This window comes from Rhopalosiphum padi, chromosome 1 (assembly GCF_020882245.1).
Source record: "Rhopalosiphum padi isolate XX-2018 chromosome 1, ASM2088224v1, whole genome shotgun sequence".
In the NCBI taxonomy this organism is placed as follows: domain Eukaryota; kingdom Metazoa; phylum Arthropoda; class Insecta; order Hemiptera; family Aphididae; genus Rhopalosiphum; species Rhopalosiphum padi.
The window spans coordinates 69,044,375-69,116,463 of NC_083597.1; the positions used below are offsets into that span (position 1 = coordinate 69,044,375).

The window sequence follows — 72,089 nt, forward strand, 5'->3', positions numbered from 1 at the left end:
TACTAATTTTAGTGCGTATACAAACATACCGAGCTCGTAACACTAACTCGTAAACATATCGTATAGTCGTACACGTAATAATATAGTAGGTAGGTACCTAAATAGGTGTAAATATTTGGTGGCGACGACTTGAAGGCCGGTCGCGGGACGTGGACGTACAATGAGACCGCTTTCTGTAAAAACAATAACAATAATCTTCTAAAAAAAAAAAAACACACACACATACAACCAATAAAAGCAAAACCAAATGGATATTTGTCGGTGACTTTACAGAGTGATTTCATCGTCGTTGTCGGCGTGATAGAGCGGCGTGCGAATGGTGTTTGTATTATATGCATAGTAAGAAATAATATAATATTATTAGGTATAGCTAGTGATATATTATAGAACGTTGAGATTTATTGATGCGTTGACGCTATCGCGATCTAAAACAATATGATATTGTGATAAGGGCGACCTTATTATTAAATATGTTGTGCCGTGCAGTACGAAACGGATGTACATAATATAAGGTGTCAGGTGATGATACAATTTTTCTTTTATAAATGAAGTGCTTGATTTGTGGTGGGGTAGTGCAGGGGCAAAACATTAAGGCGAGCCCTGAATAATTGTTCGAATACAATGCCGAGAAAAGGATTGCCAGGATTGGTTTTACAATAATAATGTATTTTAAATGTAAAATGTAAATATGCACAGAACTATATATATATATATATTATATATTATATGCCTGTACATGTAAATTCAAAATAGAATAAAATACAATTTTATAACTTAATTCGAATAAAACTATGATCAGTAAAGATTCATAAATAATATTTCGATTTATTGTCATCACGAAGAATTTAGAACCAACGCCATAATTGTTGATATTCAGAGTTTATGGTCAGTTACGATCATTTGTTATCGATTTCTCAATCGCTTAGATATCAGTTGTCAATTAAATTATATTATACTAATATTGGTGATATTGTGTTTTGCTTATTTTTGTGGTGTTTTACAATAAATATTTCTTAATCTATAAAACAGAAATGAAAATAGTTTCCAATGTATTTGTTTTTAGCGTCCGTGTATAAGCTATATATATACTAACTAATATTTAATATTATTTTGTGATTTCCTAACAATTCTAGCACCAATAGTGTTACAAATTTATTAAAATAGGACGTCGCCGCTCGGCCGCCATTCGGTCGCCTTACCACTTGCTCCACGGCTTTCGGCCCACCCACCGGGCCTTGATCATATCCGACGCCTTTTCGGCGATCATCACCACCGGAGCATTGGTGTTTCCGGACGTGACGGCCGGCATCACAGAAGCATCGACCACTCGCAGGCCGATCGATGCCGTGCACGCGGAGCTCTGCGTCGACAACTGCGCCCGGGTCGCTGGGTGGACCCATACGACAGCTTCCGGCCTGGTGGTTTTCCGGTCCGGTGTTCCGGCGCACCGCGCACTCCCAGTACGCGTCACAACCGAACTCTAAGTCCTCGCAGCCCTTCGCCGGCGTCCGGTCCAGTTCCATGCCGTACTTGCGGAGGGCGGGAGTTTCGGACATCCGGATCGCTAACTTGATGCCGTCCACCAGCACAGCCACGTCGTCGGGATGACTCAGGTACCGAGCGTGGATTGCAGGGTGCGCGAGTGGGTCGGATGACTTGAGCTTGAGCTGGCCACGGCTCTTGGGATGCAACACAGCCGGTATCATATTGATGACGCGGCGGCTGTCGCCCTCACCGCTGCCCGATTTCTCGCCTACCTGACCGGTCTTGGCACAGTCGGCTAAGTAACCGCCGAAGAAGAACTGCAGGTCGGGATTGTCGTCGGCGGGGTTTACATACTTGGACGGCAACACGGCGGTCACCTCGGATATTCCGGTACCGGACATGAGTCCGTCCCGGAACAATAGGTACTCCATGGCGGTAGCCCAATTCAATGGCGTCGTCGACGTGTCGTTGATGCGGAAATTGACGAAGAAAGCCACGTGGTTGTGAAGGTTTCGGCCGACGCCCGGTAGGTCGTGCACGACTGGCACGCCGACGGCTCGCAGGTCATCCTTTGGCCCGACGCCCGACAACAGCAGTATCTGTGGTGATGCGACCGCACCGCCGGACACGATCACCTCTTGTCGTGCATTGATCGAGATTTTCCGTCCGTCCGCCCCGCTGTACACCTCCACACCGTATGCGGCCTTCTTCTTGGGGTCGATGAGCACCCGAGTCACCGTGGCGTTGAGCATCACGTGCAAGTTGGATCGATCCTTAGCTGGTCGCAGGAACGCACGAGCAGAGCTGTACCGAGAACCGTTCTTGGACATGGTCTGCGCGATCGCAAAACCTGTGTGCAGAGCCCCGTTCAAATCGCGCACCTGGTAGCCGAGCTCCAGACCGGCCTGCAAGATGGCGTGCGACAACGGAGGATGGTATGGGAACTGTCCGACCGGCAGTGGACCACCGACTCCGTGGAAACCGGCGTCCATAATGGTCGCCTGGTGGTTGTCCTCGGACTTGAGGAAGTACGGTAACACTTCCTGGTAGCTCCAACCCGGGTTGCCCATCTTGGCCCAGCCGTCGAAGTCGTGTCGGCTGCCCCGCATGTACATCATGCCGTTCATCACGCTCGTACCGCCCAACACCTGCGCAAAATCCACCGTTAATAATTATCATGATAAGAATATTAAGATATAATATGAGAATAGAACGTCCGATCTTGATTTAACTATATGAACCTAGGTAGGTATATTTAAGCTGGAGTTACGACAAGCACAGCGCCGTTTCGAACTGTAGTCGTACAGCCATATTAGTCCCGATTTACACACATATATATAGCTGATAACACTTAGCAGTCAAACTTGACTTTGAACTATAGACTTTTACAAAATACAATAACGAAACTTAACTCAATAATCAACTTTTCATCTTAGAAGACTTTCAGCTGGAAATTTACAATTGGTACCTAAGTGCAATCCCTGTACCAAGGACACTGCCGTCGAAGTTATGTCCTTTGATACAGAATTATAAGTTATGAAAATAAAATATGGTAATTGATAAGTGATAACCAATATAATATTTATTTATTTATTTTTTATTACTTAAATAACTTGTCTATGCCCAATAACAACTGAAACGGTTTTTATTTGACTATCATAATTGAAATTTAAAAGTATGATGAGTATTAAGTAATATTTTTAACTCAATATGTTCATATTAATAATTATAATGTGTATAATTTTAAATTAAAACCGATCGATATGTTTATTAAATTACACACATATTTGATGTTTTTTAATAAATAACTTTATTTACTTAGAAAACGGTAGTGTATAATATCGAACTCCACTTATTTTTGTTTCGATTTTTCATGTTGATATTATGTTCACTTATTTGTCGTGTTCATTATTATAGATACAATCTCTGTTCAATTTTGCTTTATTTTCCTCGAAATAATAAATAATACGCAAAAGCTACATGTTTTTACATTTGAATCACTGAAATATTACGTTTTCTCGTACACTTGATAGAGGATGTATTGTGTACTGTATATATTTAAATCTGTTGCCACTGTTGAGAAAAATAGTTCTGCCTTAATGTTCGAAATCTAACAATCTAAGGAATATTTTTCAAACACAAAACTATATCCGAAATAAGAGTTATGGAATTTTTAGATACGTAAATCAAAATACTTTGCTATTAGGATTATAATCAAATAGTACTTTAATACTTAAAGTATTTGATTTCTTTGTTGTTGAAAGTATAATGATTATTCATATTATTTTATTCACTCATATTATGGTTTTATAATGACTGGAGCCACATTATTAATAAATAGAGTATGACTTTGGTCATGAGTTTGTGAACGGTGTACGAATCGAAATCGGCTAAAGGGACATATCAACAAATACTGATTTCTAATGACTCGTTTTAAAATTAATAGCTTACGCAACACATACTATTTTATTACAGGTAGTTTTATCATCTGCGAGAATTTCTCTTATTTAAATCGATGGCTGCGTTCTGTCTTATTTGTTAAGGATTTAATAGAGTACAATGTTATACCTATTTAGATTACAATACAAGTTAATTCGTATCAAAATAACACCGCGTAATAAAATTGCAGTTAATTAAACTAGACGGTGTTATATAAGACGAAAAATATAGTTACACTCTTTCGTGGTCCTGATTGAACGTCTGCAGACATCCCACTAATGGTATAATATAATAAATAATAATGGGTATTTGTCTAGCACTGACAATGTAATTGCTTCAACATTTATGATATCATCGACTCAAAATACTCGGGATCACGAATATGTTGTACCTAGCTATTATGACGTTAATGTATAATACCTACATTTTTACCATGCACAATTTTATTATTTTACCAATTTTTTTTATTTTATATATCTGCCCATAATTACGTGCCTTAGAATTTTAATTCTAGATTTTGATTAACGGATAAAAATAAATTTCAATGTCAAGTCAAAATTTCCATTGTAATTATACATGTCAAATATTGTTATTAACACCGTCCCTGAAACTAAAAATAAAAATGAATCGAAACAAATTGCGGTCACAATTAATACCATTCTTAATTTAAATAACGAAAAAATTGTCAAAATGCAAGACTAATTTAAATTATTTACTTAGGTACACGCCACCAAGGTGACAATTTTTTATCGAGCATAGATGATAAAAAATTCTGAAACGAAAAGACATTGAATATATTGAAAATATATATTATAATTGTTAACAAATGTTCATAATTATTGCACAGCTTCGAGAGACATGTATCTAATAAGTGGGTTATCTAACATTTTATTTACGTTTTTATAGTTGTCGTAATATAAATAAGTATAACATGTACTTGTCCGTCAATAGATTTTCATCGAAAAAATGACAATTCGAAGAGCTCATCACTGAATTATTATTACGTAATTCGTGTCATTGTCAATGTGTTACAAAATATCGTCATCTAAAATCTAAAACCCAATTCCACGGTGATGCGTTCTACGCTTACAATTTTTCCATAGGTAACTATTTATAAATGTGGAAAAAGATTTAATCTGTGACGTGAATATTTAGATAATGAAGGTCGTCTTCGAAAAGCATCTCATGATAATAATCAAATATCAACTGTCAAATGCAAATATTGTCAATGAATTGCTGCAACTTACAAAATAATTATAATGTACATGGCTAATTTTTTTTTTGTAGTAGAACATTCATTACTTCAAATAGTATCTAGTAATATTTAAAAAAAAACAAACAAATTTTTACAATTTTTATCATCACAAATATTAGATTTTTATTTTTTTTAAATAATATACATTTTAAACTTCTATTTTGAAGTAGAATGTTTTTCTCGGAATTAAAATACGTACAAATCAAAGTTAGGACTAGAACTGTATTAATTATAACCTTATTTAAAATATCGATGAGCGATAAACATAGTACAATAATATGCTACTCCATCCAACTCGTCTTAACAAGTATAACTAATAAAAACTAATCAATCGGAATTTAATATTTATACAATTTAAATATCAAAAAAATATTATGCTTCTAAAAGTGAAGACAAAAAGAGCCGTCAAATAGGTAACCGCTTTTCTGTACAAAAAATGTTAAGAGTACCAGTAATTGAGTAGGTCACTGTAATGAATAACGTGTAAATTTGAATTGAACGATAAATATTATTGTATACGATGAAAAATGATTTTTAATTGAAAAGTTCTATACAAATGTTGGTACCGATGTTGCAAAAAAAAAAAATATATTTATATTAATTTTTACAAAAGGTTTGTATTAAAAACCCATCGATTATTTGAAGAAGTACGGTGAAATTTCTACTTTTTAACCCACCAAGGTACCAATAAAACCAATTTTCTATCAGAAACCTTTCTTAAAGTTGATAATCGAAGCATTTTTACTATTACTGCAAAATAAAATATACAGTCATAAACTCTCCAGAATCTAAAATGCATAAAGTAACTTGTAATTATTTCGAATTAAGTTAATGAAAATAAATATTTCTAAAAACCTTAATAATTTTTTAGACAACCGTGTTGTTTAGGCACTAATAAAATAATCTCATTGCAATCTATGTATTATACTAGAAGACCTATTAAAATAGTAAATGCAACAACGTGCTAGAATAAGAAAGTAAAAAAAAAAAAACAAACACGAATGTCTGTCTACAAACAAAGAAGTCGGGCGAAATGTTTTAAGTGTAACATAATATAATTCAGTGGCGTTTCTATAAAGTATACAACACGGAGTTAGTACGCGTATAATACCTACGTTTATTATTATTATTATTATTATTATTATTATTATTATTATTATTATTATCTATTATCCATAAAGTCGGATTCACGGACAGCGCGAACGGGAATTATACGGTCGTGTGAGATTATTCAAAACCCGGTCGACGATGGTATTATAATATTATGCGACGCGGGGACAATCGATGGTAATAGTATAAGTCTTATAGTGCGGAACGAAAGTTGCGGACGTTTTCCCGCACCGTAACAGTTGTTGGCGGAACGTGTACCACGAGCGAAAGAGGAAAAGCAATTAGCCGATCGGCGTCGATCCTGAAATCGTCGTCATCGCCGGGTCTCGTGTATAAACTGTACGTATAATATTTTATGTCTACTCCCGTCGCCGGCCGCCGTCGTGTCGCAGTAGAAAATCGATTTATTCCGTTCAAACGCATATACATATACGCCGTCACGAAAGTCACTATTGAAATCACCGTGAAAAAACGAGAGGACAGTATTAATGCGTCGTATTTAGTTGCTGTCCGGAGGGCGTTAAATCGTCGATCGTCTCGCAACCACATACAACCGACGGAACGCGGCGGCTACCTATTGTCAGTCGTGCGTATGCGACGATAATAGCGCATTATAATATTAATGTATATATTCCTATGCATAATTCATACACGGAGCTGCAGCAATCGAAACGGTATATAATTAATGGTGTGCCGGACGACTTGATGAGCCCACGAAAGTGGCGTCAAGGGAAATCTACTATACAGCCGCAGTGACGCGCACACGACCGATGACGCGAAATCGCCGGAACCACTATACGCGGCTGGTTCGTTAATGACAAACTAAGAATTCGTTATCATCTCACGACGGTGACGCTACTGCTTCGACTGTATGTATAGTCACTGATGCAGTGGTCCAGCAGAGTCGGTTCGGCCGTAAAACTGTTGCGGTATAATAATATTATTATGTACTGCGCGGGGTGATTCGCAGGACACGCTCATCACATTAGTCGAGGACTGCGCAGTGGCTATATAATATTATTATATACAAAATCGTTTTTCGACAACCACCGTTTACGCTATTAAAATGCATACGATAGGTAACATTGTTTTCGACATTTTTATGCAACTAATTCGAAATGCAAACGAGCTATTTCTGTTTTAGTGAACTTTCCGTGCTAAGAATAATGCGTAATAATATTTGACCACTTATTGTGGGAGTAATATTTTATGATTTTTAACTAATATTAGTGCTTGTAAAAATTATATTATATAAAACCCATATTGTGCAAAATATCCAGTTTATAGATTTGGACTGTGTATTAATATTTAATATCAATAATTTTCTGCTTTAATCAAGTAAAATTTTTTGAAAATTCTTTTCACAACGATGTTATTTCATCGGTAGACGGTAGGCAAAATTTCCCGTTGGAAAACCAGACCCGAAACAGTTACTGATATACATTTAATATTATCATCATCGTCGTCATTATAACCACAAACGCGTAATATTGGCCGGCGGGTGCATTACACGAGTACACGACGAGGCTTTCTCACCGGGACGAGGATTAATTTTTAGAACACACTCGTAATGAACTGAAGCTACGGCGCGCATTTCCGCCTAGAGTGTTTGTGTACATGATTTATTATTATTTTTACTTTTTTGCGGACCTGTGCTCACCACACGTATGTAATACGCTATATTAAGGTATAATATGTAGGACTATGTGAGTACAATAATTTACGGACGATAAAAAATATATATAAGGTGTAACGAGACTGACAAATGTCCATTACAAATGTTACTATGTATATTAAATAGTCCTGTTACACCCTGTATAATATACCTTTACCATTGAGGATTTATTATAATAATATCATCGTTACCCGGTTCCAAAGCCATGTGGAAAGCCGAGAGTCCGTGATGAATAAGAAGAAATTAAAACCGGAATAAAATATAATATTATAATGGATTCGTGACGGTATTTTGTTTAGCACACTAGCGCGGAGACATATTATGTAAAATATTATTATTGTTTTTGTTGTCGTTGTCACTGGATGAAATGCATACGGCGAAAATTTAAATTTATATTTTACATTATATTATTTACAGCGCGTTCCTTGTATGTATTATAGACGATATTATAATATGGTAAGTATTATTATTTATTATCATAAACATTATTTTCAAGACGGTGCGGCGGCGGCTTAAGCGTGTGGGCGAAACGGAAGACGAATGATACACGAATGGAAAATGTAGTGTGCGTATTGTAATGAGAGAAAAAAAAACGCGTTACAAATTATTATTTTTTTTTTCTACGGTTAAGCTAATAGATATTTATCTACTTTAATGGTGAAGGTACCTTCGCAACAAAGCGCTTCATTGTACCCGCCGAGTATGGTCTACATCCATAATCTATTCGGACGTTTTAATAATAATCATGTTATGCGGTAATGATTTATTTCTTTAACGATTTTTATCGCGTTTGATATTGTAATTTTATAAATTGGATTTTACAACCAAGTACTAAGCTTGAAACTAGAAATATGATTTATTTTTTATCAACACCTAACAGTAATAAACGATTTATTTTCCTTGCATTTTTCCAAAGAAATTCTACAATGTACGAATATATAGGTATCTACTATCTAGTAAATTATTATATTGTTTGTTTAATAATTCCCTAAAATTATATAAATACACACCATAAGACGTTTTTGAATTAAAAACTTTTTAAGCTTTTTATTTAGTACGGATTGATAGATATTCGATCTGGTTCGATGAAATTCACAAATAAACATACAAAATTGTTATTCATTATTGTAATTAGGTATGTATCGATTAATATTTTAAATTATCATCGATATAAATAGATAACTCGAGCAGACTTCATTAGCAGATCAAGTTAGCTGACCAAAAAAATATGGACCACTCAAAAATACTAACACAAGGGTCAAGGATTTTTGAATTTCCGAATAACTTACTCAATAATATTTTATCGTATTTTTGAAGCAAATCTTAGAAAACGACATCTTAAATTTATTAATATTGATTTCTTCCAATAAAAAGGTAATCAAAGGGACATGATTGGGTCCTTTCTCGGATTTTCGGCGTATTAGTAATATACAACATAAATACACACAGAGTTTCGACAAAATTATGGTAATTTAATTACAACAATTAACAATTATAAACATTAGATGTTTGAAGTTAACGATCGTGCACAATACAGCAATATTTTGTTCTATTTATACGTCTTACGTAATATTATAACTTCACAGCGCGTGCGGTTTAATTGACTTGGATAATATCAAACAAGGAACTAAGTTTATATACATATAATATATATATATATTTACTATTTAGGTTAACGAATTTTTTAACAATTTCGTAGAATAACGTTTTCACGTTTTAATCCGACCATGAATGTCGCTTAAAATCCGTACAATTGTACTTAAACAAAATAAAACAAAAAAACGCAGAACATTGTTTCGCCTGGCTGGATCGTATCGACGTAAATTAATTATATACAAACAGCGAAAGACGCATCAAAGACCACGAGTATCGGAAGCCCCCAAATGTTTCGTCATCGGTGCATGATGTATTTCATGATCGATAATAGGTGTAATATACGATAATAATTGAGAAATATTTCAAGCGATGCTTTCGCATTTTTTTAACGAAACTTATTGAAAATGCAGTCACGTATCTATTTAAGTTATTATTTTTTTTAATTTTTATATGTTTATATAATAAACCACATTTTGTTTTGAAACATGCAGATTCAATTATTCCCGTAAATGTGAAACATTAATTAATTTTAATAGTATGAAAGTGTTTAGACTCTTAAAGTCGTAGGGCATTGAATAATAATTCATTATGTATACTAATATTTACACATAAATATTTTTATATTTATATATTTACAAAAGCGTATACATCAATGTTATAATATTATAACTTATGAGTTTAAATAGTAAATAGCAACATTAGTTTGAAAGTATTTTTTTTTTTTCTATAATATAAAATGAATAATAAATAAATTTGGAAAGTAAATAGCAACATATTTATATAATACTGTGCATCATCGTAGAACCATTACAATATTATTTCAGTATTATTACAATAGGTATGAAGTTTTGGACTTTAAAAGTAATCAATTTTCCGTTTAGTTTATTTTTCAAGATAATGAAACGTTCCGTATCAAACAAACGTACCAAATAGTTTTGGTCCGTTGTGGAAATACTGTTAATTATCGAAATTAATAAATTGTGTTTTAATGTTTAATCACAATTATTTTTCATTTATGTTTTACAGCTGATAAAGCCATAGATATCATATTTAACAAAAAAAAAAAAAACTCATATTGGTAATTATTACTATCTACTAATATTTAAAACGACGCTTTTGAGTGATTCGAAACCAATTGAACTTTAAACATGAAATATTTTGTACTATCGAGTATCGATATAATAACAAACGTATTTTAATGCATACAACAATATATCATATCACATTATATCATAATATGACTTATAAAATATATAATATACGTAAATACGTATTTATTATAAATCTATTTTAATTACCACATAACAGCGTGAATTAATTAATTCTATTTTTATTTTAAATATTAATATTAAGCAAGTATAATGTTTTGGACAAGAAATCATTATAACCATTGGGTACTCCGCAGTAGATAAAGATTGTCTATAACAATGTTCTAGATGTGTTTTCAAGACTTTTAACAAGCCGACTCACGGATTCTTTGTCAGTTAGTTTAGGCGAAAAACCTTAACGAAAAAATAGACGATCGAATTGTGTACGACGTATCGCTCAAATTGCACGTGTTTAAGGTTTCTATTCAATTTTTTTCGTCACGAAACCAAATATCGCAGTAGTTTGATAAAAATTATACTTGCAAACACGATTCCGCAGAAAACCACATAACCTCGGCCGGTTTATGGCCCAATGATCCTATAGCTCGAAAATCTCATTGGATACTGTAAAATGACCTGACCTGAATATGTTTGAATAAAAACCAATAGTTGACGTCGTGACTCCAATCTCATCGAACACAAATAAGTCGTATAGGGAAAATCTCAGAATTCTATGAACGGAATACTAAAAATATATTACGATTCTATGAAGGTTAAAGATATAATATCCGTCCATTAATTCATTAAAAAGGTAATATATTTATTATATATTATTTATGAAAAAAATAAATAAATGGAAAAGTCAAGGACTTTGAAGTACTCGTAATTGCGACACTTTCACGAAAATCTGTTTCCTTTGGACGACTTTATTAATGGTAATTGGTATAATACTATAATATTGTATTAAAATGAAAAAAATAGTATTTTAATTACATTAAAGTTATTTCTATTTTTATAAAAATACATTTTGTAAATGTAAATAAACATTATATTATCGTGACCTTCGTATAACCACTTTTTATTTACATTATAATATTTTTCATTTTAAAAGATTATACTTATAAGTTATAACCTTTTTTAGAGTGTCTTGGAAACATGAAATATATAAATTAATGTCTATAAATTAAAAACTCAGTACTTTTAATACGGCAACAAATCATCAGTAAAAAATTATCTTATAACACACAAATAAATTTTGTTCTCAGTAGACGCAATAGTTGTGCCTTGTGCACATCAAGTAATAAACATTACAATATTAGTTTATTTACCACCAGTACAACTATACTCGGTATACTGTAGCTATTGTAGACTGAAGGCTTTATAAGATTAATTAATGCACATCGTCAAAAGCAATATGTATCAGAAATAACTTAACAAGACAACAATAACCAACTGACTTAAGCATCAAAAAATATTTTATAAACATTTTAATTATGTCTAATGAGTTATAATTATAGGTACCTAAGGCCCTCATCTATGTATAAAACTTTTAAAAGTTAATAAACGTTACGGGACCGAGTGGGCAGTACCCACCCGTTACTGGTTTTAAAAAGGTAAAAAAAAAGTAGTATAGAGAATTATTTCACATTATTATTATTAATTTTTTTATTATTATTATTACAAACGATCAGAAAACAATAACGTATTGTATTAATCTATTTATACAATATAATTATTTTAAAGGTAAAAATTTATTTTATCAAAAATCATTAAAGATTTTAGAAAATATACTCTTTAGTCTTTAACATAGTTTGAGTTAATCACATAAATAATAATAGGTATATTTTAGTATTTTTATCGTGATTTTAAAAGTTTATTACTATTTTGATGATATCCATATGTTTAAAAATTAATTTCACGAAACTATTTGTTAAATGTCTTTTTAATAAACAGATAATTAAACCCTTTTTGGTTTGTTATACGCGGTTTACATTGCATATTATTACATTATTAACACCGATTCGCTGACTACCTACCACCGAGTAAATGTACATTATCGATACTACTCTAATATTAGATGATTAAAAATGTGTATATTATTAATAACTGTCTATCTAAATTGTAATTTAGTTCTTAACCTATATATTATTATAATGTTACATGCGTTTACTGTAATTACTATGAGAAATTATGCGTATTTCATTCATCCGCATATTTCAGTAATATTCTGGTTTTGTTACGATATATTATCAGGAAACTATCGGGCATAATAATTGCAGGTATACCGAGTTTAATTTAAACTAATTTAACCCACAATCATGTATATACGTGTGGTAATAATTTGTTCTTTAATTAGGAAGGTTATTATATTATATTTTTATATTTAGTTATAAGATAATATAATAGTTCGATTACGCGATCGTTTGTTAAGTAGAAAACTATACTGTTGATCTTGATTTTCGTCACGGGTCAGCTCCGATTTGGAAACTATCGCTCGTTAAAAACATATTATAAATTACGATTTATCTTATGTAATGCCGTTAGACTACTGTAGAATACACCTACGTTACTAATTAATTTTCAAAAAGAATGATGTGCTCTTCGCGTTAATTTCACGCCTTTAAAAATACGCCAACCTAGCAATTATTTTTCATAATTATTAAATCTCAGAACTTTCGTGTTCGAAAAAATAAATTTGTAACAACACAGCAATATAAACTCATTTGTACGTTACCTTTCCTCTAGGCCAGTTGCATCTTCTCTCCGGACTACTTAAACATGCCATTTCTTCAGGTTCTGTATTATAACTCCAATCGATTGACGAACCCAAAAAATTAAGAAACATAGACGGAACTTGTGTGCCGGTTGGTTCATCACCACCCGCTTCAATTAACAGAACTTTCCACTGTGGTACCTGAAGAAATCATAAAAAAAAATATATTATAAAATCTCGAAAAATATATAATTGTGCTTGAAAAGATTCCAAAAATGGTAGTTAACGAAGCGTAGTTTCCGTGCTATAAAAAAACCATTGAGATTTTCTACAGTAAAAGGCACCTATCAACAGATTTTTTTTAAATCGACTTTAAAGACGACATTAGTCACAAATTCTGATTATGAGAATAGTATTTAATACTGATGAATTTTCGAACTTCATAACGGTCCGACCAATTCAACCATTTTAAAAATAAAATATTTAATGTATTTGTAATTATATAAATTAAATCACATGGAGTGTTTACGATTCTACAACAATAAATAAATAATAAGAGATGTGACGTCCTTGAACTCTCAAACTTTAAAAAATTTGAATTATTCAATTAAAATTATATACACAATGTTCATGTGTGTCAGTAGATTTATAGATTTTTTTATTTATTATGTAGACCGTACGCTATAATGATTATAATTATAGTTATTTACTTTATTATTAATAATATAATAATATATCGTTTATTATTTATTTTAAAATTGAAACTCGGTTGAAAATTTTAGATTCTAGCAATGGATGCGTTTTCTCTTCTCTTGTAATTTGATCTTAATTCATAGTTTATGAACAAATAATCGACTTATTGTGCGATTTAAACATTTCAAACACATTTAGAATAAAAAAAATCATTTTTGTGTTCAAGTACGAAAAGTTCGAGATAGTCGAAGTTAGACCCGTCGTCCCTGAAGGTTATCGTATCGTTTTTACAACATATTGCGCATAGTTTAATGATCACCTCGCTGAGTCTGCTGGCCATCACGCTGCCAGCCGATCCGCCGCCCACGACAATGAAGTCGTACTCATTGTCCGGCAACGCCCTGTTCACCGGTCGGCCGCACGGGTCTTCGATGTCGCACTGCGATCTGATGAACACCTCCAATAGGCCCATGAACAACATGAACGCCGACCCGCCGCACGTGCTGGCCAACGTCGGTCCCGGTTGGGTCACCGGACAGTTGCAACCGCTGCTCATCTTGGATGACGTATTGGTGGGCTGCCAAAGTCGTTATATATTGAATTACTTATATATCGTATTTACGCCTGAAAACAAAAGGTCGGCTAAGGGTTAGCGTTTTGTTTAGTGTGATAGCGTGTTCGTGTGTTAGTTAAAATCTCCGCCGCATTTAAATTATTTCAAAAGGTCGTATCCCCGAAATTGTCGACTTCAGAACACGAATTTGAATTAATTTTATTAACAGCACTAATATTTTTAATAAAACTGTTTCTAAATTTTATTCTAGAGATAAATATTACAGCTCGTACATTTGCTATTACCTCTTAGAATAAAATACCTATAGAGAGAACGATCGTTAGGGCTTGGACGAAAAAAGACGAGATTCAGACGCGTATATAATAATATAATTGTGTCTGGCCATCACTATGTATAGACAATAAACTGCGTGGGCGCGAGTCTCCGGATATTATACTTTAATAATAAAAGGTAGTTTATGTAATGCGATGGTAAAAATATAAAATAACACTCGGGAACACGCTGATTTTACACGGTCGACTAAATAACTTTTAGCGGATCTTTGGCTTTTATAACGTCGCTATCCTTATTTTATCGCCGTCATAAAATAGGTGTCATGAAATTTGGTTTTTCCTTTTCGAGTTCGTCGGCAAAAAAACCCAACAACAATATTATGATCTATGTTTGCAGTCGTGCGGTATACTCGATAATGTTAAGGTACGAGATAAACACGACGGATGCGGTCATCGCACGATGTTTATCGAAACATTTGTTTTTTTATATCCATAAATAAATATTATTTATCTATCGTCACGTGTCAAGTCTTTATAACGTATACCGATACCACAGTGTGTACACAATGGTATAGCCCGTAGTACGTAATTACTGTTTTAAAATTAATAGTTTCAAATAACTCGTACGTGATGTATGTTTGGCACAATAAATATAGATGCGCGCGATGTATTAAATACTGTTATGTACCTACCTACAATATATTATTTATTATCATTGATATTATCGTATTTTTTCCGGTCCGGTCAAGGTTATGAACAAGATTCGCGAGTGCTAATATTAAAATTATGACTCAATGGGTGAAAACCCTTCTAAAAATTATTATTGATTTCAATCGCGTTGCAAATGCGCGCGTGATCGGCGGCAAACGAACCACAAGATCACCGAAAAACCACGTGAATGCATGTAGTCATGATGATATTATTATGCTTATGCCACACATATTATTCATCTACCACATAGGAAATATTATAATATTAGCATATTATGTATTGCGTATGGAATTCGAAATAGTGAATGTACTACTTGAAATGTTGAAAATGTGAAAAAAAATACCCACTCATTATTTTATCTGATTTCAAAAATTTTAAGTATTACTTAAAGACCATTTTCAAATTCTTTGACCATATTGTTGAAGAAGTATCTTCTAATGATACAAATGAATATTTCTTTTTTTCTGTAAATTGTATAGCACATTATTATATGAAAATGTTAATGCATTTAAATCTAAATTTTAATGAAAGCGCGGGTAAGTTATTACGGTTAAGTTGAACGAATTTACATAATATAATTATTTATTTTAGTAATTATTATACTCGTATAGATTTATAAATTATAAAATGTTATTATACCTACCTAAGTATAACTATAAGAGGTAGTTTTAAAATCATCATAACCCAGTTATATGTTAAGCATATTATCATGTTTCACATAACTAGCTTTAGTATATTACTTAACTCAGGAAATACTGGTTAGAATTTTGATCTATAAAATTATAAATATTAAAATAATTCTTAGTAAAATGATCTATATACGTAATCATTTACGGTAAAGAAATGTCTGTTTTTATTTGAAAATAAAAAATTTGTTTTACTACAGAACATATTTCATTAAATAAATATAAATTATGTGGAAATATGAAATTTATAATAAAAAAATCAGAATTAAAATAAATTAATCATTTAACGAAAAAATAGCTGTCAGCATACCTGATTGAATCATCATGTATACATCACTGTTGAAAGTTATTCTCTTGAAAAATCGTTTTTGTAAACTTAATATATTAACTGGTAAAAGCAGCCTTTTCATAGTATTTGCGTTCTACTTTTCGATTTTGGATGTCTATTCTGAACTCTGTATAGGCAACTTTTGACTCTTCTAATCATTGTAATTAACTTATAATACTGCTAAAGAACGCTAGACGATTTTGAATGAATAGCAGTTTTGGAGTAGTTGCCGTAACGAAATTGACGGAATTATTATTTTTTTTTTTAATGAAAAGCTATTTATCATTGTTTTTTTGTGTTTAATTTAACATCATAAACCACGTTATATACGTCACATGCAGACATATTATTATAGTTCGGAACAACCAATTTCATCGTTCTGCATCCGGAACTCAAAATTTCGAAAACGCTACAGAATAAAATGTTTATACACAGTTAGGAACAGTAAGTTTGTAGCCGACATAATCATTTCAATTGTATGCTTAAAAAATGTCTAACGGTGCTAAATCCAGTTTTGGCACATTGGATTTACTAATGTTTGGAATATTAAAAAATAATTTGTTTTTTAAGTTTTGTTATCTGAATTTTATAACCGCTTCGATTTCGGATTTTTAAAACTTTGTAGCATTCTCTCTAATATAGGTATACGCGTGCAAATAATACGCAGACTTTATGCTCGTATTCATATCTCCACCGATATATTTTGCTGAGTGCGATTATGATTACATTTATATCGTACACTTTCCCTAGAAGGGCGTTTGAACGTACAGATGCGTCTAGTACGATGATACAATATAATGATATTATACATTCCAAAGTATTATGCGAACAACGCATATATAATATGTCTACTAACCGTATGATATAGGAAATCGCAATAATATTATTATTTATTCGGCTCTAGCGACCGCTGTTTCCGGAGCGAAACACAAACTTCAGTCGTTCTGGTCGGCAAAACCTTTTCGCTTGACTGTAACTGTACATTATTATTATTAATATTGTATAACAATATTTCATACATTCAATATTTCACGAATGATAAATAAATAGAATGATCCACTATGCATGATCATCCCCATTTATTTATTTATTAATGAATTTATTCAAATTCTGATTTTTGGAATTTCAAATGTTTAAAAAAATTGCGCATCATTTATGTATATCTAAATATATTAATCTAAATATCATACTGATAACTACTTTAATAAGTCTTTTGATTGCATTTTTTTTGTTTTAATCATACTCGTATTATATTTCATATTAAGTTCACAAGTATAATGACAAAGGATGTTAAAATAAGTGCTTTTAGGAAATATATCGGTTATTAGAATAAAAATAATCTGCATAAATCTTTTATTCTATAGAACTCATCATTTATTTGTTAAAGTTTCTCGCGAACTCGTCAGTGATTTTATATATGCAATAACACAATCACATTATAGTCATGATTTTATTGCCGACCAATTGAGACTGAATTCCAATATTGATTCTTCAGTCAAGTTGTCGAGAGTTTTATATAACTTGAATTTAAGAATACAGTTCATAAGGTGTGGACATAATATATTCGTACAGACTTATCGTGTATATATATTTTAAATAGCGACTATATAAGGTTTTTATACCTTTTTTTTACTCAGTATAGACTATACAAAATCATCGAGACGATTAAAATTGGACAACAGTGATCCATGGACGTTATTAAAATCTAATTATTATTTTATAGACACCCCAAAATAAGTACAATTTTTAAGAGCTATAAAATAATATACAAATTGTATTTAGTATTAATTTATGCGTATGCTACGTCTCTACAATGTTAAGTATTAAGACATCGTTTAACGTGAGCTTTGCGTTTAATGAGAGTGCGATCGCAAAAGTTGATACAATTCTTGTCGTCACGATTCCGACACTACATTCTTCAGTACATATATTATATCGCACACTTGTATATGATAATATTATTATATTGATTTTTTTTTAATCCTAAAATATTCTGATTAAGAAAACAGCTGTATAATAATGATAAACGGTCACGAACTGCTCGCACGTTTTTTTTATTACGATCGACACGCAATTTTGATTATTATTTATTTATTTATTTATTAGACAGATTAATACAATCGACCTAGACAGTGCTCGGCCGTAGTTATCTATATAATATGACGAATGCATTTATATATTTAAATGGCAGCTGACATTAAACTACAACTCAATATTATAGCTTCGGTGATTTCGAGTCGACTGTAGCATACGAATTTGTGTTACACCTTTTCAGAAGCTCTGTACAAAAAAAAAAAATTACACACAAAAACAATAAACTAAACAGTGTATAATAAATAGTGTCTCGGAGAATGAACATCAGAACTGGTCGAATAGGTCTCTCCGGACCGTCGGGCATGGTGACCTCAACGCCCCAAACTGCGCAACACCATCGCATTAGATTTGTCGTCGTCTAAACGTGTGTGTTTGTTTTTGTTCCTGATTTAATAAGTTATACCACAGAGGCCCAGCATAAGGTGGCTGAGATTGTTTTCGTAAAAAAAAAAAAAAAAAATGGGGTGTATTTTTTATTAGCATTTTATACTAATTCACAATTAGTTTAAAATTAATCTAAATTTAGTATTAAAATATTAATATTTAAAATTATTTTGAAAATCGTATTGTGTAATTATAATAATATTTAATAGCAAAAAAATTTCATATGAAAGAGCCACTTATGATATACTTTTTATTACATTTCAAGCCTTAGCTATTGAAAACGTAAACAATTACAAATTTTCACAATTTTAACGAATTTTGTCAATATTTTAAGTCTGATTGAAATTTATTTTAAATTCGATTTTTATATTATATTGAAACTCTTAGAAAGAATATATTTTGATTTGAAATATGAAAATAAAAATGTGCGCTGTCGCTCAAAAAATAAAAAACAATAACAAAGATAAAAAGTAGTAAGAGTAACTTTTTCAATTATGTTGGTTAGAATATAATAAATTAAAATTGTGTAAAAAATAACTATTATTGAACAACTTAAACACTTCTTCGGAGGAGATAATGAGTGTTTACCAATAATATAATCGGTCTACTATTATTTATAATATACAGACCGTCTGGTTTACACGACCCCGACGATGACCGGCGAATTATGCCATCGTTTCGTTTAATTTCTTCGTCGCTGGCAATGAAAACCCATTTCGTAAACGGAATGCGATATTATTGGGGTTGTACCGGTCTTCTGGCCGTGTACAGTTTAATTTATAATATACGTGATGGACGCGTGCGGACACGAACACGGCGCTTCGTGAACGTCTTTTTAACTTCCCGACGCGTCGCGACTTCGTGGGAAACCGTTCCATACTATTGTTCGGTGAAATGCGTTTTATGATGACGACGATGATGATTATGATGACGACAATGATGATGACTACTACGATGATGGTCTATGGCGACTTCTTGCACGAAGCCCTTGTACACACAGCGACTCGTGTACCGTGACCAATCGGCCGCGTTTGATGTTACTCATCGACCCGCGTCATAATAATAGTCTTTTCGATTGCCAACGGATTATTTCACACACACTACACAAGCCGTCTTGGTAAATACCGTTTGGTATTTCAACTAGCGAATCAAGTTCAATAGATCACGAGTCGTGCATAGGTATGTTTTTTTCCTGTAGTAATAAATAATATCATTCCATTTTTCGAAAAATTATTTAATTTAATTATATTCTTTTAACGTGCACTTAACGTTGTGAAGTGGAATAATAATAATAATATTATATTAGCATAGCATAATGGATAGCACCTATATTTATATACGAACAGTACGCCCAAATAGCCATTTGCACATTATGCGTATAATATATAATTTAAATTTTTTACGGGCACGTCTATGACAATTATAAAACATTAACTGTTCTATTTTTAAAGCCAAATTTAGGCAAACTACCTAAAGATCACACAGTGACCAATATTCAAATGTATTTCCCTCTAGACTTACGTATTCAAATTATTCAATAATAATATAAGTGATTATTTGTTAGTTTTTGTCAAACTACCTAAATTAAAAAGGGGTTTGTAAAGGAAAATGTAATGCATTTTTAATATTTTATAGTTTTGTCAAATAATAAATGATAAACATAATAAATAATGATATATAAATTGTTATCTTATTATACTTTTATACAAAGATGTATGCACATTTTTATTTAATTGTTTCTAATATTGTGGTTACGTATCTTTATATTACGATCACGTTCATCTGCTTTTTTTATTAGGCCTTTGTAATGTTTTTTTGCAACCATGTGTTTAAAATGTATACTATCAATTAATGCTGATGAATACATTTTAGATAGATTGGAAATTTTGGAATGAGAATTAGCCTCTTCAATACTCAATAATATTGTGTTTGAAGGGGACCATTCCAGTTCTTTATTCCACCTCACTAATCTCAGTTGTATTATGTCATTGCAGTCACTAATAGCTGATTTTCCTTTCCATATGTTTGTAATTAGGTAATATATATCTTCTGCATTTAATAAAGACACTAAACAAGTCTTTGAGCATAGTTGTGCCTCAGTTGCTTTAATATTTTTCAATATGTTTTCATGAGGTGTTAAATTTATTGGCGCTATTGTAAGTCTATACAAATTATTGCAATCTTTACATTTTTTTGGTTTTGTTAAGTTTAATTTTATCGCAAATCTGTTCAAAGGTTTTAACTTACTACAACTAAAACATTTTATGTAGTTTACAGGTTTTAATATTTTTGATGTGATCGCTGGATTTATTTCTGGTTTTTTTAGTATCGATTGCATAGATATTTCAATACGTTTCCTTAAAATTGTTAATTTATCGTCTTTTACTTGAATAATATTTATCATAGTCAACTCTCTATTTAACAAATCTATAACTGGTTTAGTTAAATCTATTTCTTTAAACAGATCTAAAGTTTCTCGCAAGTTTAAAAGCAATTTAGTCCTTTCGTCTTTACTCAAATCATTTCTCTTTAGATCTTTGTAAAATTTCATCAATTGTTTGGCATGATCCGTTTCTGGAGTTTCGATGGAAATTGTTTCTCCAGTACTTCTTGTCATGATAATTGGCTTAGATATTTTATTTAGTTGTTGAAATATTTTTTTATCTTTTGCTATTTCTTTAACTTGATTCCTATGTTTGTTTATTTCATTAAAACATTCCAATTTTTTTTTTAAGTGTTCTTTTTTTTCATTTATTGCACAGTTTGGTGATATATTTTTTAAAGAACTTTTGATTTTTATATAATGCTCATGAACTATAGAATAAAGAGCTTCAAAATCGTGAGTCTTAGTTGGATACTGTAGATTTAATTTATTTTGTAACTTTTCAGATTTAATAATATTTTTTAAGTTTTTCTCTTCATCACACATTAATTGCTTTTTGTAATAATAGTATTCCAACATGTGCTCAAATTTCTTTCTTTTTATCCATAATCGTACAGATTTTTGTATTATGCGAGCATATTTATCGAGGTCTTTTATTCTGTCTTTTATTTTGTTTGTAATACTTATTTCTTTCATTACACTTAATGATCGAAGTACATCCATTGATTCAGTTTGAGTACAAAATTCAACCATAGATTCAGTAGTTGCATCATTAGTTTGAATTGTTTGAATTGCCATTGACATTTTATTCTCAAAGTACTGACTATCAAATTCAATATTTTCAAATACTGTTTGTACGGTTGTGTTTCTATATAGCTTACCGGTATTTTTATTTTTATATCCTGTTACATATTTTGGTATTATGGCATTAGTGTCGAGTATATTTCCATACTTTGGATGTATTAAAGGCTGCGCTGAAGCATTGGACTCATTGGGTATCTTTTCAATGTCTTCATGATGTTCGATACTTACTGATATTTGAATGGGACAATTGTTCCATTTTTGTTTTAGTACTGTGTAGTCATCTGTTTCAAATACTTTATCTTCCTCGTGCATAACACATTTTATTTGTTGTATATTTTCTATTTTTGGTTGTAAGGCTGGTAAAATGAAACGTTTAACTTCCAAAACTGGATCTGACAAAGCAAAATTAGTTGACAAAATATTATTGTTTGGTAGTGTTACTTGAACAGGAATAGAGGCATATTGATTTGCAGGAATACTAAAATCTGAGTACGTATTGGAGTCTCTGTCAATGTTGACATGCTTTGAATTAGTAATTTCTGTCATTATTCAAACTCAAAAACACTTTTATTGAGTTAAAAAATATACCGACTTAAACAAAAGGTAATATTATTAAATTAAGAAAAAATATGTTTGTTATATTATATTTACAGGCCAGCAGATATTTATATAAAAAATGTACCTATAGTGAACAAAAACAATTTATATTGAATATTTATAGGATTTCATACTTACAGAATTATGATATATTTTTAGGAAAAAATTTCATGCTGGCATAAACCATTATTGATTTTAAATATTGTTATTAAAATTATATTTAAAAAATAACACAAAATCTCATACTTAAATTAATAAATGAATGAACATTATAAAATGTATATTTATTGTTATAGGTATTAATGCAAGAAAAAGGTGAACATATAATTGTCACTGCAGGAGAAGCACATCTTCAAAAATGTTAAGATGACCTTCATGAAGGTATTGATGAAAAAATCAATGAAGACTTTAATTAAAATTGAATATTAGATATTTATATGTAAAAGTAATCCATATAACCATATAGTATCAACTAAAAATATCTATTAAGCCTGTGGTATGATTTATTTTGTTGTTTGACGTTTATTAATTACTATATTTTGTATCATTTTAATAAGGAAAAATATTTATATTTTTGTGTATTATTTTTAATAACTAGTAAAAAAAAAATTGCATAAACTAAAGAAAGCTGAAATGATTTTTTAGGGTTTACGTTTTTTTTATGGGGAAAAATTAGGCTAAAATCGTAAATACGCATCTGTATATCGATAACAATTATGGTTAAATATGGTTAGATAAAAATGCATGATATTTTAAATTTTCATTTATGCAAAAGCAAAACACGTTTTTAAATTTATATAGAAAATACCAGTTGAACTTAAAAAAAATACAGTCACTTTTATGGATGATATTACGTGTTTAATGAAAGTGTATAGCTAGTATATTAAGTTATTTCAAGACGTCTCTTCTCAAAATGTTTAATCAGTGAACACGTTTCCTTAATGCCCCACAGGCCACAATATAATATGCGTATATTATATTATAATATAAAACATTTTTTATTTGTTTAATTTTATTTTTATTTTTATTTTTAACGACAGTCGACAAATTTCTTACAGGATAAATAATAAAATACTTTATTACTGTTTAATGAGCAAAACGTGTATAGACACCACTTTATAGTAGTAAAATATACAATCGACGCCGAGCTATTTATCAACCTCTGATTAATCAACCAATAAAAAAAAATAATACTACATTTGGTCAAACAAGAAATATACCTAAAATATTGTACTGTATTTTTTGTAAAAAATCACGGCAAAAAATTAATGCACAGTGTGAAGTGAAAAATTATTTTTTAAGTATAATGGAAATACATGAAGAGAACACTGTAAAATATGCATCAGGTATCTAGATAATACATATTTTCTATTACAATGGGAAAAGTAATACAATAATAATGGAAACGAAAGACTAATACTTCATTGTCTTCTCTACACATGAGTAAGTATAATATAATATGCAAACAGTTTTGTTCAAATAAACATTCATAAGATTAGTATTGTAGATTTGTATTATTATTTTATATACATATTATGTTTACAATATTTATCGGTGCACACCAAGAGCTATACCTATCCGTATTATTGTACTGGACGTAACCATTTATAGAAGACAATACTACGACAACAACAACAATAATAATAATAATAATATAATACGAGTACATTGGCATAATGCCAGTTAGGAACTATAGGACCTTTGGCGACGGATAAAAACAACCGTCACTTGAATGGAGAAATTTATTTCTTGTATGCCCATTGTCCATTTACCCACATTCCAGCCTTTTCCATACTACCTATTCCATTTACGCTACTCGACGGCAGTCGTACACGACAAATAAAAATTATAAACACGAATCGTGTCAATACAACGGTCACCGAGATGATTTAGATTTTGCGTACACACGCGTTTTCTTTATTGAATGGTACGAGACGTGGGTAGGTAATTGGGTCCACGGCAATTTATGAACATTTTGAAAGTGGTAAATTGATTCCCATCGAAAAAAATTAATAGGTAAGTTGGGTCCAGTTTCTACCTTCCATTATTATATTATATACTAACATTATTATTATATTTATATCTAAATTATATAATTTACTGAACAGTACGCGAAACTAATATTGATTAGTTAATTTAATTTTAATCTAACCATAATAATTAAAATTAATTTTTTATTAATAATTTATACAATTTGATAACAAAATATATCTATTACTGATTTGAACTCTAATAAGGTACTAATAAGGTCTAATAGGTATTAGATAATATATTATAAAATGTATGATTTATTTTTCGTGAGTCTAATCGAGAAAAAGTCATTTGGTACGAAATAGCTTAAACTAGAAGCACAATTTGATTAAATGTTTCCTGTACAAATATTATAATAGGATAATGAAGCGCGCAAACCTGTTCCGTAAATAATTATTATAACATGATAGTTTTTTTTAAATATTAATAAGTAATTATTAATAATTACAACATTATTACATGTTGTTCATACAAACATGTTCTACATGTTGCGAAAACTCCCCGAATTCCAAACGGCTTAGAACGTCACACTCGCGTTGTTTCTGAATGACAGCAAATTTGGCCAATTCAGGTATAATTTGTGTTGTCAGATATTTTAATAATATACTTAATTGATCAATAAATCAACTTAAAAACTTAAAAGTAAGAAAGTTATCTATGTTTATACATTAATTGTTTACTATATTTTAATTTTAAAGCGATCCATGAACATTTTTAAATAGTTTTAACATTTTAATACTCATAATTTTCCAAAAGATTGGATTGCATAAAAATTGACGTACTTAATAGATTTGAAACCTTTTTAATATTATGTAAATTTTCTTTAATGTTATAGTCAAACACACAAAATAGGTTTTGCTGAGTGTAAAATATTTGTTGTACGGTTGTAGAACGGAGAAAAAATAAACGTGTGTGGAACGACTCCTCTAAGTGCAGTACTAATACTGATATATCATTAATACCGAACTACCTGATAATAGTATATACCTACATGGTTACATAACATAACTAAAGTATAATATGTTTCACAAACTTTTTTAGTATGAAACGAATCAATTCTTTTATTTTTATTATATAGGATAATAATCCTATATCTGTTAATAAATACTATCAAGTACCCTACCATATAACAGTGTAGAATAATATTACAACAATTTAAATTATAATTTATATAATCGTGTTGTTAAACGTAATGTTAACAACACCTGTAGTTAAATCAGTAAATTAACTGCGAAAAAAAAGATGCTAACCTAATAAAATCTATTGTGCAATAATAATAGTGTGGTTAATCTGTTGTATTATACTCGAAGTTTAAAACGATCTGAAATCCCGTGACTTCATGTCTTCACGCGACGACAGTATTTCAGGTGGGACGTTATGACGCAATAGGAAAAAATGGCCCATATATATAATAAATCGATAAAAATGTATTGGTGATTGTTTTTTTACGATATTAATTGTTTAAAAAATAGTTTTGGTTGTTTCGGACAACAGTGGTATATTTGTCTTAAACTTCTCGCAGCTCATATTAAACTCATTATCGGTATTCGAACACGGATTACGAAGATTCAAAAATGTAAAATCACTTGTGGGTTAGGTATTATTATTATTATTATTATTATTGATATTTTTTTAATGATATTCGATAAGCCAGTAACTGTAGGTAGATAAATGCAAACATTACACAGCGGGGTGGCGTCCGACCTATAACAATATAATGTAGGTTATGTGCCGAGGCGATCTATGATTCTTGTTGCGTTGAGTTCATTGTGCTAAACTTTTGCAGAGATGACAACACATTTTGTGTAATAATATAGTGTTTTGCGCTTGTTAGGCCAATTGCGTTTTTTTACAGAGTCCGAGTTAACGGGCCAGAAAATACAGCATGCAACATGTGACCTATAACAATATAGTGGCTCGAAAACAAAAAGGTTCTAAATCGATTTATTATGAAAATTCACTTTTTATAAATAATATTACATATTATTAGGTTATGTATTAAATTTTCCATAGCTCAAGCTCACAAACAACCATTTGTTTGATGAATTATATATTGAGAACTAAACAATTCTATATCAATACAATTTACAAATGTGGTATTTGTTAGTGATCTAAATAGAACTATTTAACTCATATAGGGTTAAACCAATATTATGTTCAATTTTCAATGAATTAACGATAATGGAAAATTACTATTTCATATTAATTTTGTCGACCGTATAATGGTATTAATAATTATTGAATATTTATCAACAAAATAAATAATTTTATAGTTTATAGTATCGCAATATTGATTTATTTTGAACATTGCATTTTGTTTCTAAAAAAAGATATTAAAGATATTATCAAGACTTAATGTCAAATAATTAGGTTAATTTTAAATTTAACAATCATTGCAAATAATTAATAACAAAAGAATATACTATTACACATTTCAAACGACTTTTCAAACTTTAAAGTATACAATTATAGGTCTACCTCCACTGAATACATTTATATTTATAATCTATTGATTTTGAGCTCACGAATTGTTATTATTATTATTATTATTACATGGTAGTATAATAATACCTGAGCTACCGAATGTTATCTTTTTGGTTTTTGCTACCAATAAATTTCGAATGTCGTCCTAAGCATATCTCAGAGGATATCCCTTCAAAACACTTAATAATATCCTCTGAACATTGCCGTGAATTATATAATAACAGTGCGTACCTATTGTGGTTGTTGTACAATTGCTGTTTTGTTTCGTCTGTTTGTGTGTGTGTTTTTTTCGCGCAGTCGACCACATTGTCATCCAGTATCGTCATCGGGTCGTGTTCGGCTCGCGAAAATAGAAAATGCGTCGAAGAAAACAATCGACTGGTAGTGAAAACATTGCGACTAATATTTATAGTATTTCAATAACTATTGAGTATGATATACATAAAAATACACCTACGCTGATAATAAATCGCTATTGTATCATGATCACAATATCGTGCGATACATGCGAGTCATGACGAACGCAAACGAAACGCTATAGCCTCGTCTACAAATGATACGTGTGAAAAATTGTAAAATCATCATAACACGACCCAAACAATCGTTTTACAGGACCTTTTAAATTAAAAAACGGTTCGTTTTAGTTTTTCGTTAAGCTATAAGCCGATTATTAGATTATATTATTATCTACCTGTGGCCCGCCCAACTTGATGCTATAAATATGCGAAAAAAAGTAATTTAAAAAGTAATTGAACTACCAATATTATATTATTAACACGGTTATTATAGGTATATTTAAACAACGTTCGAAACGTGTTATTAATTTTTAAACCGGATTTACGGAGGAAAAACGAATCTTAACTCGGTACATAGGATACGATTAACTCAAACACGATAATAAAAGAAAAATTATTTTATTTTTTATTTTTGATCAAAATCAACACATTAATCTAAATTCAAGAACAAACGACTAGTTATACAACTATTTACGCACAATTTAAATCGTACATCGTTTCACCTATTAGATTCTGGCCGAAGCAATGAATATGTATTGAATTAACAATAATGTGGGTTTGTTTTTTCTGTCATCACATTTTAAAGCAGTTAATATTCGATTTTAAACTTTGAGGAGGTTTCTGATTGCCAATAGGATCTAATTGATACTTGTTTTTTTTTGGAGGGGAGCAAAATTCCCAGTACTTTTAAAAATCCCCGAGTAAAACAGAAAAAATATTGAAGAAAAATGGTTATAGATATTAAATAAGGTTTCCTATTCTAATAACTGTATTGAACCAGTGATCACATTAAGTGGAACTCACACTCAATGTCTATGCATTATGGTTGTATGACTGACCGCTAATAATCACTAAAATTTTACGTTCGCGGTGAAAATGCAATACGAATTATTATGTACCTACGTTGATACCAGCTACCATTATGACGTATCGTGTCATAGGCGACATGTCAGCAGTTATAATACGACAATTATTCCTGGTCCCTTCGAGGTCATAATAAACGCATGCAGTATATAAGCGTCATTATTACTTAAAATATTATTGTAATAATAATAATACTTTTGGTTGCAATTTCATAACACAAATTACCGGAGGTCGCTCGACCCAAGACATAAAAATAATACCAACTACAATCCGAACAACGTGGTGATTTATGAAATAGACACTGCATCAGAGCACCACCATTTCACTGTTCCGAGCGTTGTTAATGTAATAAAATAATAAAAATAAAACTATTATCTGTTGGTTTAATAATATCCATTTGGATATAAATAATATGTCTATATATCGTATCAGTATACAAGGTTGTACTATCATCTAGTTTAAAACGTGCTAATTTGCATAGTATGCAGCTATAAAATATTATAAAACACAAAGCATCTACGGTTATATGCTTGACAAGATGACATCAATCTGCGTGTAGTGGACGGAACTAAATAAATTATTTTTATCGAAAACGCGTCGTATCAGAAACGGTTAATTATAATACCTAATTATATTATTTCGTTCTATTGCGAAATTAAATACTAAAACATTATTATAGCTACAAATGTATAAATATAAAATTTATAGTCGCCTCCTTAAATTGTTTTACTGTATTCAAGACGATTAAGAACTATTATACTGCATTTGTCAATAAAATATATATATGAAAAAATACGCCAGCAGTATTTTAAGATTTCACATCCTTGGTACTGCGATTGTCATTCATAGTTTCGAGAAAATATAATTTCAAAATTATGCTGCCAATAAATAATTAGTATTTTCTTTAAGCCAAATATAAATTAATGATCATTTGACAAAATCAGTACAACCATTATTTAAATTGGGGCCAGTTAAATAAAAAGCTAACAGTATAATATGTATACTGCCACAAACTAAAATGTGTAATTTTTTTTTTTTTTTTCATGGGGGTCATCCGATTGAGAATTGTATTACATTACGATATTACATAAACACTTTTAATCAAAACGAGGCAGTCTTTATTTTTCGATATTTGAAAAAAAAAAAAAAACTCAACTACCTACGGAACAATTCAACATGTCAAAATGTCTCAGTATTATTTTTTTTTATTAGCCGCAAAATCGATTAATTTCAATACCGACACAAATGTTTTACGGAGGAGTTGGTTGAGCTATGACTTCCACTATATGTAACTACTATAATATACAATTTTGTGATACAAATTATGGCTGCCAACCATATAGTATTACTAATGTGTTCTATACTAAAAAACTAAATTAAATTTTCAGTTGTGGCAGTCTTAGACCAAGGACGTGTTTTATCATATTTCATTAAGCGATCCACCGTATGAGATAAAAAAAAAATCATCGATATTTCCATTAAAATATATTTATACCTATATGGAAATATTATAACGATAAATAAATGCGTGAAAACATTTTTAATCGAAATATTTCATTTAAAAGCTATTTAGCCGTGTCCTAATAAAACGACTTACAAACTACGAATTACATATCACCATACAAAACTATACATTCGATTGACGATCAAAAAAAATGTACAAAACTCTTTGAGTTTCTACTGTGAAACATAATTATTTAGCGAAATACAATTCAACTACATTATTTTGGAGAGAAAAACGCACACAGACCATGTATAAATACTTTTACTGCAAAACATTAAAGTTATGGTGCTTAGGTAATCGTGTGTAACGGAAGGTAGATGAGAATATAATAATATTATTGTAAAGATAATTAAAACTAATTGGGTGAGAATATTTTTGTTGAACTCGCAACAAGTGTCGGCTACACACGGAATCGCATAATAGGAATTGTTTCATGATGCGATTCATAATTTTACTGTTTTATAATTCAAAAGTTGTACTTAAAAATAATTAACATCCGCTGGTTGACATTTAAGATCACGACGTAACATTATAAAATGTCAGTCTTTGCCGTAGATCATGCGCAGACAACGATGATACCTGCATGTTACAACTATGCAATGCAACACACTTTTGGCTGTGTAGAATAAAACAGATTTAATAAAAAAAAACACATCGACGTCTTACGATACATTTGATAAGTGTACATAATCGTGATGAGGTTTATGCTTAGAAATTTGATATTTTATGCGATGATAAAGACGATCAAAAACGTAAACTTAAGGTGACTTGTCGTGATCTTGTCTTTTGTGGAAATAAGAATAGTATTATTCAGTTTCTATCGTAATATTGATTATTAAGTTCATATTGTTTACACGAGTTCACCAGGAATTTGCCCAATACGCCTCTTAGCGGGGGAGGGACGAAATTGCAGAACGGTCGACAGTACGAATTTAGAACAGTCGGAAAAAAAAACCAAACAAATGTCGAGATAATAGTAGTAATAATAGCTGTTCGATCTTTTTTTTGTGTACTATTTTGTTTTAAAAATCGTGCGGCATCATCTTCAGCTGAGCAATTGTATAATAATTATTGACTGGACGTTACACGACCACGTCGTCTACGTAGCGACGCTGGTAACGGTGTTTTTTTTATACATATTTTTTTTTGTCCAACAAAATCATATCTTTAGTATACGAGACCACATGTTATTACTATACATATTATATACAGTAATATATCGAAATATAAGGGCCGAAATAGGGTCATGTAGCACACGATTGTATATTATTATAAATATTATATATATTATATTGCTCAACTTAACCGTTTTACTTTTAATCCGATTTTGCATCAAGGTTTTTGGCGGCGCTCAACGTGTAATTTTGCGGCTTTTCCGCCAACAGCGTATAATTTGAATAATATCAATCAAGGTCCAATTCTGGCAGATTCGAGTGGCTCGGGAGAAATTACATAAAATAAAAAACTCCATAAATTGTACGAGTCCCCGATAACGGTCAAAACTATGACGACAGCGTGATACCGACTATCCATATTACGTTATACGTGATATCATGTAGGAAGTTTTTTCTCGTGAACTATTAATCAGCATCCGCGAATGGAATATCGACGAGATGACGATGGATTTTGTCTGCCATGATGTGCATAATATTTTAGTGGTAATAATAATATGGAGCTTTTTAGATATTTTATGTACTATTATAATGTTACCTACGTCCGACTGTTCAAGTATTTATGATTTTTATATTATACTATGGATCTATATTGCGATATCCTTCGATATTTCGAAAGATAATTTTAAATATTGTAGCGAACTTGTGCGTATTTCAAAGTCACAAAAGTACGAAAAAGTATGCAAAACACAATATTTTGATATTTGATTCTCTGCATTATAAAACGATTTTTTTAGTGTAATAATATACAAATATGCTATATAACGGCAAGACTATAAATAGGAAAATACTAGAAAAATCAGAGCTTTCAACAGTGATATAATATTTTAATATTTATAAATATTATGGTAAATAACGAAAAATTAAAAATCACGTAATTTACCGATGACATATAAATAGAGATTTTATTTTTAATTTTTACCGGTCAATTACGATTTTTACCAATTAAATTGATAAATGTTGTGTTTTTTCATTGCTTCACTACTGCTTTCAAATTGACCATAGAATTACAGTATTGCTGTCTCGAAAAAAATATAATTATCAATACAAATCATCGATACATCATCAATAACCACCATATTATTTGTACAGACTGCAGTAAGTTGTTCGTTGTACATTTTCGGTGATTAACATACACATCTTTTCGCGTAAATATTAAAAATTGAAGTTTACGATATTCACCGGTAAATTACACATAATTGTTATTTTTCGTCATTTACCTCAACGCGATATACTATATTATTATAGTATATATGTATATATAGATGGCTGATACGTGCATACAACACATATATAGCATCATAGTCCAGCGATTCCGATGCATTATATACGGCGCTGGTCGGTCGAGGTCTCCCGATTTTCACCCGAGGAGTTTCATCAGATAACGCGGAACGTGAAATGTTTTTTTTTCTTTTTTTATATACCTGTATAATATTTGTTTAATTTTTACTAATCTTTTCTGACTCGAAACGGCAGTGCAATACAATAAAGTCATATTGTTATACGTGTCACACAGCGACGGACGATAACGATCCGGCCAGAATTTCTAGTTTCACAACGGATAAATAAAGTGATACACATACATATTATTATAATTATATATCTTTGCACACAATACTTACGGCGTATACCTTACCTGCGTACGGTTTTTTTTTTTGTAACTACACGACGCGCATATTACGGTTACGCGCTCCAGCCGCGGCTGCACCGCGCACGATATTCGTGACCGTCACACATCGAGATGAACGTCGGCGATACACATTATTATGCGGTGCTTAATGATATGACGCGCACACGCACGTCTCGGACAACCATAATATTTTTCAGACGCGCGTCAAGTATCGCACAGCTCACCCGACGGCTTGGTGTGACACGCCGCGGTGTGGAGTTTCGCGTACAAATAATTTTAACCGTTCCGGAGACGAAGTTTTATCGTACAGATTATAGAAGATGAAGATTAAAGTAAAATAAAAAAAAGAACAACAACTCTATACTAGTGGCTAGCTATATTATACTATTTTGGATACCATTGAATTAATTCCAGGCTACTTTAAGGTATTTGAAATTAATATAAACTAGTGTAATAGTGTATCTTTTATTTTTTTTTAATAATTATCCTCTGTAATAATATAATGTAATGAATGCAATCATGAAAATTTTGATAAAAAAGTGCTTACTAGACAATATTTTACTAACTGCGATGAAATGAAAGCTGTGTTTATTTTGATCAGTTGTAAACAGCGTAAAGTTTTTAAAAACGATAAAATATTAAGTCCTAATATCTATATCTATTGTACATTTTATAGGAATGAACAAAATAAAAAACCATGAAGTATATACGGCCCACAGTATAGATATAAGTTTCAAATGAAGCCCGCAAGTTGAGACAAGGTTGGGCACGTCTGCCGTAAACTAACAAACACGTTTTTTAAGAAATTACTCAGCAACCGATTTCCACTGTGGTGTTTTACAAATATAATAGACTGAAGGGACTCAACTCCGACATCCCAAATAATGTATATTCATAAAAATAAAATCGATTCAATATCAACAATTTTCCATTTTAGTATTGGCTTATTAGATGTTAGCGACATCTAATCTTTTTCATTAAAACCGCGTACATATAAAATGTAAATTTTTGACCAATTTTGTACGTACAATATTTTCCCGTCATATAGCGACGACAGGTAGTTTCGTCCGTAGTTCAATATGAAAATATCTATCGCAGTGGAAAATAATATCATCGTTTAGTATCGCACGCGTACGTATACGGGCGAACGGTAGCCAAGCTCGGGTAGGTATACTTTCTCCGCATTTAATAATAATGTACATACTGTTATTATTGGTATGAGTGCGGACACGAATCACTCATCGAACTGTTTTATCACTTCGTTCTTTATTATATTCTATTTTATTATTATATTATTGTATACAAACGTTATCGTTCGCTGGTAGGAATACATATGGTGGACGGGGACGGGGTATACCATCTACCGTACAAAGTAAACTGCCTATATTAATAATATGTTCTTTTCAAAACCATTCAACCAACGCAATACAATTGTATCTGATACCTATTAATTATTATTATTATTATTATGAGTATTTGACGTTTAGACGCTTCAAGATACGTACAATAACATAACGCTCTGCGTACATAATTGTCAGTTTTTGGCCATTCTATAATATCATAATAATATTATAATCGTACGTAATGCACGTGGTATTGTATATCATAATAATGCAGTTCATAAAATATATTGTATCATATTATCACGCTGATGAACGGTCTGCAAAGTACTCGACGAATGCGGTGACGTATTGAAATGGAGATTTTAATTAAAATAATCTAAGAACGATATCGGTAGATGTTTCACCGCATTCGAAACACACCGCTAGGTGTGATGAAATCAAAGAAAACCCTAACTTTCAGAGTAGACGCCCACCCGCAAAACACGAAACGGCTAACCGCAGCAATTATTGCGTTCGATCATTAAATGTGATTTTCTTTTTTTCAGACGTTTCATACGCTGTATATAGATATACGCGTAATAAATTGTTTGCGTTTGTGTCGTAAAAACTTTAAGAGTAGGTAATATTTATTGTGAATATGCAAAGAATTTAACGCATAATATCTTGATTAATAATCGGTCAAGCAAATGTCAAAGTTCCTACTTCATTCTGCTCGACATTAAAATAAAGAATGTTAAATAACTATTTGATACTTTTAATGAAACAATGGTGACCATACGTAAAAATAAATGTTTATGCCAGTACAATAAATAGGAAAAAATATTACGGCTCAGTCACAAAGACACAAATCGGTATAAAAAGCTGCAATAATGACTACCTACGCACGACAGATCAGACAGTTTTAACTTTCAACCCACGAACCGTGAACATTTAATTATTTTTGATACTCGAGCTATTGTGTTACGATCCCATAAAACACAAAAGAATTTGTTGGTATTGTACTACCGCTAAAAACTTACACTAATTTACTTAATATACAATAAAATATTTAGTACAATGTATTAATGGTAAACAAACTGTCCATATTTGCGCCATTTAATTACTTCCGCGTGCTAATACTTGGAAATTTAGCGCAATAATAAATAGAAGTACACATCTATAACTATAATACATATAAATATATTATCCATATAATTAACACGATACATGCGAAAAAAATGTTCTTAAAATTTTTTTTAAATATTCTAAGCACATGGAATTACATTTTCAAATATTAAAATGAAATACAATACAAGTACAATACTTGTGTTTTCATTATTTATTAAAAGTGCCTTTGTAAGTATGCAGTTTAAAAACTGACATACGGTTAGGTAGACATTTATAAAACGTTTATTAAAATTAGACTTATTCATTAAATATTTCAAAATACATTTGAATATTCAGTAAAAAGAGTATTAAAATCAACACAGATATTACTTAAAAATAAGTATTAACTTACAAAAAACCTTTAAACGATTTTGCTTTAACCTTTAAATTCATTTTTAACGAAGTTTTTGAATTTTCTAAATTTAACAAACATTTATTTTATTGCAAACTAGGTAGTAGGTATAAATTATGTTAGATATAATATATAAAGTTATACAAGTATAAATAACACATAATATGTTTTCTCTATTTGAAACTTCTATTGAGTTACATCTTAAATTAAGTATTTTGATCGTGAGTAAAGAAATTGAACGTGTTTACTTCTATAAAGAGTTTCCAATTGTATAATAAAAACGATAATAGTTGCACAAATATTATTTGGAATTAAATATATGATAATTTAAAAATATTAATATGAAAATAAAATCTCAAAAAAATCGATTTCTACTAAACAGTATATTATTCTATGTAAAGATTATATTTTGTGACTTATGCACTGATAAATTGATAAAATTATAATTTTTTTTTTTTTGGGAGGGGGTATGTGATTAGATCAGAAATAGTAAATACATAATAAAAGAGTGAAATATATTTGATTTCAATACAGATGCTTCAAGAAGTTTTTTTTTCATCGTATTCAAAATACGTAGATGATAGTACTTAAAAAGTATTTGAATAGTTTATTACCTACTCAATAGTAGCTTAAAATACTGGTGATTCTCTAAATAATAAAATACAATTTAAATTATTCAAAATACATTTAGTTTAATAATATTAAAAACATATCATATTAATATATTATTATCATTTTACAGTTTAAATGAATAGATAAGTGTACCTATACTATATAGGTACCTATTATTTATTGACGTAATATTATCGAACTACTATTCCCGAAGGCGATGACATTTATGGCGATTTCGTGTATTATTGTTTTCAATGAAATTACAGTTATGAATGAATAATAAATAGAAAATAGAAATACATTGCGTTTACAGTCAGTATGATATTATAATGTTGCCCCTATAGCACGTAAACTGTTGTTGAGTAAGCTCGCCTAACCTAATCTAACCAATTCATAACCCGCGGCCCCCCGAACTTCGCCATATTATTATATAGTACGCATTGCGTCACAAGGAACTTAATGTGCTGTATTAAAACGTATACAATAAAACAGAAACGTATATATGAATAAATTAATCATGTATTATTATAAAATATTTTTTGAACTCGATCACCGCCAAGTCGTTCACCCGAAATCTCGTATAGGTATAGGTACTTGAAATTAACCTCGGTTGTCCTCAGGTGACCGTAACCGCCGTTTCGTCGGTAGTCCATCCATCCGTCACACACACACACACAAACACACACACACACCAAATACGTCACAAATTAATTGTATGACCGTTGACACGCGATGCGTATTATAATGTTCTATTATAGCTGCGCCCTACCCACAGAGTCTCGAGAGATTAAAACGACTGACCGGGGGACCACATCGACTTCGGTGCTTATCAGTTGTGTCTTGCAACGCGAAACATAAATAAATAAATAAATAAAAGCGGTTAAACCGGTGAGGTAGTACACACTACAGTGTTGTATAGTAAGTTTATGCGCACGAGGTCGAGGACGGGGATCGTTGACCTTCCACGGGTATAAAGTTACGCTGACAACACCTACCAGAGAAAATCCGATGCCAATTTATGATAAGTACGTAGATATTTGCATGTTGTCTACTGCAGGTTCAACACGACACTGAAATCGACGACCGTTGGTCGTGCCAACGAGTTGAGCCAAACACGTTTAAATAACTCGTCCAAAAAAATGTATATGAATTGAATTAAAATAATATTATGTTGTACACCGGTGAATTAATGATGATTTATGAGGCAGATCCACTGGATAAGTTAACGACCTGGTCGTCGAGAATATAAATCCCTATTTAATTTTGGTTTTATAATCCTTTTTCTTTTTTATAAGTTTAACAAAAACGAAGAAGAATTTCAGTAAATAACAAACACAAAAAGCAGTATAGAAAGTGTTTTATTCTTTTAATCGACGATTTCCAAAAATATATTTAAAATATAATGGTTAGTCAATTTCTCTGGCGATAACCACACAGTTTCAATATTCAGCGTTGGGACGTGTCATTTGCATCGATCATATTTTCAATTATATAAATGGAAACCCAAATACTGTTGAAAATATATACTATAATATTGGAATCATATATTGTATTATGTCACATAAAATCTGTGCAATTTTACTGATCAACAAAGCACTATTATCCATATCGTGATAATGACATTCAATTATACTATATTAAGGTCAATTTTATTTTATTTTTGTAAAACGGATGAACTAATCAGCAACTTTATTTTATATGGTTGTTATTAAAGTTCATGATATTATGGCAAAATGTTTATTTTATGAATATGAATGCAATTATATTATTACCAGAAATAAAAGCTATTTTTACAGATAAAATTACAGGAAAATAACCTGGAGTAACTTTTATGTATATAATATGTATTATTCAAGTATAGCATAGTATTTATTATCATATTATGTATTAACTATGGTATTAATAATTATTAAACATTTCTAAATTTGTCAAATATACTCATTTTTGTAAGACCATAAAACGAAAATTGAAAAAATTAGTATATTCATACTCGATACTAATTTATACCACAAAGAATTACAAATACTCGTAGTTTCAAACCCTATGGCCTATATGATGGTTATTAATAATAAGTTTATAACAATATTGTATACATTTATTTTCTATAAAACTTGAACACTAATAATTATGTTGTTATTTTATTAATGTATATGAAATAATAATATGTAGTAAGTGGTTTTACAATATTTATCTAAATTACAGCTGAATAATAGCTGAGTTGTTAAAAACCGAAATTTGTATTTACCTGAGTAGTATTATTGAAAATACTTTTTAATTAATTTTATTGACACAACTAAAATTAAAATTTGGATAAGTACTTATACTTTATTTTAGTTTAAATAGAATTTAATAATTTGTATCAAATATAATAATATAATATAGTATATTGTGTGAGGATGTATCATTATTTTAATGCGCATATTTTAATAATATGTATGTGTTATATTGTTATATAATTGTTAGTTATAAGTACTATAGTGTGGCTATTGGTCTACTTCTAAAATATTTAAAACTATATTATTATTTAATATTTACTATTCAAAAATTTGGTTTAATATCGGTGGTTAAACAGTCCATTATTAAAAACAAAATTATAATTAAATTTTTTACTCCTATAGTCTTATGTATTAAAAATTACTGTGGAATCATTAAACATTAAATGAGTGCTTAGGTACCGTGTAAAAAGTATTAAATAGGAAATATAAGACTACTAACAGCAGTAGGCAATTTTAATGTGTGCTAATAAAGTGTATTAATTAAATAAAGTTAGATAATTTCCGTCGGCACTATATAATTAATTGTGTACTCATATAATATTATTGTTATTGTTCACAGCCGGGAAATATGCAAAAAACCTCGATCTTTATCAAAATCCATATAACATAATCGATCGGAATAGTGTTAAACACACACTTTGTGTGCAATGATCGAAATTAACATATTATATAGCATACTCCGATTCTGTTGTTTAGAAGATAATTAAGTGATACATAAATCGAAACACAATAAAATAGTATACCATTCGGCCAAAACGCCGGTTAATTATTTGCCAACCATTTAAATGTGTCACCAACGCATGATTCCTTAATGTTTACCATTGTCGTGGAAAACAAAAAACATCAGTATCAACAACATTTTCATCTATACCTATAATATCATATGCATATTTGAATAAAATTATCGAACGTAACGGTTTTTACTGTATTCAAAACACTGTAATATATAGGTTACTATAAATTATTCCATCCTGTTTTCAATTTAAACTCGTCATTTCGCTTATTAATTCCCATATTTTTTTTTCTATCGATCCTAAATAATAATTAGTCCAATATTATCATCATATAAACATCATAATTTTGATGGTTGCCCAAAGCTCGGATAACATTATCGCACCTATAAATTATTATAATACTATAAATGTTAATTTCTCATAAGCAAATTTAATGTTTTATACTCTTCGTATGGTACATTTTAACGGTAAAATAATACTTGATTTTGCCCTTATTTTGATATTATGTATTGTACGTGTAAATAATTTAAATCGAAAAAAATTAACATGTATACAGATGTCCCACAGAGATCTGTCAAATGAAATAATGAAATAACTTGTTCCAATCAATATTTTAAAAAAATTTCTTTTAAATATAAATCATAGACACTACGCTACATTTTTAGTATACATTTTCTAAACCAAAAATAAAAATACTTAAAAATTGATAAAAAATTTCCAAAATATTAAAAAAGCCAATTTGATTGTATATCTGATTTTTTGAAAAATGTAGATAGTAAAAACATTTATTTAAATCAAGTGGCTGATTTTTTACAATTTTGTTAAATATTAATATTCTCTTTAAGTAAATTACGATCGTTTATGTTAGAAACATTATAATTAAAAAAAAATATAATTATTTTTTCATTGTATTACATAAACTAGATCGTAATTTGCTTAACGAGATATATAACATATTATATATATCTTTATATTCAGTAAATAAAAATAAAAATGTAGCGAAAGTGTCTATGAATTATATTTAAAGGATTTTTTTTAAAACTGTTGATGAGAATAAAAGTTATTTTATTTGTCAGATCTCCGTGGAAAACCCCGTGTATTGGAAATTTTAAGTTGTAACATATTATTTATCATATCCAAGTCAAATTAAAATGTTTAATTGTTTCTTAGTTCATAAAAACTGTCTAATGAGAAAAACATGAATTGAATAAATAAAATCTATAATATTTTGTAATGATATATTTCATTTATACACAATGAATAGTGTATTAATTCGCAGATAAAAGTTCTGCAAAAATATTTATTTTTTTTTCATAAAATCATTATAGCTTTATACAGTTATATTTGAATTAGGATTATTTTTAAAAGCTTTATCGAAAATAGATAACATGATAAAATGTAATATTTTTATTTTATTATATTTATTATCTAACTTAAACTCTCACTACCTATCTAATGTTGAAATGATTATCAAGTTCTATAAAGGATTTAATGTTATATCTACGTGTACTTCGCTTTCGATTTCTATGTACACAAGATCAAGATGCAAAGTAAGTACATACCATTAACAGTACCTATATATAACATACCTAGTTATAATATCATATTAATAAAACTCTAACAGATGGTTTTTAATGACCGTTGAAATCAAAGATAAATTTGTAAGAACTTTAACCGTCTTAAATAATTTAACGGGGGAGAAAATGTTGATAATCCATCGTGCAATGCACCCGCATAACACAACTCTTGTAAAATTAATATTCTCGAATATTTGTTAATATTAACATAAATATCGAGCGAGCGACCGAGACGAGAGTAGTGCTAAATGTTTATTTTTTTATAATATTATTATGTAAGCAAAACGAGCAGATACAAAAAAAATAATAATAATAATATCAAATATTCAAATCACAAAATTAAAAAACTAACAAGCGATAAAACGTTCAAATATTAATCAAGTGATTTTTAAAGTTAAAAAAAAAATGATATGTACCTGCTCACGTGTTGTACGTCTATGTATCACGTTATCCAGCAGCAGTTTCGTGGAGCCGACCAACAACAGTTGAACACATTTCACCCGAACCGGCGAGTTACTACTGAGGACCCGAACGGTGCCGTTCCACAGCAGCCACCGGAGATGGAAACGGTGGTGACGACAGAAAGAGAGAGAGACGCAATGGTACATTAAAGTGTGCAAATATAAGAACAAAAAAAATAAAATAATGGGCGGTCATTTCCGTTTAATTTTTCATTATCACGTATTCGTGTTTATCATGCTATCGTGTATATTATTATTATTACGTGTTTATTTATCTTACATATCATATATTTATATGTCTGTAAAATGTTAAATGGACGTACGTGTGGGTGCATTGTTTTTGATACTTGGGAATTATTAATTCTATTGAATATCGATTTTTTCCAAATTATCCGTAAAATAAAAACTGTACTCGTACAATACAACTCTGGTTTTTCAAATAATTGTTATCTGTCGGTAATAGTGTTATTGTAGACTAATTTAGATGTGAAGATCAATCATCATCGAAGGAGTTTGTTTGTGTTTATTATTGTACTAGGGCGGTTTGCAAAGGATTGGTTAAATATCATTTTCGGTTTCATGTGAAAAGTAAGCAATTGGCTTAGAACTATATATTATGCACATAAATCAATTTACTATTTTTTTTTAAGTTTGAATAAGATCGCGTATTATTTTTATCAATTACAATATGATGGATATTAAATGATTTGAAAGGGTAACTTCTTCATATTAAGTCCTATCAATGTGTATATATCAGAGTTCTAGCATTCTCCAAAGTGTCATCATACATTGGTGCCCACCTGGTCATTGGGTATTTGGTTGAGTTGAGTAATTTTACGGTCGTCGTAACTATTACTTTAATATTTAATTAGATTTGCATTCGCTTTATTACCAGCAGGCTATAATATTAAAATACATAAATATTATTCTTTTTTTTTTCAAAAACAATTCATGTGCCTAAATTCACAAGTCATATTTTATGATTCATAATTAAATCAAACCAAATCGTTATGAGTGTTATGACCAATAAAATATAGGACAGCGGTGAGAATAATAATGATTTGAATTATTCATTTAGGTTAGACATTTTTTTTTTATTTTTTTTTTTAATATAAAGTATTCATTACAAAGACTATTAATCCTAAAAATTTAACATTCGATTTGAATTAGAAATGGTCTCGTTGTTTGTTCTAAAAAAGAATAATACTGTTTGATATATTTAGGGTACAAATGATACCCATAATAATCTATATAAATTAACAATATTATTAAGACTATTGAATAAAACACTATCTATATGTATACCTCAAGACTATTATTTTAATGTGACGGTAGACTTAAATTAGTAACGCTATAGAATCAAGGCGTTACACACTTTGATGGACTGAAGGATATTGTTATAGCCATAATGCAGACATTTTAGTATTATTTATATTTTAGGTCATACTATATTATTTTGTATTAAAAATGACAGTATCAATAAGAATTAATATAGCTTACCTTGGATGCGCCACAAACGCCTCCTCCACGCACTCTTGTATGTTTTAATGATCATTACTGCACTCATCATGACGAACACTATATGCGATGTTCTCCGATCTCTCTATCCATCTGTATTTTGGTCACCCCTCAATCACAATATTCTTAATCCACTTCTCTTGGAGATTTTTTTGATTACATGTATAACCTCCTCGATTAGCGTATCAGCCTATTATAATCTATTTATTCTCCGATACAATCTATCTTGTATCTTGGTTGAAGTATTACGCGATATTGCCTACTTCAAGGTTAACTCATCTTTAGTAGATCCAAAACTCACTTTTTCCCTTCTGAGATTTTTTCGTTTAAATTTATTTCTACATATATATATTTACAATTTCCTGTCAATAAACTGTATTTAATTTAGTTTACATTTATGTGTTTTCATTATATATGAAAATAAATTTAGTTTTAGCGGTATGCTCACTAGGTTAATCTGTTGTATATTGTATATCTGTAGTATCTATACCTGTAAAATATACCAATAAGTGATAAGTGTTTACTTTTATTTATATAGAACTGAATATACTCCCCCCCCCCATAACAGTAATTATTTGAATTTTCCACAGCGACCAAGACAAGTATAGTTGTGATATTATAAATGTTGTTGTGATATTTTAATAAAAAATAAAAAATGCAGCATCTACTAATTTTATAAAATAGATAATATCTATATCTAAATAATTATAAAATGATATGTAAATATCCGTAAAAGATTTGTTTTTATCAAAAATAGATAAAACCTACCAATTTTATTTTACATTTTTTGTTTCCTCTTAAATCAATAATAAGTTCATTTCTAAAATTTGCTATACTGGTTAATGGCTTTATCTATTGATAAGATATAAAATAAAATTAGTTGATGGAGATAAAATATTTTTAGTTACATAAAATGTTGTTAAATACTACGAGATTTTTTTATTTCTGTACTTTGTATCGTGTTCATCGTTACAAGAAAATTCATACATAATATTATTATAATAAACATTGTAAAACTACCCTGATAAATGTATTAGATAATATTGTCCACAGTTTACGGAGATTAAAATAATTATTTCCTTGTACATATGTATAGATGAAAAGGTAAAAATAATTACTTATATAAAATTAGATTTTAAGATTATCAAAATTTCCAAGTTCAATAAAAATATGTACAATTACATAAATGTTGAAAGTTTGAAAATACGAATATAAAATGAATTATTTTAATTCTAAAATATTAGTAGGTAGTAGGTACGTATGATACCTTGCAATAATATAATCTATAAGGTCCTATTAAATATTATGTTAATAAAACTAAACCAAGTTATATGATTACTATGAGAAAAATCGTAAATCTGAAAAATCTCATATAAAATCCATTAACCTGTCAATGTTTTGTGAATGATAAGATTATTTTAATAAATTTAAATATTTAATATAAATTAAATATCTCTATAATTATAATTTGTACGCTACCTCATATGCCTTGTTAAATCTTATTAAAACTTTATTTTGACTTTTAAATAGTTTAAATTTGAAAATGAAACATGAGGCAATGATACATATTAATCAATTGAAAAAAAAAAGAAATTCAGTTTATTATTTACACGACGTGGTTAGTATGTTGAAGCACGTATTTTAATAATAAATAATACCCGATAGACTTTTAAAATAACCTTTCTATATTATATTTTTTTTTTAAAGATAAAACATTTTTCTTAAAATTGATTGATGTTTTTTAATATAAATTAATTACAATGTATTACCTTTTAGGCTATAAGTAATATAATTCCTAAAATAAAAAGCAAAAGAATTAAACAAAATAAAACTCATTTTGAAAAAAAAAATTAAAAAAAAAAATAATGTGCAATGTTAAAAACAACAAGAAAGTTAAGCACCAAATCACGAACTTCATAAATACGTAACATTATAAATATTATTTTTAATATTTTTTTATATAAATAATAATAGTAGAAAAATACATGTATGTTCCAATCACTATATTTCGTCACTTTGTGACGTTTAATTTGTTTTAATGAAATTTAAATGACTATTTTCTCTTAACAGTCTTAACTTTTTATAATAACTTAATTAAAATTGTATTCGTAAAAATTAATATTCTGTTTGAAATAACATATAATAACATATTTTAAAAATAACTATTGTTCTTGATATAATTTTTATAATTGTATCTTTTGTCATACGTAATCAAGTAGTTGTATAACTTTTAATGTACATTTGCATATTTAAGAAAAATATAATATTAAACATTCAAAAATAGGTTGAACACACAATATTAAGAACGAACGAAATTGTGTACTGGTAATACGTTTTTTTTTTAAATAATTGCATTGATAATAAATACGTAAGTACCTACTTTATAGGAGCATACACGATCGGTGGTCAATATAACGACTGATGAGTGATGATGAATCATCAATATTTAGCAGCAAGTCGATAGAATATTGAAGTGTTTCGGAGTATATATTTTCCCTTACAAGAGAGTACTTAAACACCATATGTCCATACATTACAATTTCATGTGGGAAATATCATAATATGCATAATATTATGTACACATTATTAAACAAGATTAAAGTTTAAAAGTAATAATATATTATTACTGCTCTTTCGCTCTTTCGCATTGACTAAACAAACATTTTCTATACTTAAGTATGACTTCTATTTAGTTCACAATAAAACAAATGTGCTTCGACTGGTTTTCATAATAATATCGTGTAGAGTACGGTAAAACGTGTGCTATAAATCTTGGAAAAAATAAACCAGATCAATTGAAAAATATATAAAAATATATAGTATACAAAATAGTACATTATATGTGTGTATATATTATGTAAGCTATTTAATCAATGATAATTTATTGATTTCATCGATTTAACTATGATTTATATAAAAACATATTATATCCGATAAATAATAACTACAGTGTGAAAAATCGAATTTACTAATAAAAATACCGTTTTTAAACTTTCTACATTATAATAATATTTGAACGATCGACTGACAAAGTATATTTTGAGGGAACGGTCTGTTATTAAATAACACTTACGTAGAACGAAGTGATAATATGAATTTATGAGAACGTGTTCAAATACTTCAAACTTAAAATTTGAAACTCCAGTAATTTACTTATTCAGTTATGCGTTATGCTAATACAAAATCTATACCGAATCGTTTCGATTATAATTATTACTGTTATGTAATGAAATCAAATAACTTGTACTTTCGTAAAATTTGTGTTTTCGTGATTCAATGTTTTTTTGCGGTGTTTAATTTTCAGTTGCCTAAGGAATAGAAAAAAAAAAGGAAAAAAGTGTGCTCGTAATAAGGACCTCACATGTATCTATGTAATAATATTTTAAGCGTATACAAATGTTACAGGAATATAAAATTATATAATAATATTAGTGTAACCAAAATATTTAGTATTTTAATTAAATTACGTTTCGTGGAAATACTGATAAATAAACAAAATAAAACAAACTATATCACGATCACCCGAGGTAAAATAATATACCAGTGAAAATATAAATTGTGACGTTGTGTTAAAAAAAATTAAATGACCTTGAGCCTAGTTACTTGAGTATAATATACATAGAAGTACCAGATTCGATTGATCTCTGTAACCGTGCTGCTTAAATGGTGAAAATCCACGGCAATTAAAACGCAAACTCGGTGCATTTCGTACACGGTTAACAATACTTACGTCCAGTTTTTTTGAGCAAGAACCAGCAAATTAAAAAACCCTTCCATGAAGGTTGAACGCTTAGCTATATATATATATACTTATAAGCTATACTATACGCAAGAAAACTTTGCTACCGTACGGCTTGATACAAAAAAAAAAGTGGATTAAATAAATATCCTGTTTGATGATTTAAAACGTTCAAACTATGCTGATAGATCTGCATAATATACTTAACATGAATGAATTAGTGATTTTCAAGTGGAATGATAAATTTTAAAAATTTCAGATAAAACAAAAATAACGTAAAAACAGAATATTTAAATATTCTGATGATTTGTAATTATATTTTTTTATTCTGTAAGGAAAAAACATAAAAAAAATATTTTTAAATAATTTCAAATAATTTGGACATCACAAAACTCTAAGTATAGGTATTTGAAAGTCACAATTTTGAAGAACCACAACAATTATGTAGTTCAATACATATGGGTATATTTTTGCTGTTATTTCTAGCACTAGGTACGATATTTCAAGATATTTTGGCGTAAAAGAATGACATTTTTGTTACAAAGCAATCAAAAATAACTTAATGTGATAATAGGACTTTGGTATCATTGAAGGCTATAAAGACAATTAAATAATAAAATGTATGTACATTGTAAGACATGTATGACAATATTTTATTATAATCGTATATCACAACTAATATAGGTAATGATGATATTGCCTATAATTTAGAAGTATCTAACATCATGTCATGTCATGTCATGATGTGGTTAGGGTTATCACACAATTTGTCGAAAATAGCAACAGAATTAATCATAGATGAATGGCTATTATATTTGTTTCATTATATTATACAAAAATAATACAAGATAAATAATTTATGTTTAATGATGTACTTACAATACAAAATCGGTACTTTTGAGTTACAAATTTAAAAACCACAGAAATTGAATAGTTTAATTAAAAAAAAAAAAAATACCCATTCAAATGCTACAATTTTAATAATTATAATGGTATATTCAATAGACAATAATTATTAGTTTGTTTTATTTATAGAAACGCCTCTGCGTCCGGGATTGGTAAATTAGGTCCCAAATGACCTTATCTCGATAAATTGGGTCTCGAAAAAAAATAGGTAAGTAGTCGGTAAGTTGAGTCCCGGAAAAAAAATATAAATTAAAATATATGTGTTTTTTATAATATCATGTTCTAAATAAGTAATATATGGTATACATATTGTATAAATTGTATAAATTAAAATAAGTGGTTTTTATAATATCACGTTTTAAATTAATAATATATGGTATAAATAATAGTTGTATAAATGATTAAAAATTGAGTCCTAGAAAAAAATGTTAATACCTACGTATAAATATAATGTTTTAGGTAAAACCTAAATGACAAAAATTTTACAATTAATTCTACTCGGGTTATTATATTATTAGTATACTTATTTATTTATTTATTTATTGTAATAATTTAATATATTTCTTAGACTGTACTTGTAATAGTTCGTCCACAAAACAGAAATATTAAAAAATAAATTGTATGAATACATAATATTACATTTTTAAGTTTTTAATATTTTAGACCTAGTTAGATTTATAGCCGAGACCCAACTTACCTACTACCTTTTATACCCGGAATTCAACTTAGCGCTTTCAAAATGAACACGAATTATCGCGGAACCGATTTACCTAGCTTCCTTGCATCGTAAACGTAATATTTTAAAACGTATTTCTGTAGCCATGCAATTAAGCATTACTTGATTACTAGTATTTATATTTATTTATTTTTTATTCAAGCATTTCCTAAAGAACTGCCTCTATAATATTGTTTTTACCTAGCTCGGTATGCGGTATACGTGCGAAACCATTTGCAACATATCACCGCTAGTCGGTAAGCACTTAAGCTAGAAGTTATTTAGTAAATTTCGAAAATGACTTTACTGTCTGACCCGACATTTTGATATACGACTGCGACGGGAATCGTTACGCGCGGAGTACCTATATACCACAGCGTCCACAGCCGATGCAAAGTAGTCCGGCGTACGTCCGACGACGCCGTCTAAACGAGAAGTACACGAATTATAATAAGCCGTGTTACACGCGGTCGGGTTCCGAAAAATTAATGGGCGATCGTGTTTCGCTCTCGGCTAAAAAAAAAAAATATAGTTCTAGTTTCGTAATTTTGTATTTTGTTTTATTATTACTATTCTCCTCTCTCTCTCGCCACCCCCGTTCGGTTATAATTATAATAATAATAATAATATATAAACTAGATTTGTGTTGCACGGGACAGCAACGAGTGTATAATATATTATTGTGTAAGTTATATAAGAATTTTTATTTTTTTTCAACATTTATTTAAAATAAACAATCTGTAAATGTATTAATAATAATCATACTACTCGTATGTACAAGAGTAGGTAATTTACGCGTGTATGGACTCAAAATGAATAAAACAAAAACCTGTAACATTTTTGTTTACAAATTTTGTCGAAAATGTCCATATAAATCAATTGGTAAATACCAATTTTGACTGAAAAATTTTTTCATTTTCCATAAATTACTTACATCGCATTTTCAAAACAAGAATAAAATTAATAAAAAATCATACACAAAAAAATAAATATAATATACTCACATACAAAAAGCTTAAAATGAATCATTTTTTTAAAAACTTTACTATGCATGACGTAAGTATATAAGCGTATTGATGTTAGTATATAGGTAATAGAGAAAGTTTTAAATCTCTGAGGTAAATGTTTTTTAAACCACAATAAAATATTAATTAACATCGTTCGATAAAAATTGTTTTTTGTTTATTTCTTATTATAGTGTTTATTTTAATAAGTGACTTAGCACTTAACTTTATTTTTTCATTTTTTCAATAAAAACAACTTACGATGATACTGATATTATATGTTTAGGTCTTAGATACATCAACTGAAAATTTTTTAAATATGTAAGTTGACAATAGTTTTCAAAGATTCATGATAATTCACTAGATGAAATCAACTTAAGAATTTTATATTATTTATTTTGCAAAAAATTTAAATTTACATTAATTTCATTGCAAACATTTTTTTATCGTATTTATACAAATTGTTATCCCTTGTACCTGAACAATGGGCTTAAATGAATCGTAAGGTGAGAACAAATAACTTTGTAGTTTGTGTATATAATATGTATGTTACTATTGTTACTACTTCTGAAACTGTTTGAACTTATAAGACTGACTAAAGAGTATGTTTGATAGTGATTCATATTATATATTCTGCATCCCATTATTAGACATCATAGATGTTAAATATGTATTTTTAAATGCATGTTAATTTTTTAAACTAAGATAGAAGTGCTTAAAAGCGCGTAAAGGGATTGGATTTAGAGCTTATCAGAAGCTGTAGTCGTTTAATATACAAAACCTAAATATCGCAATCAGACACTGGAGGTTGATAAAAGCCATAGATTATTCAAAATCTAAAAGTGAATTGATTCGATTTCTTACCATCGATTTTTATTTTTCATTTAGAATATCATGATTCACGAAACTATGATAATAATGAATAAAAATAAAAATCGTTACTAGCACAAAAAAATAGAAAACACGAATTTATTTCATTATAACACGGTTTGTTAGATAATTTTTCGCAAGACTATAATCTAATGTTCGTCGCCCAGACACCCGTAGTGACAATCAAAATTTTGACTATACACCAAAATGTATTACTTTTTGTCAATCATTTTAAATTGTATGGTGAGTATAAATTTAAGAATATTATCAATTATATTAGATCCTTATCACTTGAACATGAAATTCTGATGCTAAAACTACATCATCCCGTTATTCGCAATTTTCAAAAATCATAGTATCGACTTCATGACAGCGTATTTCGACTTCAAACAAGAGATTTTATGCGGGATTCAATAGATAAAAATATCGATAAGCCATATCGGATTTGACTGCCAAAACTATATAAAATTATATGCTTTCTTTACGCGTAGATACTCATATTTTTATTATACCTATATCGTACTCTACCACTACCCCTAAAAAAACCTAATCATAAAGTAATAATTAAACTTTGGAAAACGTTATAGTAATTTTGCAATGTTTAATAAAATATAATATACTTAAATGGACGGGGCAAGTTTGTAAGAACCATTTCAAAAATAACACACTGAACTTTATTTAGTAATTTAGAAGAATTACCGATAATAATACTTATATACCGACCAAAAACCACGCCCACACATTATTTTCACGGAGTGAAATGTTTAAACGATTACAGTCACTGAAATAATATATTATTCCGATAAATACGAGAGGCCATTACATTTCTTATGTTACCTACCTTATAATTATTATTTGTCATTCAGGCTCTAAATTATAATTTTGACGGAACAAAATCCACGACCTATTGTTCTAACTTTTATTTTTTACTTTTAATGACAATTCAGTTTGACCCTCGACATCTAACTATATATACGAATCCTTTTAAACGCTTATAACGCGATTCATGGGCACTGCCGGAAGAAACTGTAAACGATCGACAAGGTATTAACTATATATAGTTAGCTTGATACGGCATTAACATTAATGACCGTAAATTTGATCAATTAGACAAGCCGAAGAATGGCAGAAGGTCTGATATTGCTCTAGATCACCAACACGGCAGACGGTGCTTAATGTGAACACTGTGGTGTTTGAGTTTAAATCTACAGCGATTTTCAACACTTTCTGTTTTCCGTACAGCGCGTAACACACGGATCGATTGTTTATCAACAATAAAATATTATATACATATCATTATTTGCCCGTCGGTCGAAATGCCTGATGAGCGATGACGAGTAAAGGTAAATGACACGATATAAACATATTATTATAATTTATTATAATATATATTAATAAAATTCTAAATGTTTTTATTTATTTTTGTTTATAATATAATTTTCCTAGAAATATCATCCAATGACCTTCGGTATAATTTGTATAGATACCAATAAAAAATTGTTGAATTGCGAAAATTACGCATAAATTATTTAAACATTTTTAACTCGATTTGTTCAAAACATTAAAATTGATTATAATATCAATAATGTTGATTTTTTTTTTATGTGATCATTATAATATCGTATCACGAGTAATACGTAATTTGTCTCTTTAAAATTATTTGAAACCATTCAATTCAGATTTAGAGGTTAAAAAAATTAGTACGTAATTATTGGCGTATCACTTATCAGAAGTTTATATTATATTGTTTTACTAGATGATAAATAATAAAATAAAGTTATATTATCGATGTGATGTTACAAAACATCTAAAAATCATTTAATATTTAGAAAATGAAAAATAGTCTATAAATACATGCGTTATGTTTTCGCCATTAAATATAAAAGTAAGCTTGATAATTTTCTTCTATTTTTCTTCGCAAATTACTATTTAAATATACAATAAAAATATATGATTATTTTTACAATTTTAGCACACTATATTTAAATTTAAAAAAATTAATTATGTTTTGAAATTTTAATATTTTCCTCATATACAAAGTTTAATAGACCTATAACACATTGCTGTGAAGTTATTAAGTAGACTTAATACATTTTTTTTTTTTTTAATACAGTAATATTACTATAATGTACTGTAAGTTTTTGAGTTATTTATTGATAAAACTTTTCTTGAGTAAATTTACAGCTAAAAGTATTAAAATGTAATGAATTTCCGCTTCACGTTTTAATATAATGTCCACGGTTAGCTTTCCTTATGTGTATTAACTAATTTTGCAAAAGTCTTATAATATGAGGTCGTCATACCATCTGATCTACACCATGAAATGTAATAACTTATAATTTTTCATTATGGAGTATGGTTCATTGTATTTATTATTTATACTAAATCTATTTGATTATATTATGTTCTCTACTGCTATTTTGTGAAACAATAACAATATTACCAGTTTACCACCAAGTTACATAATAAGCCCGGTATTGGTTACCACTTCCCAAATGAAAATTTGGTTCATGTTAAATAAATGGCTAAATAATGATACGGGATTACCAACCTATTGGATAATTAATCAATTCAAAAACTTCTTTTCATCTAAATAAAACCCGCTCTGCATTTAAAAATCGATGAAAAAACATTCAAACCTAAATGGCTAAAACCACGCCTATTACAAGACATCTTTTAGAAGACCAACCTGACAGCTTATAAGCAAATTTCATTACTTTACTATCCAACATAATATTATAATGTATGAATTATGATTACAACGAACATGGTCCATCACTCATCAGCATGTATTTAATATTGTTGTAATATTGTAATATTGTAAAAACATTATAATTAGTATGTTGACACAATTAATTAAATAAAGTATTTACGTATTCAGCTTTCTCGTTTTCTCGTTTTACTCAATTGGAAGATGATACGTTTATAATAATTATAATTAACTTACAGTTTAGCGTAAATAGGTAGATGCCACTAACATAATAAGTAATAAAGAATAACTTTCCATGATAATTTAACACAAAATCCCAATAATAATCTATATGTCAAGGTTATAAATATCATAAAATAATACATAGAAAATATCCGTTAAATTTCTTCTTGAGTCCAAATATTGAGTTGATGTCTTGATTTTTTGAATGAAGGTCATTTAGATTACGTAAACTATAAAAACTAAAAAAACTTTACCCATAACGATGTATTGAGATTTAAAAATCTAACCTAACTACTGCATACGGCATACCAAAATTGTTTTTAATCTCATCATAAAGGTGTTTTATTATCTAAAATATACTTGGATAATTCACATATTATACGAATGATGTAACATAGATTTTAGTTTAAAAAAAAAATTTATATTTATATAAATTGAAAATATTTCTATTATACCAATGGTTAGTCTACAATACGTCGTAATGTTAATTATTATAATTATAAAGTATTAAAACTTTATATTTGAGATTAAAAATGAATAGCTATCTAGCTTTTGGGAGGTTATATTTCAAGAACAAAATACAATTAATAAAACGATCAATATTTTAATTGTTGTACGTGATCAGTGACTGATCAGCACATGTAAATAATACAAAATATAAACAATAATAATTTAAAATTAAAATAACATTTTTACGTATATACTCATTAATTATATATATATATATATATATATATGTATATTATGATGTATTTTATGTTACAAAATTAAATATTTAAATTGTTTTCAACTTAAGCTATTTGATTAATAATTAGTAATTTCTATGGTAAGTAAAATTATAACTAACTGGTAATGAAAAAAAAAAATCATGATTTGCGTCAATATGCCCACAATAATTCTTGGTTTTTAGATAACTCAATGATGTTTGATAACATCAATACATTTAAGTCACCTTCAATATTAATATCACTCAATAAATATTATAACTATAAACGACATTTTGGATGTCAAATAAAAAATATTTCACTCTGTCTATTTCCACAATTATTCACAGTATAACGTGGTAAAAACATTAAGTAAATTACGGGTTCCAGAATAGGGAATCATAATTAATTAGAATTCATTGAAAATCCAAAGCTCGTATTAAAAAACCGAAGAAAAACAATATTTTTATGACATCACGTAGATATTTTTCATAACAACAATGTGAACAACATTTTCACATAATACTATCCAGCTTACAACCACTGCCACGGATAAAAATGAGTTTTTTACTAAAAAAAAATTATAATGTGTACCTAAATGCATACAATGTGACGTATTATATTAATATAATTGAAAGAGGCTACTGTTCGTCATTGAAATTATTGATTCTTTAATATATTATATCGACTGCCTAAGCTTTAAAATGACTTTTTAATAATTATTTATGACTGATCTTCGTGATATTGTATGATTGCTATCGGTATTCGATGCGACGTCTTGTAATTGGATTTGTGATGAATTTATTAATTCACAACACTACTAATCTTTGTGCCAATATATTTCGTGCACAGTTGGAACCTTGACGTTGTAGAATCATTATTCTGATCTGCTTGCCGGAACATCAATCACGACGTGTACGTAGGTATGCAGACAGATAAAATCGAAAAAGTCCAAAGACAACTTTTTCCATGTTCCAAATGTTAACTCACTTAACCCCCCCCCCCCCATACTCTATAATGTGGAACATCAACAGTATACCTTATATATCTATAAGACGCAAATGCTGCAAACACGTAAGTACTTAAAAAAGAGTTGTTGCAAAAATAAAAACGAAGCTTCAAATAAATACATACTCCGGTTATTAACACTATTCGTAATACAGGTAATTTTTAATGAACCTTGAGTAAAAAATGTTACATTGGATAGAAATACATTTTTCGTTTATTTAATCGTCGTAACATAATCTATGATTATTATTTTTCATACCAGTTATTATCGAAGATAAGTTAAAACAATAATTGTACGACCAGAATAATTCGAATGTTTCTTGTAATTATACAGTATGATGATTATCGTTGATAACTGTGTTTGAAATTCCATTGAAATATCTCTATATTACTTATTCGGTGAATATTAATTTTAAATAAATAACATAAAATTAAAAAAGTTAAATACTCAACTGAATTAAAACAAACCATAAAATATTACATATTATGTCACGATAAGGTCAAAAATAGGTAGTGTACATATTATTAACCAGGTAACGTAGTCTTATCGATATACAGAGCGTACCTACACTTTATCCACCTTATATATGTTTTAATTGAAAACATTATCTAATAATTATCTTTATTAATTAGCCGGTATTTTATAGATAAAGTATTTGTATTATTATGATTCTAAATTAAAGTAGTACAATAATTATACACTGAGTATAATATTCTAGTATTAAAAATCAAATAATACTTAATTACTGTCTAATATTTAACTATATACGTATAACAAAATTGAACAATTAATTTACTATTCAAGTTAAATTTAAAAATGAAATACGATTATATTTAATTAGACCCATTTGAGTTTTGGTGACATTTATAATTTTGGAGTATTCCCCCACTTCTTTTACACAGACACTTTTTAAAACCTTAACAACCGGAAAAAGATTTTACATTACCTATTTAACTTTAACATAAAGTTTTAATTTCTAAAAATTTAACCAAAAACCAAATTACCGACTATCCTCAACTATAGATTTGTATTTATTTAAACACAAATAAATCACAGTTTTTGGGGATTACTTGGACAGCCATGCAACCTAAACCCATGCACTATTAAAATATTCATTGGTAGATCTAGAAATTATAATAGGCACATAGTATGTACAATTTTAAATAGGAACATCGTTTTTTTGGTAGAATCCCGGAAAATTAGTCGCTGTTAAAAACAACTAAAAAAAAAAAAAAATTATATTAATAATCTAAAATCATGTTTGACATTATAATAATCTAAAATGATCATTTTACATGTTAAATTTACAAAAAAATAAAAATTGGACGGTCAAAAAAAAATGGTTGATAACATACTACGTACACCATAATAAATATTGTGACACCATATCTTATCTGTAATGGAGAATGTAAACATTTCGAACGCACCGAGTTGTATAATTTGTCGTCGTGTCGTTGTTGTTATTATTTTCATTATTATTTTTCGTAAAATCGTTGCATTTGAACAGAATAATTGCCCGTTGACAACTGTCGACCCTGGCCCGTTTCTCCAGTGACACACTATCTATATAGGTACAATATACAAATATTATAATTCATATTATTATTATGTAGCCAAAAAATGAGCTACACCGTGTTCTCCGGCTTTGGTAAATATATTCAAGTAAACACATATCTGTATAATACATAGGTACCTACACTCGATTGCGTTTCGAGTCGAAATAATACAATATGCCGTACATTGCATTGATTTTTATTGCACCAATAAACCAGAATAGAAATATTTTTAAATATAAAATAAATAATAACGTACCTAAAGGTCAGGGCCGTAGATACGGGGTGGTTAGGGGGTTCAACCCCTCTTTAACAAAGTTGAAAAAATAAAAATTTCTAATATATTCTAAAATATAAATTGTTTATGTTTTAAACCATTTTTTTTAAACTGAATAAATACTTAATATAATATAGTGCTCTAGATGTATAGATAATGCCTGTAGTGCAGTACTGCAGTGTGATAATTGATAAGAGTTTTCCCGGACAATCTGAACTACGAAGACTCGATGTCTTAAAATCGTTAGTTTTTTTTTAGTTTACGTTTTATAAAATATTTATCAAGTGTAGTTATAATGCATTCAAATACTTTAAAAAAGCGTCTCATACAAATCACTAGTTATTTTTCTGGATTCGACACTACTGTTAATAATAATAATAGTGAAATTGTTTCTCGATCATCTGAATTAGCACATATTGGTTTTAACCAAAATCAAGTACATATATTTTATTTTTTATAAATTGGTTAAAATGAATTCCTATTATACAGTATAATTATTAGTTATTATTCATCTAACAGTATTTTTAAACGATAAGTTGATATGTATTTGTTGTTAATAAATCAATGAAAATTCAAAATTTAAGTGGAAAAAACAACTTTATTTTATTTATGAATTGTTTTTGAACATACCTACTGCATACATATTGCATATTTATGTTTAGTGACTGATAGATATTAGGAAAAAAATATTTGTCTATTTGTTAATATCTATTTGTTTTTAAAAAATAGGAATATCTGTAGATTTGTCTCTTTGTTTCGTTTTATTTATACTGCAACTGAAGACTTTTCCGTTTACGTTAGTGACTATTCAGCTCACTATCTATTTAAACTCGAAATAACATTTTTATTGCATTTCTATTTTATTAAATAATAGCTAATACCTTATTAATTTACTTTCTTAGCTTGACAACGCATGTTGCCTAATATTTAAGCTTTTTTAGAGATTATTGATCATCGAAATAATTATTTTGGGTAGGTAGTTTATAAATTCTAATAGTAGTTTTACTGTTGAGGTAAAGCACCTAGTAAATTATAAAATTCATATCTATGGAACTGGACCTTCTCCATAGAAAGTTCCTAGCTACGGCCCTGCTAAAGGTATTATATCAGTTTATTATGCATACATTTCTGTTACAAATATAAAAACGTGATAATAATTTGTTTAGATTCTCGATCCATCATGTAATATTATTGTGTTGACGATTGATCGACATTTAAACATAACACGCGAAAGTGGCCAACGAAAAATAAACGGTCGAAACCATAAAAATGGTCACTTACCATCACCCACTACATTTTTTTTTTCAATATTATTATATGAACTTAGCTTTCTTTTGTGCATCGTTTATTTTTTGTTTTACTGACCTTAAATGGATTATAAATTTGTACGATTATTGATCTGTTGTCAAGATTCCGATAACATATTGTGTTTTCATATGTATTTATTTGGGCATACAAAACAATTAATTATAATACATCTTGTCTATCGTTAAATCAAAAAAGTGTTATGGTCTGACTTTAAATTACTTTTTTTTAGAGACTATAAAACTATCGGAAGCAATTAAAATATGTGTTTAGAATTATATTAGATTCAGTGTTGACTAACAGCTCCGAAACTACAATAACTAGATAATGATTAGACACTAAGACAATATTAAATTAGTTTTTTTTTATCTCAATTGATACTAGTAAGTATTTTTGACTATAACAATTAATAACTTTTGTATCCTCCTGTTAATTTTTTCGAGTAAGGATAAGCGTATAGATAATTTTTATAATTTTATAATTTCAAAAATGTTTATTAATACCTGATCTTTAGTCCGTATGTATATTTTCTTGTAAAAATACCTTATTTTTTTATAAATTAAATAAATATATAAAAATCAACTTTTTTTATTATATTTTTAATTGTGTAATAAATTATAACTATCTATTGCTATTTTCAATTATATATTTCTAAAAACTCAATATTATAAACCTGACGTAACAAATATTGAAATATACAAATAAATGTGTGAAACCATACATAACGCATAATACAATATCTTGTAAATAATATTAAATTAAAAGTATATTATTTAATTTAATAAAATTCATTTAAAAGCAAATAGTGGCAAAATACTTTATAAAACAACATTAATATAAGTTATTATTACTTTATTGAGAAACGAAATATGTATTTGAAAATTCAAATGACTAAATCAGGTCTTGACGTTTTATATTAACAAGAAATAAAAAAAAAATCAAGAAATTCACTTAAGACACATGCCGATAGTAATTTAAATGCTACATAACCCAAATAAATAATATTTTTTTATATTTTAAACTTAACAATTTTAATACCTATTGGCTATTACGTGAATGTCAGAGGGGGTGTAAAAAATCTCAATTATTTGTGAATTTTAATACACCGGTGTTTCATAGTTTTGGATAAAGTATAATATATTAATTAAACTATGTGAATTATAGACGACATGAATTCCATACGAAGACATTCGAATCGTGTGTAGAAATATTTGGTTTCATTGTTTTTTTTTTCAGGATTTGGCTAGGGAATGTTACCAATCTGAGTATTTAAATCGTACTAACTGATAGGGTCGGATAAAAATATTAATTTCTTGCGGAAAAGCGGTCGTAATTCTTAGTAGGTAAGCAAATGACTAATAACTAATGATTCACTAACACTAATCTAACCAATCATCAATGGTAAACATTTAAAATAATAATATTATTAGATTTTGAATAATAGATACCTAATGAATAAAGTTTAATGGTGAAACTGTTTGAGGAACAACTCGAGTAAATGATTTACTTTAATAATCTTGTTGATATCAAATATAAATGATAATATAATTAAAATTGACTTTATATACCTACTCAATCACTTTATTGCCAATGCCTAAATCAAAACTCACATCCGCAGCTGTTATGTCAAATTACCTGAAAATGTATGTTCACTGTAACTTTAGCACGAATCCTCAAATACGTATGATCCGCTGCGTTATTTGAAGGAGTTGATGTATAATTTTTCCTCTCCTTTTTTTATATGCATAATTTATTGGCCTCTATGATAATATTGTGATATAATTTCTCTGATACTTTAAAATATTGTTACTTTAATAATAAAGATGATTTTCGTTTATTTCGTGTGAGAATTAATACATTATTACTAGATATGTAATGTAAATGTATACCTATAAGCTCAAATCACATTATATTTTAAAAATTAAACCATAAATTATGTATCACAAAATCGCTAAAGTTAATATTGTTCTTAATCTATTCCACCACAGATGCACCGAGCGCGTATGCTTGAAACATTTCTCCCTACTTTCTGCTACTATCATGTACTATAATTGTCGCACTAAACCCTACAGTATGCACTGGCCCGTTCATAATTTAGTGTTTTTTTTTTAAATTGACCTGCAATAAATATTTACTATTTAAAAACTAAAATAACGGCCCTGGGTTTATTGATATTGGTAATTATATTAATATTACTAGTGATGCACAACGATGGTAATTACTAATTACCTATAAATATATATATATGAACAAATGGGCTTTAATTATTCGCCTTGAAGTGATAAAAATGTTTATAATAAATTAACTCAAACGATAAAAAAAAAATTCTTATTGGGTTTGTGACTCAGGAAATGTTTTGATTATATTACAGTAAAACCATAAGCGCAATTTGAGGAGGGTTTGGGGGGCTAAGCCCACTCAAAATCAATCATAGTCCTTCAAAATGGTTTGTATATATCTCTTTCCACCTTTATATATCTCAGGGAGCATACACACAGTACATACATGCAAATTATAATAGCTCCCAAAATTTAAAACTCTAATGGCGCCTATGAGTAAAACACTGTCCACTAACAGACATTTCTAAATAGTTGGCACCTGCAAATGATGGACATTTTTGTGGGAAACAAATTGCACATAATTTTCAACAAACTGAACCCTCTGAAGTCTGAATAGTAAACACACGCAAATAGAAGACTAAATTTCAGTGATGGAGGGTGTCCAGTATTTAGATACTTTAAAATATCATAATTTATAATTGATTATAGTAGTGGATCACTTTCGATTATGGTTACGGGCCAATACTAAAACCAATGATAATAATATTATGTATTATAAATTATGGTAAAAAATTACAAAATACAATATTAATTGTGGTAAATAAATTAATAGGAGATATGAAAGGATTAACAGAATAACATTTTCAAAAAAATTAACCGTTAGCTCAAAATCATCCGAACCGAGGCAACAGGGGCTGTTGCCTCTTTAAATACGGTCTCACTTTGCGCAAACCTGTTTATATAAAATAACCGACGCAGTAATAGTATTATGACGAATTTAAAAATATGCGAGTTTGGATGTAGGAATACGCTGCACAGAAACGCATATGTTTTGTTTAAATAAAATATATATATAATATAATATATTTCGTAATAGTCTAAAGTTTTACTACAAAACATAAATAAATAACACAAAATAAAAATTATCTGACATGTTTTTATATCACCGAAGACTTGAATAATGATAACAACATATTATCACTGAGTTGGGACGAAAAAGTATACACTCGTATCGTACCCACATAGCTTTTGTAAGTGCCTATATTATGTATCAGAACATCGAGTCCGGGCAGTATATTTCCACGAAATCATTAATACGAAACGTAATACACACCACCGCGTCAATCTATCAAAGTATTATATTATATTATTATACGACGGTGGCACACGAGTCATCCATACCTATCACAAAAATACTGTTATTTCAAAAATGTTGGCGCCGACGCTGCGTTATATACTCCGGTCTCCGTTTATACCACCTTTTACCATAGACTTTTAATGAATTTTTAGCCGAATACAACCGATAATATTTTTATGATCAGTTATCGGACATTCAGAACTTTTAGATATTCAAAATATTCGAAATTCGGTTAAAATTAATGCTCGAAATCGAATACAACACAAAAAGTTAAAAAAAAAAATAAAGTTCAATATCGGTATTAATATAAAATACACACTAGAATACTATTTTTATTTATCGTAATTTCCATATACCTAGTCCTTTTAGTTGGTTGACACGATTTTATTATCGTGTTATTCTTTAATAAAAGTTTAAATGTTAAAAATGTACGACAGTTTCGGTTTGATCTCATACAGTTAAAAAAAAAAATATCATGTTCGGATTTGATTTCTTGAAAAATGAAATTCAACTCGTCTCTAATAATTATGATGTTATATATTATTATATTATATATCGTTATATAGTGTTTGAAACGGTGGTATGACAAAAATCTATCGACAATACGCCGTCAACCCCCCTCCCGTCACACCATCACAAATTAGTCCTCAAAGAATAGAAATAATGAGCTCGCAAAATCAAAATCTCCGTGTACCATACCTATACGCGTGTCTAATATGCGACTCGCCGCCGTCAACGATAATAATAAATATAATATTTTGGATGTTGCGATGATGCGGTGGTGATATATTTCGCAGTCTACGGGTACATCGTCTTCGGTTCAAAGAAAACATATACATTTTTTTAATTTTAATATGAAGAAACAGAAGTGAAATGTGATGACCCGGGAAAATCACACGTCAGTCACGTTGGATGCGGTGGAAAGCACGTCGGTCCAGTTTCCGATTGGCGTTTCGTTATTGATGTTCAACAGTGCCTTGTTTCGGTTGGCCTGCAGTTCCAGTTGCTTGAGCCCCGCGACGGCTGACTGAAATCCTGCGTTGTAGTCCAACGTCACCTCGTTGTAGATGTACTCTTCCCGTAGATCCTTATAGTTGTCGTTCTCGTCGGGTCCGCTGACCAGCGCACCGTACAGCACCTGTGGATTGGGCTTGGTACTCCGGTACGCTTCCCAGTCACATGGAGCCGGACGATCCATGCACGAGCTGCAAATCGACAATATTATAGTGAAACAGTCAGTACGCGAATAATACATAATATTATCAGTTTGGTTATTATTGTTAACCAAACACGAGTCAGTGGACGGACGCGACCTGCAATCTTGCTTTAAATACTTGAAACTTTTCTTAAAAAAATATTACTCGACCTAATCCTCAGAGATAACAATTCTGTTTAGATCTTAATAACAACTAACGATGTAATCTTTGAGAATGGGGATGGAGAAGCAGTCAGTGCACCTCCTCCGCCTTGTATAGTATTTTTAAAATATTCTTAATTTTTTATAGTTAGATATAATACTTAATTTATCTACTACTGAAAACTCTATACTAATAATAAATTAAATTATTTCATTTTAATAAATTAGTATTAACTTTTGTCGTCTTAATGACGTATCGGTACTTTATTGTTAAATTACTCGACGATTAAGAAAACGAACACCTATACCTAGCTATATTACACATCGGTTATAACGACAAACCATAGTACCAATACAAATGATAAGAAAAGTTATATTGCAGTTATAATATGTAAAAAAATCACCTAAAAAAAATTGAAATCTGGTTAAACAATAAAAACCACAGACAATCCTTCAAATGAGAACCTGGATCCAAAGATTCTGCAGGATGCTACATTTTAGAAATATTACAAAGAAATGCAAAAAATAAGCTATTTCGACGAAAAAACTAATAAAATACCTAAATATTGAAGCGTACACACCTTTGAACAGTTAGAATTTAGTCCATAGTATATATTAAAATTTGTGACTACTAAACACTATACTTACATATATTTTTAATTCAGTAAGTTTAACAAATAATATTAGTGATCGAAACTAATTTAAATGTGTTAGTTTCTCATAGTACCTATTTGAAAAAATAATGATTTAATGAGAATTAGTACCCCGAGCAAAAGCAATTTTATATGCGTACAACTGTAGAAATTAGTATTAGTAATATTTTAAGGGGCAACAGTTTTTTGTCGTAATTTACGTATTCTAATGCATTTAAATAAATGTATTACTAATTACTATTTACATATATAGCCATATAGGCTAAAATAATGTATTTAAATCTCAAACCTCACCAAATAAAACCTAATCAATATAACATTTACCAATGTAAATAATAATATGTAAATGTCAAGAGTAAAAACACAATTAATACAATTTTATTAGCTTTCTAGTTTATAATATAAATTCTATTTTTTTTAAAGAGATCCCTAAAAATCACTAATACCTATATAATATCAATTTTTTTCATTACCTCGCTGCGTGGTGTGGTTGTAATGGGTAATTTTTACCGAATCCCACCACGAAACTTTGTCCTCCATCTCCCAGTATGTAGTGGATCTGTTGTTTGGCAAATTCTCGGTATTGCATTGACTTTATGCCAATATCGGCTGCCTACGCAGGAAAAAAAATTATAAGATTGATATTTTACCACACGAAAACCACCACCAAAGGAGTCGTGCCTATATACCTGCAAGCACAAGAACACGATGTTTGCAGCGTGACACAATGTACCAGATTTTTCGATGTATAATAATCCTTTAGGTGTTTTCTTCTGAACGTATAAATTGTAGTCGCAAAAATTTTGAATTGCTTCAGTATATTCGGATTGATTAGTTAGTTCGGCTAGAAGTGCCTAAAATCAGTTTTACAAAGTTAGACTTATTCAGTTTCTGAAACTAAAGTATTATTAATGTTTAACAATGTAAATATTGTTATTATTTATATGATAATGGAATTAAATGCTGATTGTTTTAACAGATACTCGATCACTCTTTGGAATATCAATTGTTTTCACCCCATTAAATTTGATTTTATACTATACAATTTGAAGAATTTTAACATAATATTGATTATATTATGGAATAAAAAAATGATGGAAATAAAAAATGTAGGATAATCAAGCTGAAGTGAACTTAATTATAATTTTAAATATATTTTTAAATTAATTAGATTTGTAATTATATAATTAGAATTTTTTTGGTATGGTAAACAAAAAATATTACTTTAATATGATTATGTGGAATGTAGTTGCCACATATTGATAAAATGAGTATTCGCGTGCGGTAATGCTCTGTTATCAGCTCATCGTATTTACTACCAAATACAGACAAACACTCTAGTAGTTATTGTAGCCCTAACCCTTGACACATAAACGTGAAAAAATTGGCTATATTTAGCTCCTTAAAAACGATCAATATAAAATCCCATTAACGTCTAAACAGGCGATAATTGTAATTAGTTCACAACGTTCGCGTCAATAAACGCAAACGGGAAAATGCACACGCCACGCACCGATTGGTTTCAACACGAGTAATATTATTAGAACATTTAGAACCGCGAGGCAATCTTATAGGCGAAACTAGAAATGTATTAATCTGTGTGAAAATTTCCCCTAGAAATTCATTAATTTTTAAGTGCCTAAGAATAAAGTTTAATATAACTTTAATAATCTATAATATTATTATGTATTTTTATTTTATTTCAAATCAAGTTTTTTGTCTTTAAAAATGGTATCTCGAAAACGATATCTCTTTCAATATTCAGAATTGTCAAACTCAAGAAGCTTTTTCTCGGCCAATATTTCTCCATATTGAAGAAAACATTTCGAAACTTTATTATCCAATATGTAATTATTATAATAATTATGTGCGTATTTGTGGAAGAATATTTATATGAAGTGCTTAGTTCCCTCAAACCCCACCTACATGAACATAATATGGATAAAATTAATTTATATAGATCAACATTTGGTGTTTCTTTTATTCTCGAGTGAAATGTAATTTGAAACAATCATTTAATCTGCGATATGCAAAATGTCCCCCTTGCATTCTATACAATTTTATAAAATATATTATAATATTATAGCCATGTAGATTCTGCACCTGTACGCCTGCGACTTTTTTGTTGTAGTAAAATTCGTTAGGCCGTTCTTTGAGTCGGTACTTCATGTACATGTATTCGGCGTCGTCCAAATACTGCGATTCCTTTGTGGCCTTGTACAGCCATGCCGCGGCCCACGTTAGTTCATCACCATAATCTGTCGATCTGAAAAAAAACCAACAGATTCCACTTGACTATTTGAGTCGGATCACATTGGCCTCCGATCGAATAGAACGAATAGAATGAATCGAGAACGAAGTGTTAATTATGATTTACTCGTAATATTGCGCCGCTCCTTTGATCGCGTCGTGGTAGAGGCCTCTGTACTGAGTAGCAAATAGGTACAGTTGTTTAGCGTGACTTAAGCAACTGGCCGAAAAATTGGAATCGATTTTGGTGAATATTATCGATACGGCAGAAAGAGCAGCAGACGTCTCGCCGGCCAAATCGGAACCTAAAAAAATTAGATTGAATAATAAATATGACGTAAACATTATATTATAATAATATGATATGGTATGAGCCTAATATGACCGCAACACAAAAAAATGACAATCGGAAAATTTTTTTAAAAAACTATGAAAATAAAGAACAAATTTGTTTATTTTGCTATTATGTATACAGTAGCTTTTACAGTAGACATTTTATGTTCTAATTACAAACTTATATCAATAATCATTTTAATTCAAATTATATGTTGCATTTATGTAGTTAAATGTATATATAAACAACTATTTTGTTTTATGTTGTTACTTTGTGGAATAAAATAATATCACATATCATAGATACGCCTATAAATGACTGGGTGATATGTGGAGATGCACAGAGCTCAAAATTAACAATATGTTCTCTTGTTAAACAGAATATTATAATAAACCATATTTTATATTTTCTATATGTTTTACGACTTTGAAAATAGTTTTCACGTGTTGTAAAAATTAGATCTTGTCTAATTTATATTTATTATTTAAACTTTTTTCATTTTATTTGATTGACCGAATTGTTATTTGACCAATTGTTTTTGTTTTTAGATTCATGATCTATAATTTATTTATTTATTAAATTCGTCTTTTAAAATATAAGTACAAATATATACCAAACCAGAACACCTAGTCAATGGGATTATTGATCTAAAAATGTGTAATTAGAAAATTAGAACTAATGTTGTAATGTCTAATAAAATATGACATAGGTAATAGTAAAATATATAATTTTGGTTTTTATTTTCATGGTTTTTCCGCGATTCCAATAAACCACGCGATGTTAATTAATGCACGTGATAGGAGTTTTACCTGGTCGATTTTTGTCGATTTTGTATGACGGCCTAGACATATTCATGTCTTCTGGCCGACCCCAAAAACCTTGGTCCAGACTAAAGTCGCCCACCTGTCCGTAGAATTCGTAGTCACTAACGTGACACTTGATAAAGTACTCCGCGGCCCAACGTATTGAACCTAATGCGTTTTCCCATTCGTCTATAGTGAATAATATATAAATTATACATGATAAACTTCTTAGAAATTATTTAAGTTCTATTGTAATAGTATTGCTGTATAATAATTTTTAATATCAACGTATTTTTATTTGACACATAACGCCTGAAGATTATATCCGCATTGGTATACGATTTAATAATTTAATACAAATAGGTAATTGCTAGTAATTATATGGTAACAGAAAAAAAATCACTGAGTATACTTACTAACTTCCTCGTATGCCTCTTTATAACTCAAGTATCCCCATGCTAAAATAGTTGTTGTGCTTGCCATAGTGAAGCCAAATTTTACAAAATCGCCAGCTAAAACAATAATAGTAATATTCGTTAATATTATAGGTGTCAATAGTATCTTGTTAAATTAACAATATAAAAATCATTATTTTTACAATTATTAATAATTTATTATATTATATTAATTTTTTGAGTGCCATACTACTGGGTAACCTCAAGCATTCAAGCCCGTATCTACCTTGTCGCACTCATATGTTTATTGTAAACTGTTTTATAGATTGTATATATTTCTATTAAAATATGTTAAAAGAAAAAAAAATATATTGACACCAATAAGTACCACTATACATAAAGATATTGTCTTTATACGGCTCTAGTTAGTCTACTTTAGAGTATGGTTCCATTATTTTGCGTAGAAAGAGGATTATGCCACTGATTTATATATGTCATATTATTTATTTATTCAAATATATGTATTTGTATCATATTATATAGACTATAAAGTGTATCAGAAATAGCTGACAAATCTAATTGACTAACAATGTAATACATTTTTATTCTTGTAAATATTATTTTTTTTTAATTATCTACAATCAAAAATTATTATATATAATATAAAAAATATAAAATAAAAAAAACTAAAAATGTATAAGAATAAAGGTTACTTATTCAATTAAGTTATAGTCAGTTACATCTGTTTGTAACATTCTATATAATGTGTATATATATATGTATACTATAAACTTATATAAACATTATAATATTATTTAATATGATGGAATTATAATAAACGTGTCTTCTAATAAAAATAAATATTAATTCATCATAAGAAAATTTATCAAATGCACGCTGAGAAAATAGTCAATATTTAATCAAACATTTTGACAATTAAACATAAATATATTGTAAAATAATTTAATGTGCCATATGTCTGCGAATACAATAATTTATAAACGATGTCTTTGCAAAAAAAACAATATCCACAGCAGTAACTCTGTATGTATTATTACTGTAATAGACGTACCTATATTAAACCATATTATGTCCATATAATTGTCTAAATATCGTAAAAAAATAAAAATAAAACATAAAACTTATTAATGTATTATTAGGTATTCGATTACATTTTTTTTTTTTTTTTTTTTTTTTTTAACCATTTATTTCAAAAAGTTTTTACAATAAAGTGACTTTAAATTAAATTAGGTAAAAACAATATTTTTTTTTTTTTTTTTTGTTTATCTACCTTCTGTAAGCAATGCTTGTGTTGAAGATAGAGAGTTATTTTTATTTAACAATATATTTTAAATCATTATCAATTGTAGAAATAAAGACATAAGATACATAAAATAAGGTAAAGATAAAAAGTAATACTAAATACTATAAATTATTAGATTATAATTAAATTTTAGATATTAAATAATTTGACAGTGATTTATTGATGTTAATATTATTATTTAATCTAAGATATTTTTTAAAATCATTATCTAGACTATTAAAATATTTAGGTCCTAAATATTGAACAAATTTCTGGCCTATAGCTTTTTTTGTATAATTATTAATTAGATTGTAAATTAGAGTTTCACGTTTAGATGTAGAGGGGTCAAAAGGAGGTTGATTTTTTAAAATAAATGAAATGGAAAATTTTTTATACAACATATTTAGAGGAAGTACCTTCAGTTCTTTATAATTATCTGTAGTCGATCCTATCCGATTTGACTTATTAAGGCAGATACGTATTGCACAATTTTGCAATGAGATTAATGATTTTTGTGAATTATTGGTGGTACCACCCCATATAATTATGCCATATAATTTAATATAAAACAAATTGAATATTTATTTTTAATGTAATACCTATTGATTATTCTGTATCGTAAAAAATTATAATTTAAATTAAGTACTTACAATTTATTAGCATTGAACAATATAACTTATAAGTCCAATCAAAAAATAAAAGGCTATTATAAATATTTTGTTCTTTATCCGTCAGTAAACCTTCAATGCTTTCGGCATTATAATATGAAAAATTAACTCAATAAAAAATATTACTCAGAGCTAATGATTAAAATTTAACTGAAATTTGTAGAAAATCAATTATTTTAAAAAGTTGAAAAATTTAATATTTAATTGGACAAATGGTTAGGTACTACATCAATGCAAATTGCACGGCCTAAATCGCTATTTCGTAAAATTAATTTTATCATTTATTCTATCAATAATAAAGTGTGTTGATTGTTAACCAATTGTAATAATTATTAATAAATATAGTTATATAATTATTTATGATTGTTGATCTTCATCGCCGTAGTCGTATGTTTAATGTATGTATATTATTATTTATTATAAATAATGTCGATAACGTATTTGATTGAAAATATGTTGATGAAATAATAATTGAATTGTGTAAAAAGCGTACGTCTTCTCCGTAAACAACACGATGCCGTACATCCTAAATCATAATCCAAGAATATAACAACACGATTGTAAAAAAAAATAATAATTATTATTATTATTATTGCGAATTCTGATATTTTATACACCTATAGTGATTATATTATTGTGATGCAGTCCTTGACATTTTTCCTGGTCAAAGATTTCTCAAGTGGTTTTCATATTTCTAATAACTAATAAAATCCTAGAATTATTCACATTTATTACGGTAATAGTACATATCAACATTTTATTATTAAACTGCCAGTGCTCAAGAACACCGACATAATATCTTTATAATTAATGTCCCAAAACAAAACTTCAGCATAATTGACAGCCAATAGGTGCGCGTAAACAAAATTTGTTATTATTTAAGATTTGTCCTGGCAAAGGGTTAGTATCAAGATACCTATTATATTGGACACTACATGCTGCAGGATTAAAGGGGTATTTTAAAAAGTAGAACAATTGTGAACATTTACCAATATATATTATTATAACGGTCGTGTCATGTCAAGTATAATTAATTTTTTTTATTTGATATAAATCATGTTGGAACCTCCTCCTCCTCCTCCCGAAAATCGTTTTCATTTATGGCCTCACGATTCACTATTACACCGCAGTGTCGATATTAACATGTAATACTTGCGCGTTACCAAATGACATTGCGCCATGCCAGCTAATATTATACCGAAGAGTTCGTATAGTTTATCGTGCAATAGATATAATCGTTATTCCCAATTTTTCACTGAAGCCTAAAACGTTTCGCAGTGATCGTTACTGTGGTAGTAAAATTACCGTCATAATATCCTCCAGATAAATCTTCGCCGTTCTGCCCTTTGTCTGTGGTCGCAGAATCGGCCCGCCACGGGATGCGGTTGTTGGCAGGCAGGTGACCCGACCTCTGCGCTTCGTAGAACATGAGTGACAACCGCAATACCTCATCGTAATTGTAACATCTCGCAACGCCGGCTAAAAGGAACGACGCCAAAATAACACGAATCATCTGCAGGACATGTATTATGAATAATAATTAGTGTTGAAAATATCATATAGGTATTATCAAAGTTACGGCTAAAATAAATAAAATATAATATTATATATATTTATAAGAACGATAAAACTGCATTTATCGTTCAATTTTAAAACAAATTTAATTCACATAAATGTATTCCGAGAATATTTCAAGTGGTAACCAAATATATAATATTATAGGTTTATAGAATATAAACAATAACGATTAATGATAAATAAATCAGTGATGGTAAATAATCCGAAACCTGTATGTTTATTAAAATAAAAAAACCTCAAGTCACTATTATGCTATATTATGCTAAGTCACTATACTATTATACCATATAACACCAAAACAATTTGAATAACTTGTTAAATATTATAGCTTTCAGAGACTTACTCTTATTTACTAAATCCAATAATTGATTCGAAGAAAAGAATTAAAAATAAATACTGAATACCGAATATTAAACGAATTTTAATAAGCTAAATACAAATCTATTAAATTCGACGGTTGTTTGAGTCACTATACTAAACTTAGCTATCAAAAAATTAAAAATTATAAAATAAAACATACTATAGAAATCGTAGTGTCACGGACCTCGGAGATTCTCGCGAAACGATATATTATTAGGCACATACGCCTGAGAGTACATGACTGATAGGGCAATTTTCTTGACGACTATTGTCAAACTAATGATTCATGGAACGTTATTGAACCGCGATGATTAATGTACGCGTGTATAAATTATAAAATATATATCAGGAAAAACAAATATGAAAACGTTTGAATGTGCACAGTGATTAATTATCGTTTAATGTATCTTTCTCGTTCGTGTCCCTCGCTGGCACTCGATAGCAACAAGTTACGAACGAAAATCGTACATGATTCGTTTGCTGACACAATACGTTTTCCTAGTAGAGCGTTAATCACCTACACACAGTATAGACACCATCAATAAAATCCAATAGGATTCATTACTGCGACGGAATGTTATTATAACGAAGGTAAGTATTATATTATTATATAACTGCAATCATGGTGATATACACAATTTTTAACTTCCATATTTCACGTGCAATAATATAATGATGTTGTGAATGTTGTGAACGCCGCCCATCACTTGTGCGCAGCATTTTCGCACCAAAATATTATATTGAATACGAGTAAAATGTATTAACGAAAATCATTTCGTCTAGACGTTTTAAATTGAAACGATTATCATCGTATATACTATGAATTATATCTCAGTAACTCCTATAATTTT

General features: G+C 29.0%; 3 protein-coding genes across 4 annotated transcripts in view; all 3 read right to left on the reverse strand.

Annotated features, from left to right (window-relative positions):
• Positions 1-703: 703 nt before the first annotated feature.
• Positions 704-41,694, reverse strand: LOC132916977 (glucose dehydrogenase [FAD, quinone]-like). The gene is given in 5 exon segments (XM_060977463.1): positions 704-1,336; positions 1,338-2,633; positions 13,383-13,562; positions 14,374-14,678; positions 41,544-41,694. Coding segments are annotated over 4 exon segments (1,854 nt in total). The 5' UTR covers positions 14,611-14,678; positions 41,544-41,694; the 3' UTR covers positions 704-1,195.
• Positions 19,542-22,983, reverse strand: LOC132918489 (IQ and ubiquitin-like domain-containing protein). The gene has a single exon (XM_060979734.1). It carries the CDS (start codon positions 22,834-22,836, stop codon positions 20,833-20,835), a length of 2,004 nt encoding a protein of 667 aa, XP_060835717.1. The 5' UTR covers positions 22,837-22,983; the 3' UTR covers positions 19,542-20,832.
• A 19,535-nt stretch (positions 41,695-61,229) lies between the features above and the next one.
• Positions 61,230-72,089, reverse strand: part of LOC132932273 (endoglucanase A-like) — an 18,440-nt gene continuing 7,580 nt past the window's right edge. For both annotated transcript variants that reach the window (XM_060998558.1, XM_060998559.1), the window contains exons 2-9: positions 70,606-70,813; positions 67,351-67,446; positions 66,941-67,123; positions 65,925-66,102; positions 65,651-65,813; positions 64,237-64,401; positions 64,021-64,160; positions 61,230-62,742 (exon numbers count right to left, since the gene is read on the reverse strand). In XM_060998558.1, coding sequence (XP_060854541.1) covers positions 62,430-62,742; positions 64,021-64,160; positions 64,237-64,401; positions 65,651-65,813; positions 65,925-66,102; positions 66,941-67,123; positions 67,351-67,446; positions 70,606-70,813 — 1,446 coding nt within the window. In that variant the 3' untranslated portion in view covers positions 61,230-62,429. The remainder of the gene's footprint in view (positions 62,743-64,020; positions 64,161-64,236; positions 64,402-65,650; positions 65,814-65,924; positions 66,103-66,940; positions 67,124-67,350; positions 67,447-70,605; positions 70,814-72,089) is intronic.

Excerpts from the sequence above, each read along its gene's own strand:
- LOC132918489 (XM_060979734.1), bottom strand. The coding sequence starts at position 22,836 with ATGACAGAAATTACTAATTCAAAGCATGTCAACATTGACAGAGACTCC.